Below are 60,948 nucleotides of genomic sequence, written 5' to 3'. Positions count from 1 at the left end.
CCAGAAATGTTATAATGAATCATTTAGAATTTTGAGATTGTTTCTGTTACCAGGGATTGCAACTGGCCCTAGACCTAGAAGCAATTCAACAAATATTACCCTACCATTTTATATTCTTCTAGTCATGTCCTTGCCAACATTAGTCTTCGGAAAAAAAACAACAACAACAACAAAAACAAAATAAAGTTTCACTAAAAGAACTCAAGAATACATCAAAGACATACTTCAGCACTTTTCCATGCAGTAAAGCTTTGTGATAAATTGCATTGCTCTAGAATCCTTGTAAACCATTAGTTTTTTCTGGAAGATGATGACAACTTATTTTTACCATTATATTTAGCTGCTTTCCCCAGCATTGACTAATTACAGGCTTGAAAAGAAGGCCTGATTTTATTTTTTTTAGACCAAATCCACATAGTTCTGGTTATTAAAATAGTTATATACTTTGTTAATTCTGCTAATTTCTCAACAAAACCTACTTGAGTTTTCAAGTGTACCTAAGGATGTTATTTGGGCAGAACAATTTGCATGATTAATTTGGAGTGGCAGAAAAGCTGTCTGGCACTCCCTGTGGGTGCACTTTCTAACAAAAATCAGGAGGACCAAACAAATGACTTCCAAACATCAGTTTCTCAGTGTGAAGTGCTGTAAGTTCTTCTCTCTGTTGGCCAGCAATTTCTTTGTCATATTAAAATTGGATATAACTGTTGCAAACCCTCTAAGTATTATCTCTTTTTGCTTCAATACCAAAATAATTTAGCTCTCTCCCTTCTTTACACATGTATTCCCCCATTGCCAGCACTCCTAAGTGCAGCAATAGTCAGAGATCATAGCTATGACTTACTTTCACTGTTCTTTTATTTCAACTACTAAGCATAATTAAGCTTAGCTTTACTCTGAGTACTGATTTGGTTTTAGCTTCTATCATTATTACTATGTTTGGGTATTTGTTTTTTCTTTATACCAGAAAATTTACAGCAAAATACATTAGTTAGACCATACTGACCCTGCTTCAGGGCAGAAGAAAAACTGCACTTATTAGTGCAGCCTCAGACACCACTTAGGGTGACCTAATTCTAATTTTTCTCCTTTCTCTGAATTTTTGTGGGAAGAACTGTACTCCCCTATCATTTCCAATCTGTACAGAAATGCATTTTATATAGCAGAGGGAAGGTATGTTTCTTCTTTTTCCTTTGTCTCAGCAAGCAAAACAGAAAGACATCACCAGTGACTGGATAACAGAACTGAAAGGACACTACTTACACCAGTTATAAATAGGAGAAAACGAGAACTTCCATCTGCTTTTATGAAATATCCTGTGTTCGATCGTTTTGCCTCCATTATAGCCAAGAGCACATCTTTCCATGCCATATGTAGCAGATGAAATGCAGTGTCAATCTGCATCATCTAGCCATATACAGAGTACAAACAGCCTCTTAATTTACAGGAATTTGCCCTTTTTTCCAGTGAAGCAAGACTATCACATGATAACACAGTGTTTCCTTTTGATAGTATACAACTGCATCCCAAGCTGGAGGCTAGACAATTACAAAATTTAAGGGACTATCCCTAAATATTTGTATAAAAGGACAATTTTCAACTCTTTAATGCTTGCATTATCTGCTTGAATATTATAAAGTCACTTGCTTTCATTGTACATACTTTTGGAATGATATCAAAACATAACTATAAATGCTAGAGCTTTGCTACTTCAATATCTGGTATCTCTTGTTCACCTAACCCATGTCATCTTCATTACCCCACCAAACCCACACATGCACGTTTCTTTAAAGAACATTTAGCTGTATCACATATTCAGAGCTAAGTATACCTATGATGAACTCCAATAGTAAAAAATTTTCATTATCTACAGGCATTGTTAGATTTGAAAGAATAACCAAAGACCTGAATAGTAACTGCTCTCTGCACCAATTATCTAGCATACGTTTGACATGTATGTATCAAAATTCAAAGACAGAAGTCTGTCATGGTACAAGTTCAAGCTGCAGAAAAATGAATAATGGATGCATGTGTAACTAAGGGTCAGCAACACCCATTTCCAGACTTGCTAAATATTTTATTATCATCTGACTTTGAATTATGATCAGAAATACAAATATACATGTAGTTGTGCAAAATATGCCCTAACACTTGAACATAATCAGTATCCTGGGTTAATAAATAATCTCATTAAAGGAGTTTTAATTTAAAACAGGTTAATGAATTCTCGTCAGAGACTGTAAGGTTCAGTTAACAGATTCAACGCAGCCATCTGAAACCCAAACACAGAACTTGACCGCCGCCTGCTGGCAAGTGAAAGAACAAGCAGTATAACATCATACCATCCTGTTTCTGCGGTAATCAAGCAGATCCTATTGCATTGAATAATGTACAAGTCACATTACTCTGAAACTGAGAAAGCCAACGGTCCTTTAATTGTCCAGTCTTCCATACAACTGCAGGTCTTCCCTCCTTTAAAGGATCTCACTTCAGTGGTCAGTGCTTTAATTTCAGGTGTCCTTCCCTTGTAATTTTAAATCTGTGGTGGTTCCTCCTTTTCTCATGAGAAGGTTGATGTCCATGTTGCACTATACCACATATAATGGGTACATGAAAAAACTGTGAGCATATTACAGTCTGGAAGGAAACTCAAGAAAATTCACATACCCCAAATTCTCTTCCTTCCACTATTTATCACTTCAAAAGAACAAGAATTAGTAAATACATAATGGGAATGAGACCAGTGTGCTGTATATAGAATAGATACTCCACTAAGCAAATCATTTACCCATGTCTCCCTCTTGCATTAATAAAGACAGATACTACTGTATGCCATTCTTATTTGTTCCAAGGACATTCTGATCAGAGACTAACTGCAGAAATTTTCCACATCATCCCAAAGAAACAAAACTGAAAATAAAGAAATTACTTGTCTAGGAGAGATTTTTGGGTTTGTGACATTACATTTATGCAGCTTTAAATTTGAGCCCTGCTCTTTGCACTTAAAAGGGCAGATCAAATCTGCCTTAAAGGTCATCTTTATATAATTTAATATGCCTCTTACGAACCTTCACCCCAGATATGTACAGGTAGCTCTTCACATTTGAAACTCATGAAAAGGAAAACAGGCTGTAGCAAGTACTGTCAAGCCCTAGCTGAGCATTTGGCTCAGGCTGTGGAGCATAAGTCTTTATGTTGTACTCCTGTAGTTGATGTGACAATACATCACTGCCATGATGAATTGAAGTCATATGCCCCCTTCCCTAACATATGCAGGAGTATCACCTGCTACGTATTTCTACCCTTGACTATGCAGATTATGCTAGGCTAATCCACACAGCAAAACCCATGCTTACTGGATTTATAAAAGATTGATGTATAGGACCTGGCATATCCAACTGGAATCACTGTCTAAATCATTTTGCAGCAAAACCTCCACTCTCCAATTATTGGCTCAGCTGCATTCTAGCACAGTACCACAAAAAGAACAGCCTCCAGTTCACGCTTTCACCAGATTTGCTTCCTTCCAAGAATGCACAGCTTGAGCATACTTGTTGCTCCATGTACCCAAGAACTGGGATAATTACTTCCAATGCCATTATTAAATTCTCAGTATCACTAACATCTGTACCTATGTTTGCATGGAAACAAAAAGCACTCATTTAAAATTAAAAACAAACAAACAGACACAAACTAAGCACAAACATCTTTTGAAAGGGAACCTATCATCCCCAATTGCCAGAAAACTTCATTTGGCCTACACCAAGTCTCACTGACACCACTTTCCATTACTGAGTTATATCCTAGATATACTCTAGTCACAAACTACATATTCTTTGAGTTGACTTTTACCAAGACCAAGGGATCAGAGATCTCGACTGTCTAATTCACCTGTAAGCAAAATCTATCCTAACACTGACCAGTGTCCCACTGATGTAAGCTGCAAATGAAAACATTTTGATCTTAAACAGATTAATAGTATAATGCTGAAAGTAACTTTAACCATAGCATTCTTAACCTTTCGTATACACTCCACATTGTTTGCTCATGACTTACACAAAATCACAACCTAACACTGGGAAACTAAAATGAGGCCTACCTATCAGAGCCTGGGTTTGGCTGTTCCACAATGATCATGAAGTCAGTTCATGTCCTTGACTGGGCATTATTGGAAAATTATTAAAAGATCAACACAGGCATTATTCTGTAAAGTCCACTTAATGGAGGTACTTTTAAATAACCTGAAGAGTACCATGTATAATTGTGGTTTTTGGAGACTTTTTGAAATTCCTTTCCAGCATTTCAATGCCAAACACAGCTATCCACATTTAGATAGTGAAACCCAAATACCATTTAAAATATTTTGTGTTTAGAATCCCTAAGATAATTCCTTTAAAAGTAACTCAGTGTAGTAAATGCAACTATATTCATTATCCACAATGTCATGCAGACATACACTTTATTAAAATAACAGAAAAGAAAAGATTTTGCAAGAAAGTGACTTAAGAAAGCACTATGAAACGAGACTACGGAAAACCCACAGATAACCTCTTGGGAAACAGACACATCCTTATACATGTTTCTTCTGAGACAAAGTAACAATTTACTAAACAAACTTTACACTCTATGTATCTGATGTACCAAAAAAATCAGTGGTACCACAACTTCAGGAACCTCTTCTTTGCTGAACAGCTAGTATACAGAAGCACAATAATAAAGTAATACAAAATTCTCAAGTTTGTTTAAAGATCAGTGAAGATTCTGTGACTGCCAGAGTATACTTTTCATACTTGAGGTGGAAGAGCTGAAACAGTAGAGTAGTCTCTAAACAAGACTATCCACATGAAATTAATTCACCAGGGAGGTAACATGTTTTTATTTCCCCATCCTCTGCCTGTGGTCTTCCACTTTGTTAAACTGAAATTCTTTCAGTAGGTTATACCTGATCTATAGGGGTTTTCTTCAACTTTTTAAGTTAAGAAGGTCAGGTTATGAAAAATGCGTATACCCAAAAATTCCCAATTCCCAAGAGAAAAGAGTGCAGGTCAAACCCAGAAATATTGTTTGTAAGCATTAACTACCCCAGTGAACAGCAATGCCATCCAACAGCATGCAGGTTGTAAAGATTTTGGTCGCAAGAGTGTTCAGTGGGTCAATAATAGCAGAGTTTTAGTAGCCTTTTTATATATATATATATATATAAGTGCAATGAAGAAGACAGACTAATCATTAAATATAAAAGCAATTTTATAAAAACACATCAGAATTTTATTGCTTGAAGAATACAGCATATGAAAAAGCACAAGAATGTCCAAAAGAAAGGTCACAAAGATCCAAACATATTACACCATACATACCAGATGCAGTAAAATGTTAACCTGAATTCTGCATCAGAAAAGAAAGGTGTGAAAATATACCTACTATTATTTAAAAGGAAAATACTCATTTAAAATAGAAAGTGTGAAGGTGTTACAGTACAAATTAGAAAAGCCAACACTGCACATTAACATTGTATCACTAGACTAGATTTCCTACCTTTGGTACATACACCTTTACTGAAAACCACTTCCTTGCCCAACCCTTGCCTAATATATTTCATAGTATCCATGGAAGGGTTAGTTTTGGGATTTTGGGGGTTTGGTTTGGTTTTTTGGGTTGGTTTGTTTTTCCTTTTTTTTTAAACTTAAACATTCAAATGCTTTTCTGAATTTTCACTGCATTAATGCATTTAAAGAAGTGCTCACATTTATTCAATATCCAACTTAATGTATCTCAAATTTAAATCAAGTTCACCATGTGACTGAGATCTGAATATATGCCAATTGTACCTTGTTTAGATCTTTAAGTAAAAATGGGCACACCATTTTCTGTTTGCATCCTTATGTAAACAGACTGCTGCAGCCCTCCTCAATGTTTCTAACTAGAGCAACTTACGGAGGACATAAATCAGTAAAACAATCCACCATGTTACAGAGCTATAAGATCATCTACAGTAACATGCAAGTGGCTTTTCTAGTCTGCTCAGATTAGTGTACCAGAAGATATGCCAGTATTACTTCAAGTAACACATTAAAACTCAGCAATGGTCACTACTGTGCTTTATTTCAACACAAAGAACAGCTGTTCATCCATTAATCAGCAGAATTTTCAAATCAACTATCAAAAGGACTACAACATCATTTCTGTTCCATGTATTGCTGATCGCTCTTAGGGAACAGTTTTATCAAAAACCTGGCCTTGCCCATGAAACAATTTGAATGAACAAAATGTTATCTTTCAACAAGTTATTTTAGTAATCCAGTGGCAATCTAGTCTAGAGAATAGTTACCACTATGCTTACAACAATGACTATACAAATTCCCTCTTTTATAGTAAGCATGCTCTTAGCTTTAGCTTTCCCAGGCTTGAATACTTAATACCAGTTACGTCAGTGGGACTAAAACAATTTTGTTTCACCAAGTTCCAGCTTTATGTTTCAACAATATGAATAGACCTGAACTATGTAATACCATCAACAACAGTTAACATTAAACTGGACTGAAATAGAAGAGTTAGTTCTTCAAACCAGGTAGTCTCTGAAGTGAAATACTCAGTTAGGACTGTCAAAGGTGTCATAATAAAACCATGGGTTTACTTTTTTTCACCCCTATACAAAAAAAAAAAAAAAGACAGATTTTGTACAACTATTAAACATACCTTTCCTAGCTTGGCAAAAATGTATGATTTTCAAATTTTAACAAGTGTGGTATTTGAGCATACAGAGTATTTATTGCCATATACATCCTCATTTTAAAAAGAACTAAGAATTCAGACTCTACTATGCTGAACTCTGCTTTTTTCCCATTAACAGATTATGTCTACTTTACCACTCCTCCCAAAACCAATTAAAAATTCTAAGTAAGATTTAATAGCTTAGTTAAAAGGGAAGAAATGCAAATGTGGATTTAGAGCCTTTTGTGTAAAGCTCACTATATTTTATAAACTCGTTGTTTATTGTAATACTGTTTATTGATCAAATAAATGACGCACTGCTATCTAAAATTTCCATATACACCATTAAAAATCCAAAGTTGATATGATACTGAACCTTAAATCTTCAAGAATTCAAAAAAAAGACAGTTTATACATGTACAGCACACAACAGCAGACACCCCTAGAATACCAATTGCCAGTCCATTATGCATACAAACTTACAGGTAAGCATTCATTTCACTGTTTTCATTGTGCAGGAAAAATATTTCTTAATAAAGACAAACTCAGCTGGTAAATATCAGATATCATCTTCATCATCTTCATCCTGAGAGGATCCTGCCTGATTGGATGCGCTGGCTGAGGCAGCAGCAAGCTGTGCCTGTTGAGCTGCTTGTTGCATCTGTAGCCATTCCTGCTGTGCCAGTTCTGCTTGCTGTTGTCTAGCCTAAAGACATGAATTTAATTGTTAAGGCTATACATAGCTCGTGAAGAATCTCTAGAGCACTTTATCTTTAAAAGTAGTTTTATCTGCACCTGCAGATGTCTTTTGCATAATTTTTGTTAACTATACTTATAAAAGCATATCTAGAAGTGCCTTAATTATTTGTACCAAGATGTTTAGCTACATTCTCTGTCTGAGCAGGCCACGATTTGGAGGATTTACAGTTACAAAGACAAGAGGCAGGATCTAGCAAACTCATGTTCCATTGTAAGGATTCTGCTGAACCACTTCCTAATGGAAAAATTAAGTGAGGCAAAGCAATGGAAATTTTAGACTTCAAGAGATCTTAACCTTTAATCACAGTTCACAAAGGAAAACAGCCCTACTTTCTTGATTACAAATACTTGCAACTTGATTACTAAAACTTGCAATTATGAAATCATCCAGCTGTAGCACAAAGGCACACACTATTACAAAATCATAAAGAAAGCCATTATCTTAATTTACTAGACAGCCTTTGGAAAACAGAGCAATTCAGGCATGCAGATTGAGGATGTCTTCGCTACAGAAAGGTATAGTCCTTTACTGAAAGGTGTAAGACATTATAACAAAACATTTCAGTGGTTCAGCTGGTGACCTCTCATTTTTCCATCAGGGTTTTCACTTGTTCTTCAGCAGCTACTGTTGAATTCAACAGTATACTAATCAATTGCGTTAAATTTAAAACTTTAATATCTGTTTTCAGTAAACATTAGGGAAAAGTTTTTAAAATTAAAATTCTTTTCTTCTTTACTTTTCTACATTTACCAGTCATCACTACAACTGTAACAATGTCCATTTCTTTTCTAATCCCATTCCATTCACTGAATTTTCCTTTTCATTTACTTTTTTTTTCCTCTCTCCAAAGCATCAACAAAAAAAGATGGTACCAAAACATATTACCTTGGAATATGATAGAAGTTTGTCTGCATAGTCAAGTGAAAAAAAAGAATAGTCTCTCCTTATTGTAAGAAGCATAAAATTTCCTCAGTCTGTTCTAGCTTTAGAAGAAAATGTTTTTAGAGATAGAAACTTCTTTTCAATAAAGACTTTACAGTATTTCAAACTCAAGTGGTAGTGAACTTATAAGGGTTGGAAAACAATTTAAGACATTGTAAAGTTTTAAACAAAGGAAGACAGCAGTACCTATACACATAGAAGAGACAAAAATATTTCTCACACAACAAAACAATGGAGCTCCTCACTAACCCTGCTACAATTAAGTTTACCATATCCCATGCATGCACAGGCTCAGCACTTCACTCTGGAAGAATCATTTTGCTCACTGCCATATTTATAACATACCCCTTAGCCATTTCAAAAATTGAAAGAAAAATGAAAATTCTATTGACAAAGAAACTTTGTAAGCATCTGGTAAACTTAACTCATTTATTATACCAATGAACTTCAGTGTGGAAACATCAAAGGCATTTGCACTTATAGACAGCCATGTCTTGCACTTATCGACATGTATGGACATCAGGATAAGCCATTGCCATGACTTCACATATTTACAATTATCAAAGCTATAGGCATAAAAAATTCATATGTTAACAGGCAAGTATTTTAAAACCAGAGCAAGAAATCAGCATGTCTTGCTCTATTAACAAGATCAGCACAAATAAACAAACATGCATTTGTTTAACTGCTACTAAGAATAATTATAGTACCTCCAATGGCATATTACAACTAGTACGTTTGAAAAGTAACGCTGCCACTCTTCAGTCTAAGCAAGACTTTCCGTATTACCAAAGAAGATAAAAAAAAAATAATTCATACAATCTTGTCAAGCCTAATCTAGACATTAAGGCATTATAGATTTTAAAAACATACCTCAAGGAGTCATTCCTTAGTGTGTGCTTACACAAGGTGGCCAGAGTTTCAGCTTTTTTTTTAGTGTTACTCCGGAGCTAATACTCTCTTAATATATCTTAATTTTGCTGCTTTATTTTGTATACCAAGCTAAGGTTTTTGAACAAAATAACAAGTAAAAAACAGGTATTAAACTGATATGTAAATCTTGCCCTTAATCCAGAAGCAGCCATATTGGTCTTTCTAATGTTAGTACAGCCAAACAAGTCAGGCATGCATGGATTTATCTTAACTACTTCACTGTATGCTGATAATAGCTACATGGTGTGCTGAAATTTTAAATGCCTTAAAATTCATCATGCAGTTAAGACTAAATTAGTTGGCATGCTGTAATATGAAAAACAACAGTTATTAATTGTTTCAGCAAAACACAGGTACAGCGAAAGGGAAGAGAAGGTTGTGGTAATCAGACATGACAACACATAACTGAATAAGCATTTTCACTGGAAGAAATTAAAGTAAGTGAAATGAAAAAATGAGAGTCATGCCATGAATAAGAGAAAAGAGAAATTCAAACTTTCTCTTGAAGAATGAAGGAGAACGTGTGTGCATGCAGCATTTGTGGGCAAATGCTTTTCCTATGCCTGAATTGCCTTTTAAAAAAATTATGTGTGAATTCACTCAATTAGAATCTTGCCAAGAGTAAATGAAGATAAGAAAGGGGCAAATTAGACATTTTTAACAATTAAATGTTTCTTTCAAGGCCTAAGAAATAGTATCTGTGCACTGATGTGCAGAACAAAAATTTTCACTTTTTAATGCATCAAAACTGGTAACTTCCTAGAACACCAGCTGTCATTCTCTTATTTCGTCAGCCAAGTAATTCTTAATGTATTCTCTACAGTAGAATGGAAATACCTAAGTAACAGCAAACCCCATTCTTTTTAAACTTGAGTAGTCTTACATGTCAAATCACAGAAGTAACTAGTAGCATCTTGCTAGTTGACTTTCCCCAATTCAAACAGGCTAAGGTCAACAGCATCTATAATACCACAGCAATTCACAAGGAAGGACACACTTCTTGAGGTGTGCACATGTTTTTGCTGCGCTAGACTTGCAGCATTAATTATCCCAACCTCTTAAGTACTTCTTCACTTACTTTTGCAAATAATTCCTGTTGCTGCCTTAGAAGCTCTTCTTCTGGAATGCCAAGGTTCTCCAAGCGTGAACTGGCCTTTCTTCTCTTCAGTGCTACTGTTTTGCATTCTTGTAAGACTTCTTTTACTTCATTGATATAGGAACCAAATCCCAAACTTTCTAGTGCTAGAAAGAAAGAAAACATATTATCTTTCACAAAGCTTTTGGTAATAGATAACTGTTTGTTTAAAAGATTTTTAGAAGGTCAATCAGTTTTCTAACACCTCCTGGGAAAAACCCGTGTTCGTAGTAACTTTTGACATCTATTTTCCCAGTCTCTTCTCCTATGCCATTTAAGAGCGCATGTTTTCAGGCTAAGAAAATTAAGGTTAGTCATGTCCAACCAAAGAAACCTACACTTGCAGAGGATTCAGGGTTTTCAGATACATTTTGCTAGACATAGCTGTTATTCTTCAAAACACATCTTTCTCCCATCTTCCACACATCAGAATCAAGCAAAATTTACACAATTAAAAAGTCTTTCCTATCTGAGTTGTTAACCTTATCTTTCAGGGATTTTATCTTTCCAGTTTTGTTGCAAAAACACATCAGTAGAAAGTAAATTAGCCACCTCTAACAGAGCATGTGAAATGATCACAGATTCTTAGGCAGAATTAAGGCAGAAATAACTAGTACTACCTTAGCTCTATGAATTTAAGCTTCTGTCAACATTGAAATTCACATTTCAAGTCCTAAGAAGCTAAAAAAAAAGCACAGTTCACACATATAGAGCTATACAAAATGAAGCCTTTGCACAAACATACCTCACAAGTGGAATTATTACAGAACATGCCAGAAACATTACAGAAGCAACAATTATACCAGAAACACATCTCAGTTTTAACAAAACACATAGTTCCCTTCTGGTACTTAACACAAATCAAAATTTTCTTTACGGAATGATAGTTGTTTTAATATTTGCTTTACTTTATTTTGACCTTATGTCCCAAGTTATTCAAGAAATAGCACTAAAACTGCAAAACAGCAATCAACAACTCCTTACAAACACACTGAGTTACACCACCTCAGAGTATAGTTTAGCATTAATTCTGTAAGCAACATATTCCTACCCATAATTACATCAGCATGCCATTGTATCGTACACCTAAACAGTAACCCAAAGTAAGTTTTTAGTTTCCAATCTGTACTCAAAGAGACAATTAATACACTGTCTTCAATAGGGCAGTACAGTGTACCTGTCTAGTCATGCAGGACTACCATTCCTATAACAGATAACATTTGACAAATGAATTTACATAATAACTATTTCTTAAAAACAAAACAAAAATCAAGATAAAAACTGAAGTGATTTAGAGATAATCAAATTGGAGACAGTATACCAGTTCAGCCTCAGCTCACACACACACACTGAAAACGCTTTGTTCAGTTAGCCCACAGTTTTTATGAGAATTACGCAAACCCCACCCCTCAAAAAACCAAACTGAAGTATAAAATTAAGATCTCCACAACATCTTTCTAACATCACCATCATCTCTCTAACATCACTTAGACAAGCCTTCATAGCAAAAACACAGGTGCTCATCAAAAGAACATTCATTGTGATCTGGGTTGGCTGATTGACTCCATCCAAACATCAACAACTCCCCAGTCTGAAGCCAACAGCAAGATGAGTTTGTTACAGAAATCTAAAATGGACTGTCAAAGAAAATAATGTAAAGAACTGACAGTTATCGACTGAATATAGTACACAAATATCCAAAAGAAAATGTGTGATATAAACAAGACAGATTTATACAACTGTTCAACATAATAAAGCTATGAAGAACCTTATATACACGATAGGTCTAGTGCATCAAAAATCTGCTGGCTGTCAAACAACTTCAGAAATTTACTACCCTTACAGAACACAGACGGAAGGGATATGAATCCCTTTATACCAGCATGGTGCTAAAATGTGTGGCAAGTGATCAGTGCTTCAGCAGAACTCCAGTTCCATCAAAACTCAGTCTTTCATAGAATTATAGAATCCCCTAGGTTGGAAGGGGCCTCCAAAGGTCATCTAGTCCAACCTCCCTGCAATGAGCAGGGGCATCCTCAACTAGATCAGGTCTCCCGGAGCCCTGTCAAGCCTCACCTTGAATATCTCCAGGGATGGGGCCTTAACCACCTCTCTAGGTAACCTGTTCCAGTGCTCAGCCACCCTTAAAGAACCTTTTCCTAATATCCAATCTAAATCTACTCTTCTCTAATTCCAAACCATTGCCCTTAATCGTATCACTGCAGGTCTTCATAAACAGTCCCTCTCCAGCCTTCTTGCAGACCCCCTTCATGTACTGGAAGGTGGCAAGTAGGTCTCCCTGAAGCCTTCTCTTCTCCAGGATCAACAACCCCAGCTCCCTCAGCCTGTCCTCATAGCAGAGGTGCTCCAGCTCCCTGATCATTTTTGTGGCCCTCCTCTGAGCCCACTCCATGAGGTCCATGCCCTTCCTGTATTGAGGGCTCCAGAGCCAGACACAGTACTCCACATGAGGTCTCACCAGAGCAGAGCAGAATGGTAGAATCACCTCTCTATCTGCTGGCCACGCTTCTTTTGATCCAGCCCAGGATGCCACTGGCCTTCTGGGCTGCAAGTGCACATTGTTGGCTCATGTACAGCTTCTTGTCCATCAGCACCCCCAAAGTCCTTTTCCACAGGGCTACTTTATATCACTTCCTCCCCCAGCCTGTATTGATGGTGAGGGTTGTTCCAACACAGGTGCAGGACCCTGCATTTGGTCTTGTTGAACCTCATGAGGTTAACCTGGGCCCACTTCTCCAGACTGTCTAGGTCCTTCTGGATGACATCCCATCCCTCTTGCTTATCGACAGCACCACAAAACTTGGTGTCATCTGCAAACTTGCTGATGGTGCCTTGATCCCACTGTCTACATCATTGGTAAAAATATTAAACAGTACAGGTCCCAGTACAGATCTCTGAGGGACACTACTTGTCACTGCTCTCCATCTGAACTTCAAGACATTGACCACTACCCTCTGGATGGAACCATCCAGCCAATTCCTTATCCACTGAACAGTCCACCCATCAAACCTGTACCACTCCATCTTGGTGAGTAAGATGTTGTGGGAGACTGTGTCAAAGGCCTTGCAGAACTCCAGATAGGTCACATCCATAGGTCATCCTTTGTCCACTGATCCAGTTGCTCTGTCATAGAAAGCCACTAGGTTGGCAAGACAGGATTTGCCCTTAGGGAAGCCATGCTGGCTGTCTTTAATCACCTTCCTGTTCTCTATGTGCTATATCTATAGGAGAATCTGCTCCATGATCTTCCCAGGCACAGAGTCGAAGCTGACAAGTCAGCAGTTCCCAGGGTCCTCCTTTCCACTCTTTTTAAAATGGGCGTAATGTGTCACTTCTTCCGGTCATCAGGGACTTAACCTGACTGCCAGGATTTTTCAAATATGATGGAGAGTGGCTTGGCAACTACATCAGTCAATTCTCTCAGGACTCTGGGATGCATCTCATCAGGTCCCATAGACTTACATACATTCAGGTTCATCAGAGGATCACAAACCTGATTTTCACATACAGTGGAAGGGCCTTCACCACCCCAGTCCCCACCTTGTGACTTGGAGGTTTTGGGAGAGAGGTTGCCAGTGAAGGCTGAGGGAAAAAAGTTGTTGAGGCCCTCAGCTTTCTGCTCATCTGTTGTTACTAACTCACTGTTTTCACTCTTCAGGGTGCATATGTTTTCTTTGAGGGTCCCTTCCAACCCAATGGAATCAGTGAATCTATGAATCACATCAGATCTCTCATGGGATGCAAAAAGCCTCTGATGTCCTTTCCCTATGCTGTTAAGACCACTGGGCCAGTCAACTGTGCTACTACACAATGAAACACTAGGACTTCACCTAGCTGAAGTATAACCCAGTGGCAGGAGGAAAGAACTCTAGCTCAGTACTTGGCCACACAATCATTTTAACAGTGCAGCAAAGGGCAATGATGAACTGCAGTCTCACATAACCTCTAATACAGTCCAATAGGAGGATGTCACCAACTATGTCTTTCCACCTCCTTCCCAGGCAAATAGCCTTCCTGCTTCTTGCTTCCAATCTAGTAACTTCATGTTTACAGGCACAGTCAGATCAGCAAACTCACCTGACAGAAAACTGTGTTCTCCCTTAGATTCTCAAAAAGCCACAGGGTCAGTTGCATCAGCAACTGCTAGATCCAGCTCTAGGGGAGGTACAAAAAGATTCCTCTTGGCAGCACCATGTGTTTACACTGGACTGGACAAGATGCAACAGCCGTTAGCCTCATTTTTCACCCTAAATGAACTAGTTTAAATATTCAAAAGGATAAAGGTGTCTAGATGACCACAACAAATGTATTTCAATTATTTAATTTGCTAGCATAATTATCATGGAGCTATGTTAAGCGGCAGTCAAAATATCAAGTATCTAGAATGTATGAAGATGGATGAAAAAGAATACTATGCCTATATACACATAAACACTGTTTCCAGAATTAGCAATCTAAACTCTCATGCCTCACAGACAGATGGATGGATCATCTGCCAACTGAGCAGCATCTCAAAGAAGCTAAGAGCGTATACATCACTCTCTAAAGAGAACAGCAGAAAATTCAAGAACGGCTCCTTCAGTCTCCAGAGCATTACAAAAATGGATAAATCTCCAAAGTCAGTAGAAATATAATTTGAAAAATTATTTTTCCCAACTGTAAAATCTGGTAACACAAAGACACCGAACACAGCAAAATACTGGGGGTCACCTGCTGATGATATGCACACAGCTGTGTGTGTATATACACACAAAGGCATTTTAGTTTCAATTTCTTTTCCAAAAACATTCAGATGAACCCTACGGCAGAAACTAAACAGGTGAAATATTTTCTAAAGACCACCACTACTGTACAAAAATTACTTTCATACCTGAATTCTTTACTGTCCTCAACATTAAAGATCATGTCTATTCTGGTGTTAAGAGCAGAGCTCAAAAGCTTCAGCAGCCAACTAAGGAAACTATCCATACACTAAGAAGCATCATCATGCTTTGAGTGCAAGGCACAAGTTTTACTCTTTACATTCTGAGCTTCTGTGATGAGTTCCTTTGCCAAACTTCCACATTCACACGTATTTTACTTCCAGGTTTATACGTATTTTATTTAATATTGAAGCTCACACATGCTACATATTTTCTTTTGCCATTAACAACTCAGTCAAGTACTTGAAACTCTTCTGGTAAGCAAGCTGATATACTCTAAAGGAATCTCTCTTTTTTTGGTTGTTGTTTCAGAGACAGAATCATTTGCAAAAGCCCACAACATTTTTTAACTTGAAACCATCAGAGTCCCGAAAACAGCTCTAGTATAAATGCTATTGTTCATATCTCTAACCAAACAGCAAACTCCTCTTTCACTGTTACTGGTAAAAATTTGTTTGCAGCAGATACCGGTATCAACAACCTTTGCTTAATCAGCAAAGTGAATGATTCATGACAAACAATGCCAGTTGCAGACTTAGGGATGAGGCAAGGAAGCTCCTTATTTGTGGCAGATTTCGGAGAAAAGCAAATGAAACACAGAAAGAGAACTCTCCTTTTATTAAATAAAAGAAAGTGAAATTTAATAGCAGAAAAAGACGCAGGAGCATAGGTCACGTTTATGTTTTCCACAACAGACACAAATATTTGACGTTAAACAATTAACTTCCAACGACAGCCCTAGAGAGGCTGTCCAGACAGGACGACTCTGGATTAAAGCCTGGGCCCCACATACTCAACCATACACGTTTTAGTAGTTTCCATAAGAAAGACATTTAATAAAGTCAGGATCTTAATACATACTGTAAAAGAAATATGCATAACCATTAAAAAAAGCAGACCTCGTTTTACATGGGCAAAAAAAGACAAACAGCTTTGATAACGTCAATTAAAGCATTCCAGACCTCGCTGAACTCCGAAGCAAGAGCTGGTCCTGATCACAATCAAGAGTCTCTCTAACCACACAAAGACAACCTTCCCTTGCAATGAGGCTGAGAAGCCAACCAACACATACTTTTGCTCCAGATTCTTAAACCCCCCCCGCCTTTTCTCTTTCATATAGCTACAAGAAGCCACTAAGGAAAAAGTCGCAGAGGGACAGCAGTGGCAAAGCTTGAATGACCCGTGGCGCAGGGGGCAGCAGCACACCGCCTCCGGAAGCTTACCTTGTATGACATGCTCCGGGGAAATGGTTTTCTTCTCCGATTTATTGCAGATCTCGTTGGCCTCGGAGGAGATGAGGTGAATGAATTCAGTGCAGCAGTTTACCACAAGCTCCCGGGCATCATTTGCGACGCGGACGTTGGGGAGCGTTTCTTTGATCATCTTGTTGATGGCAGCCCTGGGAATGGTGAGGTCGTCGTCGTTACCCGAAGACGAGGCCATCCTAGCTGCCGCTGGCTCCTGAAGAGGCGCTCGGCTCCCGCGCTCACGGGCTCCCCCTCAGCTCCCCCGCGGGGCTCCAGCGCGCGGGGAGCCGGCGAGGGGCGGGCGGTGCCGCGGCAGGCGACGCTTCGGGGAGGCGGCGACGCCGCTGCTGCCGCTACTGGACGAGCGGATCGGGCCGGGGACCGCCGGTGCGCGGGGCCAGGAAACGCTTCTCGGGTTCAGGGCTCCCTCGGCCGCGGCGTCTGCCACTGCCGCCTCCGCCACATCCTTCAGACGCTGGCGTCACTACCTTATGAGCAGCTTCAGAGAAGTCGAAGCACCAAATCACCCCCACGCAGCACGGCTCTGCACCTTCTTCCTTCGGCAGCGGCAGCGTCTGGCTTGATAGTGAGGGCGGCCGCGAGGCGGAAACGGGCTGACTACAGGCTCGAGCTGCGAACGACGTCGATTCCGCCGGAAGCAGGGACACACTTCCGCTGTCTGGCACTGCCTGCCCGGGGAGCGCCGGAAGGGGTGGTGGCGTGGGGCCGCCGAGGCAGTGCCTGATGCAGGGAGGGGCAGCGGTTGGGTACTCTTCGCCGTCGGGCTGGCTGCGGGAGTTCTGCGCGGGTACCTCGCCCCAGCTGGGCCCAGCGGCTCCTTCGAGAGCTGCTCCCTGTCCCCACCTGGGCTCCCCAGCCTCCGCCACGCTGCTCTTGAATTTCTGGAGCAGCAGAGTTTTTACACGCTCGGCAGGCTCATGCCCGAGGCAGTGGCCAGTCCCCGTTCTTCATCCGAGATTTATTAATGAGTTTACTCAGAACTGTTTATTAAGCTGTGTTTTCTGCTTCCGCCTACTCCATGAACAGCATGAATGTTGTATGACGCAAAATTAACCAAAATGCAATGGCATTTATGGAAGGTCCACTAAAACTTGCTATCCAGGTACCTGTCTGCATCTTTGTACTCCAAAGAAAAAAACAGGTAGTAAAGCAGCTCAGCCCTAGGCTACAGGCCAGAGCCAAGCACCCCTAAGCAATACTGAAAGCAATACTCAGCACTTCACTGCGTGAAAAACTGGATGGATGGCCAGGCCCAACGAGTAGTGGTAAATGGAGTTAAATCCATTTGGCAGCTGGTCACAAGTGGTGCTCCCCAGGGCTCTTGATCGATGACCTGGATGAGGGGATTGAGTGCAGCCTTAGTTTCCACCTGACAACAAACTGGGAGGGAGTGTTGATCTTGAGGGTAGGAAGGCTCTACAGAGGGACCTCAACAGACTGTATCAGTAGGCCAAAGCCAACTGTATGAGATTCAATAAAGCCAAGCGCTGGATCCTGCACTTGGGTCATAACAACCCCATGCACCCCTAGGGACTTAGATCAGAGCAGTTGGAAAGTAGCCTGGCAGAAAGGGGCCTGGAGGTGCTTGTTGACAGCCAGTTGAACATGAGCCAGCAGGCTGCCTAGGTGGCCAAGAATGCCAACAGCATCCTGGCCTGTATCAAGAATGGTGGGGCTAGCAGGAGTAGGGAAGTGATTGTGCCTCTGCACTGGCACTGGTGAGGCCACACCTTGAGTATTGTATTCAGTTTTGGTGCCCTCACTACAAGATAGACAGTAAGGTGCTGGAGCAGGTCCCCAGAAGGGCAGTAAAGCTGGTGATGGGGCTGGAGAACAACTCTTATGAAGAATGGCTGACGGAAGTGGGATTGTTTAGTCATGAGAAAAGGAGGTTGAGAAGAGACCTTCTCACTCTCTACAACTCCCTAGCTAGCCTTTGGTGAGAGACAGGGTAAGGCTACTGCAAGTTCCAACAAAGAGCTAGATTTAGGCTTAGTGAAAAAGTACTAAGGGAAAGAGAAAGCAAATTCCTCAGTGAGCTCCAAGTGGGCTCTCCAAGAGAAGCCAGGACTGCTGCTGGAGCCTGCTGAGAAACTGCAACGAGGAGGGCTGAGGGTCTGGGCCTTGACCTATGCCCAGGGCAGCACTGAAGCAAAGCTGGAGTTTAGAAAACATCATGCAGGAACAGCACTTAAACCCAGGCCCTCAGCCTAGCCTCAGCTGACTTGTATGACTATGGTGAGAGAAAATATAGGGAAAAGACCTTATTCGTCATGCTAGAACTTTGGTTTAGCATGTAGTTATTAGGATGGCTTAGGAAAGGAGAGCCTGTAGCTGAGCTTCAGCCACTCAAGGCACAGAAAGCATTTAATGGATTTAAATTCCTTCTTGCTGATATTTTGTTGGTTTTGCAAAAAATAGTACCTTGGCAATAAGTAGATACTTTATTTTGAAATGCCAGTAACCATTACATATAAACCAAACATTCCAATTTTAGCATATGCATATGAATAACATATTCTAGCTGCAGCATTCTAAGATTGATGAGACTTTTTTATGTTACTGGTAAATAGACCTGATTTCTGAAAATTAGACTGCAGTCATGACTGAGGGATTACTACACCAATTCTATTAAATAAAAAGATGAAATATTTTTATATTAATAATCTAAGTCACATACAGCACGTCTCAGTATCCATTATCTTCTAATAAGTGAAGGAGATTGGGTTAATATTGAATCCACAAGCATCAGTCAGTGTTCTTGTTCCCATGAAAACACATCTCTCTAAAAAGCAAACACTAAGCAGAATAAACCTATAGTTAAAAGATTTTAATTTCAAGGTTCTGCAAACTGTAAAGTTGAAGATAAACACATGGAGCTGAATATCTTAGCTAAGATAAATAAAAATACTGACTGCCTTTTCACAACTAGAGCAAAGGCATTAAAAACACACTGTTACCAGTAGCAACAAGTAATTCCAATTTACGCTATATAATCTCATGCTTATTGTGAGGGTTTTCCCAAGTCAAAGCTCTTTCTACTTCTCCATCTTAGCAATTTGATAAAGTTAAGACTTGCACTGAAGATTTTGTCATGATGAAAAACCATTTTGTAGAATATATCAATGGGTAGATCTCCATTTGGATCTGCATATTTTAGAGTTGTCATCGGAGTATACAAGGTGTTGGTCTGATGGCGAAAAGGTGGATTTTCTGAAAGAATTATCTTTACTGTATGCTGCCAAGAATGAGAAATGAAATTGTTAACCTTTACCAAAATAATGAAGTAGAAACCTAGCTTTCAGCAGAGAAAAAGAAGAATGAAGTGCTAGAATAATGTAAAACTATATGCGTAGTTTTATTAGAATTTCATTATAAACTTTTCTTCAAATATTTTTAAGGCCGTAAGTACTTCTTTCTTAGACTTGTTTCTGTTTATCTATATCATGGTGCTAGCACCTTACACCTAAGTATCCTCAGGAGTCCTCCAAAATTACGCTTATATGCTCATAAGAGGTAGAACCTTTCTTTTACAGTTAACTGGGAAATTATTGGAACAGAGCACTTCGCAGCAAGCCTGGGCACCTTCAGTTGACACTGAAGCTATTTCTTATCAGCAAGCACCTGAAATCATTGACCCCTTCCACAGCTTGTGTAAACTTGTCTTCCTTGAGGAAACCCCAGGCACCAGAAACTACGTCCATGTATCTTCTCGTGTGCCTTGGTCTAGGGTAGCTGAATAAACTTCACATTAGTGGAGGGATTACTTGTAAGATGGAGAGGAGAGCATCTTTAACCAATGGTGGGAACCCTGCGTGAACTGTATGGTAACACTGCAGAATGTCCAGATTTCACTAGATAATTTATAAGTGCATCTAATACATCAGTAGTAAATCACAATTCACAACTGTAGGTTGCAATGGTGCCTTGAGCACCCTGGTCTAGTCTGGACCCATGGCAGGGGTGTTGGAACTAGATGATCTTTAAGGTCCCTTCCAACAAAAACTGTTCTATGATTCTATAATTGTCTTTGATACTTCAAAATGAACATTCTATCAATATTCTAAATGGGTTTAAAAAAACACTTGAGTCTCTTGATTTTTTTAAATTATATTACATTATGTAAAATACACTCAATTAAATCTCATGTTTCTATCAAAATACCCACACCTACCAACATTTATAAATTACAAAGAAAAAGAATTATATATAATCAAGATAAAAGAAGACGAAGAATTGTTGATGAGTTACCTCCGCAACATCTTCAGCACTTTGTCCCAGGCTCTGGAAAATTTGTTTGTAATTTTTAAGGTAAATATTAGTAAACATCTCAGCAGTTTCCTCATCTGCAGCTGAAAGATCCATTTTCATTCCATCTTCAAACACTTTTCTTTCAAACTCTGTCACCACTGGGCCTGGTTCAATCAGACTTAACCTACTCAAAAAGCAAAGATGTTCAGTATCCTCTGTGGGAAATACACTTCTCTATCCTCAGAATATCAAAGAGTTGCACTGAGACTACACATTATCAAACATATTAAACATTACATTCTGGAAAGACTCATTACTGCTGTCATGCTTCTACATGTAGTAGGAAAAACATGAGTCACTTTTCAGCAAAGTGCTGCAACTTAATTCAGTGAGTGCAGTTGCTACCTGCTGTCTCACAGCTGTGGAATCTAAGGATAATTTCTTCACAAAAGCTTATCAAATATTAAGAAAAATAAAGGATGATAACAGAATTCATTACTTGCTAGACGAAATCATACACAGACTTATTATAGTCTTCCCATGATAATAGTAGAAATAGCTGAAAGAAAGGGCAGAACTGTCCAAACATCTTGTCAAGCTGTGTTCCATAATTAAAGGTCCATCCACAATATTATAATAAGATACAATCTAGAGAATTTTGCTGTGGATGGACAGATTTTTGCAGCAGAGGGTATCTCACCCCCTGTTCCACTCTGATGAAATTCTCCTTGTTCTCTATGGTGAGCTCTTTAATCTGTAAAATGCCTGAGAAGTCTGTTATCCTTTCCTTTCTAAAGTAAAATATTACAGGTGGACATTTCTATGCCTTTTGTGATGTACAGTTTCCCTGGGTTCCTCAAATCTGTTTCTCTTAGATACTAACAAGCTCTAAAAAAATGTTTGCTAGCTCTGTATATGTTTAGAACTATCCAAAATACAATTTACACCAGTGCATCAATACTTACTGCAGTTTGAACTTGAGTGCTTGTATAGCTAAACTTTCACAGAATCCTTCCACAGCAAACTTAGATGCAGCATATACATCATTAAATAAGATACCTGATGGTACAAACAAAACATCCTGAGAACATCCTGATTTGTATTCAGCATACTAATAGTTAGTTTTTTAAAACTCTTGTATTTTCCAAAGATTTCTACAGTCTTGCTGGGAAAACATTAGAGAAATCCATGTGTAGACTGAATCTAAGTACCAAGGTTTTGCCTATATTCTCAATTTGCTTATTTCAAGAAAGGAAGCCTGACTAATGTTTTCCCTCCCTCTTAGCTGATGCTGTGATCTCTTTGGATGATATTAAGTATTTTGTACTTTAAGGTATGAAAGTGTGTCTGTACATGCAATACTACCCGCATTATTTATCAGCAAGCCTATAATAGGCTATAGATGAATGTGGAAGCCGAGTGTAGTGCAGGAAATGCTTGCATCCAAGTGATTTAGAAAAAGCACTACCTTTAGGTGGATAGGAAATACTGTATTAAACAATAACAGTTCTTGCGATTTGAAATGAGACCCTCGCTTGCCATGATAATCCAGGTAAGACTGATGCCACTCTTGTAATAATTGAAAGACATACAGCCAGGCTAGATGGAACACACCAGTAGGATCATCATTATCTGCAGCTGAAATTAGACTCTGTAGAGTTTTGCGAGGGGAGAAACTTACAAAAAGATGGGACATGACTGGGTTTTATTCCACTGTTATTGTGCAGAGTGTGGTAAGCATGTTTGGCTGTCCCCATCAACTTTTCCAATAGGAAAAGTTGAAAAGTAATGCTATTAAGCCCTGTTTTTCAGATAATAAAAATAATACAATTTAAAAATAAAATTTAAAAAAACCCTTCATGTTAGTTAAAACACTTTTTAAAATATAATTAAATAATTACCTCTGCAGGTTTTGTTGTTTAAATATCTTAAGAATAGATGTATAGTAACATATCACCTAGATGCATAGAAACCATCAGGTCTAAGTGCTGTGCTTTTTAGAACTTGAACTTCAGCACTACCAAGCACAGTAGTTAGATAAGGTAGATGCTACTTTTTCTTTCCCACATAAAAAAGAGGTAAGTTTCAGATTCTGAATACTAAACTCCAAGTTCACACAAAGAACAAACAAACCAAACAAACACCACTTTGCCTTGTATTCCCATAACACTGCTTATTATAACTATATGCCCGCTCTTTCTCTTCTTCATATCAGGCAGAATCTCCTTCAGGAGTCGAACCAGTCCAAAGAAGTTGGTATCCATCACAGTTTTCATTTCATCTATAGTCTGACATTCAATAGGTCCAATGAGCCCCATTCCAGCATTGCTAACTGCACACAATGGAAGACAAGAGTGAGAAATAACATCTGTAAATATTAAGTTGTAATCTGTACTGGAAAGCATTTCAAAGTAAAATCAGGATTAAGGATTATATGATCATGAAATAATCCTTAAAGAGAGGATTAAAAGATGTTGTGATGGTTTGAAACTGTCTTTTTAATTTTTCCTTGCAAAGTTCAGAACAGAGAAAGTGAAAGAATGTAAATAAGTCACTATTGGGTGTAAGAAAGCAAAATAACGATTGTTCTAAACACTTCCATTGGATAGATAGAAATGTTTAAGAACTATTACCCAAAACAAAGTAGGCATTCTGCACATTCTGCGTTCTGCAGTGGGGGCAGTTGCTGGGCTGTCTGGCTGCTGTTTCTTCTTCTCTTCTGGCTGAAGATAACACACTGACCTTGGCAGCTAAGTTAACAACTTTCTGCTTAACTAACTCTGCTTCTCTGTCCAGGGGAGTCTGGGGGGGAAGCTCCTGGGAGAGAGAGGCCCCTTTGGGAGGGTCCCCTTGGGGGGAAGCAAAGGGAGATCAATTGTGCTTTTTCTGTTGATTGTATATATTTGTGAATGTCGTGAATTTTGTATATTTGTATATATTCATTGCATTTCATTGTAGATTTTAGACTCTGCTTGTAAATACAGCTTTTCATTTGCTTCCAGACTGGGCTAGCCTGGTTATTGTCGGTGGGGGGGGGGAATTTCAGCTCACACCAACACAGATGTTCTAGGTGGTCTGTTGTGAGACTCCACGTGGAGTACTGTGTTCAGCTCTGGGGCCCCAGACTTCGTGGAGTGAGTCCAGAGGAGGACCATGGAAATGATCAGAGGGATGGGGCACCTCTCTGAGGACTGGCTGAGAGAGTTGGGGTTCAGCCTGGAGAAGAGACCTGCAGGGAGACCCTTTGTAATCAGGGAAATCAAGCCCTCCTACTTCATAGTGAGATTTAATCCACTCATATCTGCATGAGACCTTAAGAATCTTGAACGCAATATAATATATAATTGTTACTACCTTGATAAATTAAAGAATAAACTAATGAAACTTCTCCAGGGTATTTAAGATCTTCAGTAGAAAACTGCTATCTATTCATAGAATACATATCCTGTACTTGCCTAGGACATCAATCCTTCTGTCAGGGATGCTGTTCACACAAGTTTTAATAGACTGTTCATCACAAACATCCAGTTGTTTAATTTCAAGGGTTTTGCCCAACCTGTGACCTGCAGCTTCCTCAAGTGGCTCCTTCTTGGCCAGATTCCGCATTGTGGCATACACTGCAACACACCAGAAGTCAGTTATTAGAAGTGAAACTTTTTCTATGTGAGAAATATTGAAGAATATTGCTTTTACACCTGCATCTTGAAGTGATAGAATCCTGATAAAAACTTAAGCAGAAGGAATCTATTTTCAGCATACAGTGCCATTGATTTCCCAGACTGGTTCTGAAATCAAAAAATACAAAAGGACAACTAAACCACTACATGAAGAACATGCAGGGCACAAAGACTATATTATTACCAAAACTTTAAAAACAGTATGAAGTTCTGCCACTGAATAATTTTTGGGTACCTAAAACCTAATTTGGGGTATTATTTTTTTTTTTTGGTCACTGTCAATATGTCTAGCACAACAACCATAATTTTATTAAAAACTGGAAGGCAGGTGCTTCTTTCGGAGAGCAATAATAAGCAAGATAGTTCTCAAAATATAAATTCATTTTATCATATTGTGGTGTAATTACCCAGAAAACTATGGATCTGCCTCCAGTCAGTTAGCACAAAAATACTATGAGAGCGTGAGAAATGCAATTGTCAAGGGCTGTATTCACCTTGCCATCTACTGTCAAGCAGCAAATATCCTGCTTTGCAGCACAGTAACAAATCCCAGCCCCTTTGTTCACCCCCCTATGCTTACATAGGGTTCAAATACCAAAGCATGCTTTAAGGGAAAGAAGTGCAAATTTAACAACTGTTTTCCTGAATTAAGTTCTTTGGTCCTCAAATGGGCATGCAGGTTTCATTCCACAAAGATTTCGGTAGGCAAAAGCAGAGCTAACTACAACTGTGAATGTACAACAGTATACTGCAGAAATTTTCAGCTACTTAGTTTTTTTTTTTTTATTTAAACTATTTGAGTAGCTGTTCAGTTCCAATACAGACACAGAAACAGCATGTTTACAGAAAGCAGTATATTGTCACTGCATTGTGTTTTCGTGACAGTAGGAAAAGGGAAACTAACAAGAAGTCACCAAACTGAATACAAGTACCTGTAAAATCACAGATCTAAAATAGTACTGCCTTGAAGAATATATTTTTACAAATATAATAACAGATATATAGTTACCTTTAAATCTTTTCTGTTCATCTTCTGCCATCTTTAAAGCTAAGGCCAGTCCAATTCCTGAGGAGCAACCTGTAATGAGGACATTTCTTCTTGCCATTCTTTTCACTGAGTGGACCAAGCAAGAGTTCTTGCTCAGAGGAACAACCACCTAAATGTAGCTACAGTACAATGTCATTGGCCTTTAATGCTATCTCCAAGCTTTCCTGAGTCAACAAATCTGAAAATGCACACCTGGACCCTGTATGATTAAGGGATAATCTCCAACTAGATGAAAACAGAAGCAGATGCTCCTGCATGAGCTTATAATCTGCATCATCAACATTAACTATATTTAATACTAAACTTGACTAATCTTTAAAATGATACATTTGTAAGCAATATTTTTTTTTTTTTAATAGTGGAGTAACCAATTTGCATTCTACTGGCAGGAAAAGCCCTGCCACAACTACAAGCAGTTTGTAGTGTCAAGTTCTCCACTCACATCTAGAGAAAGTTAACTGCACCCAGAACGGGATCCCTTTGCTAAAGATGTTCAAGTCTTCCTCCACATACAGCATCCTCCTCATTCCTTTACAACAGAATGACAAATGGATTTCTTCCCAGATGCCTTACTATTCCAAGAGTCCTAATCGGCTTTACAGAAAAAGAAAATTGAAAAAAAGGGATGTGGATTTGTAAAGAGAGAAGTAGCAAATGTTTGTTCTCTAAGGAAGACCTTTCTCTCACAGTGGACAGCTAATAAATTCAGGAATTAATAGTAGCAAATTAATTCATAAACACAAGTTTAATCTGTGTGGTGAGTTCTTAGCAAACTATTGGGACTTTTTCTCATCTGCTTGCTCAAGATCTGCTTTGCCTGTGGAATCAGATACTCCAGGGTATTTCTTTCTAATAAGCAAGATTATTCACATTTTTTTGGAACTTTTCCCAGCCAAGAATAAATAAAGCAAGCAACATCAGCAGTGGAGAACAGTCAGGAAGACGCTGAATAGATCAGCTTCTCTACCTTCTTTCTAATGCTGAAATCTCTTTAAGCACTTTCTACTCTCCAACTGACAACTTCAAAATATTTTTAGAAATACATCAGAACTAGCATGACATCTGACTCATTTTTAAGTTTTGGAGAAAATAGTCCACCAACTTGGCATATAAACTCTGAATTAAAAAGAGGGACATTTGGACTGGTAATCTGGTACAGTGTGCATTTAAACAGTAACTACAGACATATTACTCTCAGAAAGAAGTCCCCTGAGAAATTTATAACCCATCCTGACTGACAGGAGGAGAGAAAAAAATCACCTTAAAAAACAATTTGTTTTCTGAATAGCATTCAGCTAATCATGCCATTATATATATATAAATATGTACCATGCAATGCTGTCCAGAAGAATGAATTTAAGTGTTCCAGGATTTGCACAGAGGTAAATTGGTTAGTAACTAAAAAAATCAAACCAAACAGTCCCCCCTTTTCAAAGCAAATAAATTAGTTTGAACGGTATAACAAGTCAAATCATTACCTTCTCAGGAAAGCAAAACAGCACAACAGCTGTTAATGTGAAAATGAAACAATGATTCTACTTATTTATCAGGTTTGACCCAAAGTTTCACCACAGAAGTTAGTATGCAGATACACAATTTTAGTGCAAACAGTATTTAGCTGATTCAGCTATTAGGCAAATTGGTTTTGCTGCTCATGCACATTTATCTTTAGTGCATGCAGGAGGAGCAAGCAAGGCTTTATGCAACACTAAGTTGGTGGAATTCCATTAGTGTTATGATGCAACTCTAATTATTCTTTTATTTATTTCCATAAGTAAACAGTATTTTTTTGCTATATTATAGTTGTCATAATAGCAACTCTTTAGATGAGTGTATGTTGACCTTGTAAATTGCAGCAAAATGCATGCTTGGTTTTGTACAAACACTTAAAATAGAAAGGCTGCATTTGTGGAATATATTTGCATAAACAGTGAAAGATCTACCTACTACCCAAGTTTAGCACAATTCCACCTGCAGAGCTGCTGAAATACAACAGGTAGGTTTGTTGGATGAGATACAGTTTTACTGTACAAAACACTTAATATAAGCCTAATCTTTAAATTGCAATATAATCCATTCTGTTCCTCTGCTTTACGTCAAACTTTACTAACTTGATTTGCTGAAGTATGAATCATGTCTTACTGCACATAAATCATGCTTGCATTAATCACTCAGACTTAGGCCTTGAGCATATTTGCAGTTTCGGATGCTTGTGTAAATGTGTTATAAAATGGGGCTACCAGTCATTTGTACTAGATAAATTGCACAGTATTTTTAGAAAACTGGAAGCAAATATGTTTAGAGTGCATAGTTATGATGCCATTTTCATCAACAGTATGTTGTATGTATTTTGGAGAAATAAAAATGTTTGGGAAAATAAAAATTAAAAAATTCAAGCTTCAAGGCACTGTCCCACATGCCCTAGCATTGAAAAGTTACTGCTTGAAGAAAAGCAAGAAGGCTTTACCAGTGTGTATGAACGAATCAGTATCCTAAAACATCCTACAAACTGGTTAAATTTAGTAACATATTGTCGTTACACGTTTTGTGTAAAAAAAAATAAAAATTAGTAAGGTAATACCATTGTGCTCCTAATAAGTTAGATGTGAAACAAGTAGATGGTGTAAAATCCTTGGAGAAAGTGACAGCCGAAATTAATTTCTGCAACTCAAGATACTTAAAAGATGAAATTTATTTCTCAAGAATAAATTAAGATGTTATATCAAGGAATAATCTCAAAAACAGTTGGAAAAATAAAGATTGTTACTTGTGTCAGTAGAAATAACTACATACATTATTTACAAACACAGAGTTAAAATTCCCTCTTTGAAGACATGATTACATTGCAAGCTACAGTATTCCTGTAGCATTCCTGTGTTGCTGTTTGTCCAATAGGCAACATTGCTTCTGTCACAATTCTTGCCCCTGAAATAAAATATTTACTGTCAGAACCTTGCTTTAACCATCTGCAGCCAATTTACCATAGCCTGTACCAAGACATTACTTTTCATTACTAGGGTTTACTCTACAAATTCAAGAAAAAGAGCTGCAGTTCAAGTCTATGTCGTCTTTTTGAAATTCTGCCCCCTAGAATGAAGTCATGAATGTATTTGTTCATTGGTCTTGTAATCGAAGCGCATTTGCTCTCAAAATGAGTGTAATTTCCCATTTTTGAACATATGCCGAGTTCTATCAGATAAATAGGAATATATTATGCAGAGTATGCTGAGAAACAAAATCTTCATATACAAATCCTTGTAAAAATTTTAGAGTTTAAAGGAGCACTGTCTTTTGAAATACTCTTCTTTGTAAGGCCTAAGGTTTCACACTGAACTGCATTATTGTGGTTAACTTCTTAACAGCTTACATTTCTAGCAAGTCAGGAAGTGTTTATCAAAACCCCATCAACCATATCAGAGTATCAAGAGGAAAGGACAACTGTGATTTCTACCAATACAATACAAAGTGAGGAAAATCTTATCAACACTAATATAAGTATCCTGGATTTTCTATAGTATACAGAAATAAAGGCAAACATACTATGTTTGGGATTAGGTATTTTTGGTTAGTCTCTGCAGATTTAGCTTCCCTTCCCCAGCTTTAAAAAACAAAGTTAAAGGCTGACAGTTCAATTACAGAAAGAAATCAAGCAGGAACATTAGATGATCAACAAAATGGTCTCTCTAGTGTATGATCCACAGCAGCTATGTTTACATTAACCAGTACTGTGGCACAAAAGAGGCCATATGAGCCAATAATATTTCATAACATGGCTCCTATTAATTATATAAGTGATTATATTGTATCTATTCATGCCTAGCTAGATGCTTATTCGTTATGAGGAATGCTATAAATAGAGTACACAGGTATCTGTAAGGAGCGTGTAATAAGCTTACAGCTAATGAAAGATTATTACAGTAACTTCTAGTTACTTTTATGCTACATACGCCATTATTCATCAGTCTGTGTAAGCACAAATTTCTTCTTACTTCACTTATTTGTAACACAATTTTGTTTCTCATTTCAATAAGGAATTGTGGCCACAAAAGATAAATTTGCTGTATGTCAAATCTGTCTCTTTTTTTTTTTTTTTAAAAAGGGAATTACTTCAATTTCCCAGAAAAACTAAGAAGCTATTCTGAATATTTGGTAAGATGTTTTCAGTTCCTTTATTTGGAATATTTTCAACTTCTAAAGATAGTAGGGTGATGTACTGTTACAAGATCTTCACTGCAGACTAAAACAGAGTAAGAACAAAAAACAATTCCACTGAAAAATCTGTGATCTAGCTATTTCATGAGTCCCAAGAGCAGAATGGGCCAGGACAGAAATCAATCCTCGCTAACAATTCCTTCCCTGAACCAAAATATTTCCTGTAACAAGCAAAGAAGTTAGTGTATCAAGGGGAAAAAGAATGAGACAGACTATAGCCCCAGGTAAAACCATGCACATACAAACACAGCATCCCCTTTTTTCCCAGGTAGATTAGACAACCAAGTTTTTAGGACCAGGACAGAAGTTTCTGCAGAAGTCTGCAGTCAGTCAGTCTGCAATGTGTTATTATCTATCTATTTATCTATAAATTTCTCCTCGAAGCAGACAATTAAGAGTGTGCCATTACATTTCTAATTTCTAAATCATTAAGCTGGTTTACCTTTAGGGCATCAAGATTCAGCAAACACCAGGATATACAACACAGTTACCTGGGGAGATGTAATAGCACTTATTCTAAAGAGACACCGTATCATTCCTTCTCACCAGCTCGGGGAATAGCATTAAAAATTGATCATTTGTTGTTTATCCAAGGAACACTTTACCTTTTCAAGAGCTTCTAGGCCTGGTTGTTTTCTTTCAATCTTTTTCTTCAGCTGATTTATTTCCTGATCTTTCTGGAGTAATTCAAACTCTTTTTCACGGAGCTCTTCCTTAGAATTCTGGAGTTTCTTCTCTAGGCTCTCAATCTGAACAGAAAATGTAATTAAATCAGAACAGATATTTTAGTGAAATCAGGACAATTTAAAAAAGGAAACACCTGAAAGAAAACTCATGAATACAGTCTGTATTACCCCTGACTTTGAATTCCCTTGTCAATACCTTATTTTATTTTGTCAATTATTCCCTTTATTGAAAAGGTACTTTGGGAGCTGTATCTTATCAACTCAAAAAAAAAAAAATCATTTTTAGACTGCTATTTCCCTGCAATATTTTTTTTTTGGGTGTAACAGACATGAAAAATATTTTTACTGGTACACTGAGGTACTCCCAATAAGAAATGTTTTACTCTGAGATTAAACCTGGCCAGCTATTGTGTCCTAGGACTAGACTTCTTCATAGAACTGGCTGCATTTCGTTAGGAAAACTTTTTTTTTAATAAAGTAAGGATTACCTGTTTATTGCATTCCTTAATTTCTAACTCTGACTTCTCTAAATTGCACTCTAACCGAATTATCTGTTGTTCCATTTCTCCCCTATGTTCACGAACTGTCATATCCAACTGTGTAATCTAGAGTTAAAAACGGAAGAAAAGGAAATATTTTATTTTCAACTAGTACGCACATTTTAAGAAATAATGTTACAAAATATGACAGTAAAAAGAATGAAACTAATTCTCTGTAGTCTCGAGAATATTCTCTCAAGCGGTCAATATAAAAATATACCCCAGCTATCTTCTTTAAAAGAATTGGGGCCACAGACAAAGAGAAAAGTGGAAAGATGTGAAAAAATGCACGAGTTTGGTCCTCCAATACACATAATACAAAGCCAGTTATCATTTTAAACAGAGCGTAATGAGTACCTTAGTACACTAATGCATCTTGTTAGAAAGTGTCAAAAGTTTATCAAGGCAAAAAAAAAAAAGTCACAGAGAATAGTTTGGACTGCAAAGGACCTTAAAGATCATCTAGTTCCCACATCCCTGCCATGGGCAGGGACAGCTTCCACTAGATCAGGTTGATCAAAGACTCATCTGACCTGGCCTTGAATACTGCTCACAGATCCACACCCAACAGCCTCTCTGGGCAACCTGTTCCAGCACCTCACCACTTGCACAGTGAAGAACTTCATCCTTACATCTAATCTAAATTTACGCTCTTTCAGTTTAAAGCCATTACTGGTTGTCCTGTCACTCCATGCCCTTCTCAAAAAAGACCCCCTCCAGCTTTTTTGCAGTTCCCTTTAGGTACTGTAAAGCCACAATAAAGTCCTATTACTTTGGTAAATTCCCAGAGCAGCTAGGAAGACAGTGCAGCAAGAATATATCAGAAGGTGTGGCCTCCTGAAACTGATATAGACTGGAAATATTTCAAATGAGCTACAAAAATTTTTCACAACCAATTTACTGTTTCATATTTAGAGGCTGGCTCAAATGCAAGTGTGCAGATGTGCTTCAATGCAAAACCCAGAAAGGAATCTATCACCTCCAAGCAAACTTCAGATCAACCATGAATACAACAACAGTTGTCCACTAACTTGGTTGGCAAGAAAGAATTATGGGACAAGTTTGCGTGAGGCTTTTGTTCTATCTAAACAGTACTCTGTGGACCCATAGAGGAGCACAACCTGGTTTTCCTGATACCATTAAGACTTCAGCTAGTTTTGAGGGTGATACTGTGGCTATATTAACAATACAGTTTGGAATGATGTGTGAAGGCAGTTAAACCTTTTTTTACAAGTTATCTACTGCACAAAAAGAGTAATTTTCAGTAACAATCAATTATCTGACCTGAGCCACTCTTTGTTTCAATTCCCAATTCCGTTCTTTCAATGCTTGGTCCATGTCAAGGAGTTCTTGGGTTTTGCCTTCAATTTCTCCCTTGCAATACCTGAAATTCTCATATGTTTAACTGCTTAATGCACTTCCAGTTGCTTAGCTTCAAGTATCCAGCTTGAAATTCATGAGATTATTTAAAGACAAATTACTTTAAAATGTGAATCAGCTCACTGATGCAAAGAAACGAACCCAAAAGAAATAATTGTTAGCTGTATTCCAGGTGGAAATTTACCAGTAACTTCATTATTCATGCTATTTATTATCAGAAAAACACATTTTAAAAAAAATAATAATACAGAAGAAAGTAATGTTAGTTTATGGTCAGAAATTACAATATGGACAATGGACTATTATGCTATAAATTAATTTCTGATAAAATTATTTCACAACAGAATTCCCCCAAAAATTCTGTATAATTTCTAGAAATAAAAAGTGAGCTGAGGAGGTGCTGTATCAAGTTATCATACAGCCAGAAACACTTTAAATATTACAGAGAGCTGCTAAGACGAAAAGAAAAGACCAAACTACTTGCAATTCCTAAGGAAAAACTAACATAACTAAGTTTTTCTGATGGAAAAGATACCCAGCTTACCTGAGCTCAGTTGTTAGATCCATGATAACAACACGCTTCTCCTCCAGAGAGGACCGTGCATCCTGTAATGCATCTTGCAATTCCTGAAGCTGCATTGAAGCAATTTTTAATTCTTCCTGGGCATTCTGTAATGCAGATTCTAGTTCTTCTATTTTCTGTAAGGCTTCCTTATGGCGAGTCTCACTGTGAAACAGCTTATCTTCTAAATAATTTGCTATTTTACACACACCACAAAACACAAGATGTTTAATAGGTAAGTCAGCGTCTTCATGCAATACTGCTGCCTACTAGCACTTGTGGTTGTAACCAATTTTTAGTAGTTTTAGGAAAATCTGCAAAAACGGTGATTTCTGATGTTATGCAATAACCTTTACATGGCACCTAAGTCTTTGTTGGTTTTATTTAGCTCATAATATACAACTGACTTGAAGTACTAGGAGGTTCTCTCTTTAACCAAGGAGAAAGTACCGAGACAACACAGTAACTGAGTATGTAGTGCTATGGAAGAGGCAAGCAGAATGCTAGTAAGCCTCCAGTTTAAAAGAATCGGAAAATCAAGTGGAGGAGGAGGGGTTGAAAAGTTTGTAATTTCCATAGACACTCTTGTGGGGTTTTCTGCTTGTTTTAAAGAGCTAAATTCTTGTAAATAGCATATGCCTTCATTATATCCAGGTGTCTTGTCTGAATCTGCATTATCAATTTACAGGGAAAATGACCTGGGGTAAAGGTACATCCTACACAAGTGAGAGCTTGTAAAGGTATGTTAAAAAATGCTTGTGGGGGTTTTTTGGAGTTTTTGGGGGAGTGGAGCTGAGTTTGTTTGCTTTGTTGTTGTGGTTTTTCAGTTTTTATCTTAAAAACTACGGAATTATCAATACATTAAAAAAAAGAGTAAGCCCTCCATAAAAATTCATGTTTTTACAGATTTGATGATAGAAGAAAAAGGGAAAAACGTAAATATGTACAAAGAAATAGTACATGAAAGGAAGCCTAAGAAATAAAATAACAAATTACCCTCATTTGCCTTTTCATTGAGCTTTGATTGTGCTTCTTGCAAAGTAACATCCAACTGATTTATCTGCATTGTTTTGTGTTCACTATCTTGTTGTAACTGCACTACTTCTTTTTCCATACCAGTAAGTTCATCCTTGCACTGTTCCATCTCCAGTTTAATTTGTCTAAATAGAAGCAGCAACCAGAAAAAAAAAAAAACTTGTAATAACAGAAGTGACATATGCGCTTACATGCTCCGAGACAAGCATTTCTGAACAAAACAGGAATGAAAAAAGTCATGCTAAGTAGGGTTTTCTTGCTTTCCTAAAACCTACCATCTAGAATTACAAGTAATCTGACATAATTGTGAATTGAACTGCATTATGAAGTGCCTATTCAGCCAGCAAGGCTAAATAGGTTGCCAGGAAACACATTAGTTCCATTAATTCCGTCGGAAGACTCTTTCAGGAACTCGTGCCTCTGCTAGTTAGAAACCTGACTTCCAGTCTTGGCTCACATGGATTCTGAATTCCTTGACTATATAGCTAAATACCATTTCAGACAGCAATCTTTCTTACTGGTAAGTCTCTTTGCAGAACACACCTCTCAGTTATTTTTAACCTACCTGATTGTACTATTAAGTTCATCCACCTTCTGTCTGTTTAAATCTGATTCCTGAGCAGCTAGGCCTAGTTTCACCTCTGCTTTTCTCAACTCGGCTTCGGCATGTGCTTTCTGCTTCTGAAGCTGTTGCTCCAAATTGGATACCTGTTTAAATGGGTATTTAAAATGTGTTGGCACTTTCAAATTACATACCATCCTTGTCTTGCAACTAATGTAAGGAGAGTTTTAACACAAATTTTACATAATCTAAGACCAGAACTTAGCAGTCACATTTGAAAGAGTTTCTAGTAAGCATGTCAAGATTCAACTTTCTTTCTCTGTTTGAATTTTAGGGTTTGATTTTCCAAGTATTTAGCCTCTCTAATGGTAGCTAGAGTTTCTGACAGCACAGAACCTGGTTTAAGACAAAACAAGACATTAAACTCTTTATTTTAAATATACCTAAAACAATAAGTAATCAACTCAGGTATCAAAGAAATGTTCAGCTTTTACAAGTATTATAACGACATAACAAAAGCATTTAATCACCTATCTTCTCACCATACTGTACCTGTTTTTCAAGTTTAATTTGATTATCTTCCAGCTCCTCGTTTCTAATAGTTTCTTGATGCAACATTTGCTGCTGATGGTGCAAAGTCTGTTGTAGGAGAATGTTTTGTTCACTTGTATCCTGAATATTCTTATCTCTTATTTGTATTTCTTTCTGTAAATAACAAACCTGAAAACACATTTTTCCATTACAATGAAACATTTATTTGCACTCGCACCAACTGTTCTCTTTGTTCTTAATGAGCACAGAATCACTTAAGACGCTTTCTTTTCACTTCCTTCTGATTTTGTTACTTCTTTCCACAATTCATTCATCTTGGTACTTCTTTTCCCTAAGCTTATGCAGTATTTCTTAATTATGATTTTCCTCTTTACCCTCACAAAAGGTAGTCTTTTCGACACCTGCTTTCTATTCACAGCTCACACTGCAAATGTTTTGTCTCTTAATTCACAAACTCAGATTAAATAATTCATAACAAGTGCTCTCTGCAATGCATAAGAATTGTTAAAACAAGCTGTTACCTCTTCAGACTTTTTTTTGAGCTGGGTTTCAAATATCTCCTTATTTTCTTGTGACTGACTCAAATATAGTGCAACTTCTTCCTTACATACATTTAGTGCTGACTCAAGTTGTCTCACCTAGTTAAATAACAGATTTAACCAATTAGTTAAAATTGTATGCAATGGGGTTTTTTTTAACCAGTCTAACAAAAAAGGCATTAAAAAATTCCATCTTACTTGCATAAAATGTCTGAAAAACTACATTTTTTTATCTAAAGAGTATTAAAAACAAACTGTGGTGGTTTGAAACTGTCTCGTTAATTTTCCTGTGCAAAGTTCAAACAGAGAAAGTGAAAGAGTGTAAAAAAGTCACTATGGGGTATAAGAAAAGCAAAATAACGATTGTTCTAAACACTTCCATTGGATAGATAGAAATGTTTAAGAACTATTACCCAAAACAAAGTAGGCATTCGGCACATTCTGCGTTCGGCAGTGGGGGCAGTTGCTGGGCTGTCTGGCTGCTGTTTCTTCTTCTCTTCTGGCTGAAGATAACACACTGACCTTGGCAGCTAAGTTAACAAATTTCTGCTTTAACTAACTCTGCTTTCTGCCAGGGGGGTCTGGGGGGGAAGCCCCTGGGAGAGAGAGGCCCCTTTGGGAAAGGTTCCCTTTCGGGGGAAGCAAAGGGAGATCGGTTGTGCTTTTCTGCTGATTGTATATATTTGTAAATGTTGTAAATTTTGTATATTTGTACATATTCAATTGCATTTCATCATAGATTGTAGATTCTGCTTGTAAATACAGCCTTCATTTGCTTCCAGATTTAGCTAGCCTGGTTATTGTCGGTGGGGGGGGAATTTCAGCTCAAACTGACACATTTTTATTTTTGGTGCTCCAACTCGGGGCTCGATTGCTTGTATGATTTATTCCTGCTCACAAGCATAGAAGACTATGATAAATTTTAAAACTGAAATACCAATACCAAAATTAATTCACCACATTTTATTACACAGGGAACCACATCAAGAAATTTGGAATGATCATCATGGGTTGCAACAAGCCTTTTTCAAAAATAGCATTCAGATCTTAACACAATTCCTCTCAGAAAGCTATGAAACGGCTGTTTGCTTTTTTCTTCCTTTCTGTACTGAGATACATTGCCCAAGTTCTACCAAAAAGGTCAAAAGTATAGCTTTTAGCAACATCAGCACGGTTTAGCTATTTTACCCTTTTGCTATTAGTTTGGATTTGAATAATCACTAACAAATATGACCTCGAATGGGTAACAACTGCAATGAGCAAACGCCCCAGAGGTCTTAAGCCATAGTAATTAAAGTTTCCTTAACTGTTTGGTTTCAATTCTAAGAACACTTTTATCACCAACTGCAATTGTGCTGCTTTTAACTGCAGAGTAGCTAATATTTTCAATGCTACCAGTTTTCTGAACCATATTGGATCATATACCTCTTCCCCCACCATTTTTTTGGGGGCAAATTTATAATGGGCCTTGATTTTGGAGAACATTCCAAATACTCTGAAGTCACTTAGAGAGAAAACAAGCATGGTACCAGTTAGGAGCCCAGTGTCCTCTCCAAGTGACAACCTGAAGATTTAATACTGTTTGAAACCTGATGGTTGTAAACGACCACATGAAAATGGTTTATTGAAATAGTGTTGCAAGTGCTACATAGAAGATATTTCTCAGACAAATAACAGGAAGTAGTATAGACGGCTAAAAACATGACCAATATTATATTTTAAAAACGTGTGATACTCTGTGTCATACATAACCTTATCTTTGTTAGACAATGTTTCACTTCAAGAGTGCAACAAGCACAATTCTGCCCTGTTTGTAACTACAGTAATTTAATAGCACAATTATGCATTACATAATCTCTTGCTGCAGGTTTCATCACACTTCTCTTAAAAAAAAGTTGAAAGACTTCAGGCTAATGACTTGTGAAACATTTATGTGGGACACATTTCTATAAAGCAGCCTTAATACAGGTTTTCTATCGAAGCTGAAAAGAAATACATCATTACTGCAAGTTTTTTAACTATCAATTGAAAATTACAGAGATTTTACTAACTTTGATTGTTTCTTCTGTTAGCTGACTTTTCAGCATCTTCAATCCATGGTCTTTCTTGACATTTTGATTTTCCATTTCCTGTTTGTACACATTTTTATTCAAGAGAATAAAATGTAAACACAGTAACAGTAATCTAATAAAACTTCATATTAAGTAATATGAAAAAAATATATGTGTATTTAGAACACAATTGCTTGTACACTGCATTTGTGTGCAACCTGCTCTGAATTGGATTTCATTCCTGTTAAGGGTTCCTTCATATTCTGCAATGGTAGGAATTATTAAAAGGAATAAAAGGTTGTCATAATAGAACATTCTTGGGTTTTCACCTAGTGCCAAATAGATGCAATTGTTCTTTATCATTTGCTACAGCACAAACCAGAAGCATACAAAGAATGCTGAGACAGAAAATAATGGTCACCAAAGTTTGTACCATTTATAGTAGCAGTAGCTGGGGACTATAGATTCAGTCAACTACTCAAACAAGAATTAAGAAACAAAAATGAAAAACGTTTTTCCATGTGTTTATAGATATGTTTTTCATCATTATTAGTCACTTGTTTGATCTGCATTTAAAGAATAAGCCAACCTTACCTCTCTGCTCTCTATCAGCAGTTCATCCAATGAGTCAATGTGATGCTGTTTACGTATAATATCTTGCTCCAAACCGGTTATTATTTTCTCTTGCTCAGTGAATTGTTGATGTTTCTTCTCCAGCTCTGTCTGAAGCTGTTCATAAGTAATTAATGGTTTAGCTTTAATAAGATTTTTCAGAGAATTTGTACATCTAATTATGCAGTTCTATTCACCCATCATTTTAAGATTAAAAAGTAAATGCATTCCTACCATCAGCAGTATTGCAGAGTCTTAAAAATATTGAGAAACCCCAAATACTTAATCTTTTAAAGCGGGAGGAAAATCAAAAGAATGAAGGCAGGCAGAGCATAATTGGCTGTCATCAGCCAAGACAATAGACACGGATGTGTTCTTTGGTAAAAGGTCCCTGAGCAGCTAAAAATAGCCATGGTTATATTTCTAACCACATGAAGCAACAGAACACTTCTCTAAAGACTGAAAAAAACAACTGACAGTTCAGCCTCAACACTCATAAGGCTCAGGCTGGCAGAGGTTCAGCAAACAAAAAAACATTGTTAGAAGCCAACTTGGTTTAACCCTAGTAGGCAAAGAATAACAGTGTTCTTCCCAAGTCCCCATTTCTCTTCAATTGAGCAGAAAACAGCGTATCATGAGATTGTATTATGTTAGGTGGAAAATTAACTACAAACAGGAAATGCAGGGAGAAGATACAACCTTTAATATAACTTTTTAATTGGACATCTACCTCAGAAATACTAATAAGAAAGAAATTGGCATGGTAAAAAGTTAACAAGTCATACAGACAAGGAAGGTCTTACTAGTTCAATCTGTTTCTCCATCTCTTTGTGCTGCTGAAGGTGAACCAACTTTGCTTTTTCAAAGGCAGAAGTTATTTGCTCATGTTCTTCACTAATAGTTGTTTCCAGCTCACGAACGCGTCTGTTTTTTTCCTGGGAAACAGTAACAACAAAATGGACTTCATAAAAATATTTACATGTGATATTAAATAGTGGTTTATTTGATGATTAAATACCTAGATTTCATAAAAGACCACCACAGAAAACACTGAAGTTATACACAGTATGGGTCATCTTAAAGAATGCCACACCTATAACATAGGTATAGGAGTGGCTGCTGAGGTTGTCTGCTTGCACAGATTACATCAAATGAAGCAAGGAATTTCTGACAAAGACAAAAGTAAATTCTATATTCAACATGGATAGATGGAATCTTTAAAACACAGATTTCCATTTGAAAGGGACCATATCAATAGTTTCCTTTTCTAGCAACCTTAGACTCCTTCCCAAAACTATCTAATCATATTCAGACTGGAATTCATAGTGCTTCAAGTGTTGAAAAACCTTCTTGACTTGCTACCATTTAGAAGACACTTATTCATAGGTCTGTATATCACTGAAACAAATGGCAATGCTACCACTGATCTCAATAGGACCAGAGTTTCACTGCACTTAGGGTCAAAAGAAAAAAAAAGTAACATGTCAACTAATAACATGTTCAAAAGCAGGGGAAAAGTTACATGTAACGCATAATTCAGTTTTTAAAACCTGGGGATCCAAAAGTCTATCCATTCTGAATGTATGGAATAATACTGCTTTAACTTAAGACTGTAATCTCCATTTATGTTTTTACATAAATGTAGTTTCTCACTGATAACATTTTACCATGAGTTTCTGTTCCAGCTCAGAATTTCTTGTTGCAGCAGTGGAATAAGCAATAGTCTTTTCTTCCAATCGTTTCTCAAGTGCAGAAATTTGAGAAGATTTCTTTGTTATCTGAAATTGAATGTGTCACAAAACAGCACAAAGACAATCTCAGCTTTATTCAGGTATTTGTATATATTTTCTTATCACCAATTCCATTCTAGTATTTTTAATTTTGGTATAATGTATTAAACTTCATTGCTTACACAGAGGAATTCAGGACAATTTACCTCAAATTTATCCAATTCTAGATAATTATTAGTGCCATGAGTGAATTAGCCATTACACACTTACAACACTTACAGCCACTAGGAAATACTATAAATCCCATTCTGCTGGAATTCTATAAACACATTAGCACCATAATGTAAACATAAACATTTTAACTTATTCAAACCAGGTAAGAGCTATCTGAAGCTTAATTTCTTTCTTTTGAGACTACTAGATAAGGATGTTCATCTCTGGCAATAGAACTAACATTTAGTAAAGGAAAATACAGCTGTTTCATCAACATTTCTTAAGATTACACATTAATTCAGCTATAGCACCACAATACTGTGCATATTTTCCACATAATAGTAGAAGCCCAGTAACTGCAAGAGCTTTAAAACAAGATTTCTGACAACTAACAAACTAAGGCAGTAGCTTGTTGAACAAGCAGAAAAACTTATTTTCCAATTTTTCTTAAGTCAGATTTTAAAATTAATATGGCAATCACAGCTTCCCTGTAACTATTGCCTTAATTACCTTTGATTGCTGAATTAAGCAAGAAGTGATATATTTTTCCAGTGCTGCTAAAAACTTACTTCTTTCTCTAAGCTACCAGTTTTAGAAGCTTTCTTCAATAGGTCTTCCTGTATGATTTGAAGCTGACTGGCTCTCTGAGCCATGCTGGTCTTCAAAGAAGATTTCTCATCCTCTGCTTTTGTCAGTTCGGTGCGTAATTCTCTTAACTCTTTCTGGAATCTTTGCCTCTCCTTTTCAAATTTTTTGCTGATAAGTTCCAACTGTTGATATTTTCTCCTCTCTTAAAGTAAAAAAACAAAAAAACCCCAAAAAACCCCAAAAAAACCAAAAAAGTTTAATTTATAAAAGCACATACAAACCAGCAAGCAAGCAAATAATCACACAAACCAGAGAGAGGAAAAATATGATTTAATGACAGCACATTGAATTAACACATACAGTATTCAGAAAAAAAAGACTTGTTTGGTTGGGCTTTTTTTCCCATAATGTAACTGAAAGCAGTGACTCATGAAAACATTCTTCCCTCACAAAACCAAGTCTAGCACTCTCTGGAAAAAAAAAATTAACACAATAACATTAAGCAACATTATATAGATGCTCTGAAGTAATTTCATGGAACAGTCTTAATAGTTATTGCGAAAGAAATTCTGCAACAGCAGGACAAGGAGAAATCAAAGATAATATGGAGACCTTCACATAACTTGCATTTAAAAAAAAAAAAAAACAAACCGAAACAACACAACCACATGGCTCTATTTCAACACAAACATAGCTTAGATATTGCTGAACAAGTAACTTGCAAATGGAATGATATTGTGCCAGCAGACGGTGACAACTTCCAGAATTTCAAGTTGTCAAAACATTCCCTGTTCAATCAAACTGTGTCTGTTAACACAGCTATATTTAAGAAACACTACAGAAACAATTTAAAACCTCTCAAAAATTCCTATTCTATGATTAGTCAGAACTGCACAGCTATTTCAGTAAGCTTACCTTCCTGACTTCTGATCAATTTCACAGGCTCTGTTTCCAGGCCACATAATGTGTGATTTTCTTGTCTTTCATTATCATTGTAAGGATGCTCAGATCCACCACAGATAGTTAAGTTTTCAGAAGGCTTTTGAATTTCTATTTCTTTCACTGATGGTTTAATGCTACTATAAAAGAGAAGACAATTATTTAACATTCTTTCTACATGCCTATCCTAATACTACCTTGTTATCTGATTATTCTTGCCATAATTCAGGAACCAGAAAGTTGTACCTTAGGTCTGCAAACAAAGGTTTATTCAATTCATAACATGATTCAGAGAGGGCTTCTTTCATTGAGGAACTGGATAGCTGGTGTTTCAAGTGCTGCCATTTAAACTAGAAGTTAATGGAGAAAAAAAAAATCAATTTATTATTGCTTCATAGTGTGATTAATTCACGTGTTATACTATCACATAAAGGTTAAGACACATGAGCCAAGATGTTAAAACTGGATAACTTGATCACTAAAATTATCCTAAGTAGGTGCTTGCAGGTATGTCTCATGCTAGTAGAAATTTTAGGCATTAAGGCCACATCAATCTGTGACCATTCCTTTATATAACTTTATATTGGTACTGAAGTATGAACATTTTTGCTGTGAAAAATAAAATAAATGGAGATACTGTCAGTAATTCCATGTTTTGAACTTCTCACATCATGCTTCCTTTCAGTTTGATGACTGCATTTGATACCTGTTTTTCTCAAGTTACAGATGAAAATTTCCCTAAATTACTAGAATAATTCCATTTTTTTCCTTACTGTTCTACTCTGCATCATACAAATGGACATCATCAGATTTTAGAGATGATACATACATCTGAAGAATCAATACATAGAACAAGAGGAATAGAAAGAGTAATTTTAAAAGCTTACTGATTAATCTATTCCAACATACATACTCCTTGCTCTCGAATAAGAAGGCAAAAGTCAACTATTTAAATTTAAAAAAACCGTGTCATCCATGTATCTTGAAAACCAAAAATATTTTACTCCGATTGTTTCTCAAGAATATCACAAGATTTCCACACAATGCCATTTTTTAAAGACACATAATACAATTCTTAAGAATACATCTCTTATTGTACCTCTTCAGATGTATTTAGGCATAACTGGGAAATAACAGTTTCTAGTAGGTTGAGCTGTTCTCTTGAGTCTTCAATTTCTTGATGGCATAATTTCAAGCGGTTATTTTGCTGGGCAGTAAGAGCTCTTAGCTCTGCATTTTCACGTATTAGAGCATTTTTCTCTTTCAGTATTACTTCTTTTTCACTAAGTTCACTCTCAAGCTCATGGATCTTCTGATCAGACTGAGTCAGCATCGATAACATTTCAGTGTTTTTTGCCCCTAGAGTCTTAATTTCTTCTTTTGTGCTATGATTCTCTTCTTTTAATAGCCTGAAAAAGTATATCCATTTAGAAGTTATAGCTCAGTATAGAGGATTTGCATTAAAAGAATATGCCACAGCTATACTCTTTTACCAGTTTCCTCCTCAAAATCTAGGATTAACTATACAAAAGACAGAAGAGTTTTCACTGCTTTACTAGGCTTTCATTGCTCCTAAGGACCAAGATAACGTACTAAGACTGAGCTTAGTCTAGCATTCTGCTACTAAAGAGTAGAGATCCTATTTCTTTTCTCCTATTTTATCTGACTTCAGAGTGAGCAAACTGTATTCTTATCCCATCACAAATTATTTATTTTATTAGGTACCTGCTGATTTAGCAAACTGAATTAGCTCAGCAAAGGTCCTGATGAGTGCCAAACCCAGTGCAAGTTTGCAGAGAAAAAAGGCAGTCTAGAGGAAAAACTCCCTTAAGTAGGAGAGAACTATTAAAGTAGGCTCAAGGTAGTATAGAAGCGCTAACACACCGCCCATCCCTACCAAAACGGCCTAAATAAAGACTGGAATGTGAATGCAGACAGCACATGTGAAGGGCATAAAGAAAACTGTGTTGTTTGTCCATACCTAATAATCATAAAGAAATGAAGGAAGTACTAAAAGACTTCTGAAACAAAGAAAGGTTCAGCTTGAAGAAACATACAAGGAGTATAAGAATTTTCAACTGTGGGAAAGGACCTTGGTGTGGGAACAGAGTGGCAGCAAAAAAACGGTTTGACGTTTCCAGAAGTTGCAGCCAGAATCAAAACCTCTGTTCAGGCCCAAGTGCAGCCTCTTCATTGGATGCCAAGAGTAGCCTTCACTCTAGCTAGGGACCAACAGGACTGTGCAGCAACCTGGGACTCACACCTGGCAGGGTAAATGAACTCATTGGTGCTTTCTCAAGGGCACACACCTAGGCAGGCAGAAAAACAGGTATTCATAAAGGCAGAGTACCTGCATCTCCCACAGAAGCAATGCGTGAGCAAGCGAACCTGCACTCCCAGAGAGCTTGGCATTCATTTAGTATGAATGCAGCAGCATGCAGCATTAGAACAGGCATTTTCTTCTTAAGTAACAGCACAGTTTTTCAAAGCCTTTGCATTACCTTAATTGCCCTTCTAGGATGCCTAGATCCTTTCTGTAGCTGCCACAGGTTTCATTCAACTTCTCTTTTTCTTTTTCACAATTAATTAAACGTTTTCTCAGGACTACTTCTTCAGCTTTAACCTTAAAAAGCAATTTTGTTTTTTGTTACTGTACAACAATAATCTAAGCTTCCTTGGCCAACAGGCTGTTTAAAAAGAATACTGTAAACATTACACTTTTTTTTTCCTTTCTGGTATACCTGTAGATAATTCTGTTGTGAAAAAACGAAGAGAGGCAAAAAACTTTCTTTTTTTCTGTTATTTGGGAAAAAAGTAATGCTATTTTGGTTTACTGTTTTAAGGCACATTTGTGGTTGGCAATGTCATTCCACAAGGAAAGAAGTCTAATCAAATAAAAATTCTCTGTAACAGTTGTCTCAGGCCTGTATCTTTTCCACCCATAAGGCAGGAAGCATTAACAATTTTGACTATGAGAACTTTGGGAGATAACTTCATTTTCATCTCAGCTCTTCTCTAAATCATGTTTAATCAAAAAAGATATAAAGATGGAGTCAAAAGAGTCCTTTTAAAAGGATCATACAGTTTTTAAATGTAAAATTGGCAGCTGGCAAGCAGGAGACAAAAGAAATAACAGCAGTATCAGGATGCCTCCAAGAAGCAGTCTATCCTCAGTGTGAAGAGAGTTTAAAAAGATAACTGAAGTTACCAGCATGAACAGTTGTTTACCCTGTCCCACCTCTTTTAGGACTTTACCAAAAAGCAGAAACAGGATGAACTCATGGCTGTTTTGCTTCCTAGCTTATTGGAAGAAGCAAAATCCTAACAGCATGGCAAAAACAAGCGAGGAAAAAACTTTTACCTTATCCAATTTTTCAGTCATTTTGTCTTTATACTTTTTGAACGCTCTTGTCAGCTCTTCCACATTCAACAAAGCTTCATTTCTTTGCTGTTCTGCTCTGCAAAGAGCCATACCAATTTTAAAAATCACACATTTCAGTCATTATGTTACTACCTCCTCCACTTAAACTCAACTACTAAATTCACTGCTGCAGGTAACTTCCTATCTTCCTACAGATTTCCACATCCTATAACAAAAAATTTTACATGTGGCATATATTAGTTTTGAATATAATTTTTGCATAATAACATAAAATTTCATTAAGACACTTTTCACTCCCCTTCAAAAAATTTGATTTGCATCATCCTCCCGTCCCTAACAGTAAAAGCCCATTTTAGGGACTGGGATAGCACACATGATAAACAGAAGACAGCAGTGCTCCTTAAAATTCAAACTGCTTGAGGGGAACTACTCAAAAAATCGCTTGCTATGGAATTATGATGAGACTGACAGTATAAACTGCTTTGAGGGTACTGTAGAGACAGCATCAATAATAGCAAAAGAAGCTGAGATTAGGGTGGCTCCCAAAGGAGCAACCCAAAGAGCCTGCTATTTTGCTCTGTTACTCTGCCCCTGTCCCTTTCTTACTTTCCCCTATTGTTACTTACTACGGAAAAAGTTGGAACAGTAACCTTGAGACAGCTCAGGTATTCAGTCTCTTCAGGACACCCAACAAAGGCACACAAGAATTACCACTGCTCAATTAACATTTGATTCTCCTCTACTAAGGGAATCTGTGGGGAGAGGGCAAGTGCCTGATTTAACTACAGCCTACCCTCACATCAGTGTTTTTCAGTCTGAGGACCACTGCCCATTTGTATATAGCAAAAGTGTTCACAGAAGGGGATAAAGAAATTTCAGATTAAAAAACAAAGTACTGTTAGTCTAAAGCACTTCAGTTCGCTTGCCCAAAGAATACTAAGTGGTTTTAACTACTGATTAAAAGCAAACAGTAATAATTGCTAATACTAACTACCACACAGTATGTTGTCTTTAATACCTGGCAGAAGCTCAGTTTTTCTGAAGTACCAAAATATTTCAGTTCACAGCTATCAACTAAGTACAGCTAGTTCCAACCACACATGTACTGAATGAATTGTGAACATAAATCAGCGTTTTTTCACCAGTAGTGAAAGCCCCATAATATCTGTAGGAGGGTTAATGTCATGGGTAACTAGACAAGCCAAACAAGATTTTTGCATTCAAAAGGCTCAAGAAATGCTTTCCAAAGTCATTAACTAAGTTAATTTTTGTCCCAAGTAAAGCAGTTAAATGAAATGGGCAGGTAGGAATATTTTTACTTATTCTTCTCATTTCTTTAAAATTACGTTTTGTGGTAATAGGATAGCAACAGCTGAAAGAAATTACCTAACCCTCCCACGAGCCATACAACCACGAGGCTAAAGGAGGCAACAAGAAAGGGAAATAGAAATTGAGATGGAATTACAACATCATAGAGACAGGAGAGATTAAAGAAAACATGAAAACATTTTCTTAGTTAAGTGGTGCTTCTATCAGTTTCCTCATATCAGTTCCAAATACACAGCACTTGGTATTGCTAAACATTGAACACACATAGTAGGTTCGTGCAAGACAAAGTCAAAAACAATTCACGAAAAATACATTCTGGACATATTTCAGCTCTCCACTACAGTACATCTGTTCTGAAGAGGGGAAAAAAAAACCCCAGGTGATAAACTGGTTACTAGTGTACAGTATCAGCCTGCAACTACCAGCAAATTTAAAGATTTAAAAGTGCCTATTTAAATAAGAAGTATCTTCACACAAAGTTTCCCCATTTCAAAAAACAACACCAAGAAAGGCCAAAAAATCATTTGATTCCGTAAAGTAAATATCTGCCAATGCGAATAAACACTTACGCACTACTATTCTGTATTCAATTTATTAAAATTACTTAGCTACCTCTTTCCTTGCTTGCTTTGTTCAATTAATTCAGTTTTCAGATTTTTATAGTCCTTTTTATATCTTTGTAACATGTTTTCTTTTTCCGTTCCTGTTTTCTGGCTTTGAGCTAGTTTATCTTCTGCATCTCTAGCAAATAAATAAAACATGATTGTAACATACAAGCTTTTCTATTAAAAAAAAAAAAGAAAATAAGTATTTCTTGTTCTTTTCCACACACAATGTTTGAGAGGCACTAGTTAAACACACTGCATCTCTCAAAATCAGCTTTGGAACATGCATTCTCCAGACTTTCAAGGAGTAGTCTGCAGTCTGGAGAGGTGTCCTTATCACACCAGCAGGTGTCAGGTGTCACAAGTGCCAAGGACCCAGAGGGCTAACTTTGTGTTATGAGATATACACAGAAATCACCATTTTTCTGCAACACATATGGCTGGTCAGGATACACACATGGAAAACAACACAGACTATTGAGATATTGATTGAACATTATACAGTATGAGATTGTAAGATAAACTGACAGCCTCTAGACACTGTTTACTTTAGCATTATTTGTCTATCTACCTCGATTCACAATGAAAGAATCTTTCACACTACACGCTGCAGTCAAGTTTGAAAATACATATGTTTGCTTCCTACAGAAGACATGCAGTCAGGTAGTACACAATCACTTTACCCTGTTAAAAGGGCACAGTCATGTTCAGTATGCATTATAAACTCATTTCTTTCACCAGTTTTATGGGGGTGTTTTGTTGGTTTTTTTCCCCCCATCTCTTGAAGTACATTCGGTATAAAATAAAAACACCTCCCTCCTCCCATATATGACTCCCAATGAAAGTTCCAAGCTCCAGACTACATTACCCACACATAACAATAAATTATGTCACTCCAAAAGAGACTGATCTAGCAAGCAGACCAATATAAAATGTTAATTTGAAAGTACATTTATTACCTCAAAATTTTGTCTTGCGCTGAAACCTCTGCTTCCAAGTTTACCATCTGTTCTTTCAACTTTGGAATGCTGACTAAATGTGTACCTAGAGTTAATTCAAGATGTGAAATCTGAAATATAAACATATTTGAGGTTTCATTAAGACCTGTATATATACTTTTCAGGAGAGGCACATAAGAACAATCTGCTGACTGAATGACACAGTGGTCTTAACCATACTGAGGAAGTTGCTTGCTCATCTATAGAAGCTGTCTTCCAATTTTCTGCTCAATTAACATCCTTCCAGTTCTCTAGCATCATTTCAGTGTAATATGTTATCTAGCAGAATGATACCTTCATATATTGATCTTGTTTCCTGCTTTCCCCCAAAAATTTATATGCTGCTATTTATCAAACAGACAGTCAAATGGTCTGTTTACTTTTGTACTGTCTTGGAGATAACATTCCTCTAACAAAAAGCATTAAACATAGCTATATTTCATAAATGTTACATATAACCCAAATACAAAAATAGTGCACCAGAAAAAAACGTACATACAAGTGTGTATTATCTCTGTAATGATTTCTTAAATACAGTGTTTCTTTTTAACTGACCTTCACTTCTTAAAGCAGCAATATTAATCCAATTTGAGAGGTCACCATTTTTGATCTTGTAGACAAAGGACTACTGTACCATAGTTATTCTTCACATTAGTGTAGCTCAGACATATAAACATATAGGACTAAATACATTGAACTACTTCCTTACATAATGTATTCTTCATTCCATGACTTACTGGCTTTAGATTAAACTTTGGAGCACAGATAGAATTCATAATTAATACAGTTGTTTTGCTCAGAGAGAAAGATTGCAAACCATTCTGTCCCAAGATTAATGCTGAATATTATAAAAAGAAAATAGTAATTTTTAAATATTAAATTTAGCTATTAACGTTATTAAATTTAGAATTACATTCTCAAAAGTCATAGTCACTGGGGTGTTTTGTTTTATTAGGAGTTTTTCTTTTAGATGAATACAGTAAAGATACATACTCTTGTCTTTGACTGCATCAATTCAAAGTTCATTTTTTCTACTCTGTTCTTTAGGTACTGGTTCTGAGAAGTCAAAGCTGCATTTTGCTCGTGAAGGGCATCCAGCTTCTCCTTAAGACGTTCATTTTCTTCCACAATTTTATCAGAAACTGTGGACACCAAGTAAGACTGGACGTAAAAAAATAAAAAAGCTTATATAAATATATATGCACAAACACTTGTACATGCATACGTAAGCAATACGTTCATCGGTAGAAACTCTGTAGAACCAATGTATTTAAATCGTATTACACTGAAGAGCGCTCTGTTGATATAACTGCCTAACACTACAGTCCAAACGCTAAAAGCAAAAACAATATTCATAAGCATAGCAAAGAGCAAAAAAAACAAAGTAAAAAAAACAAATAACAAAGCACAATATTTACTTCAGGTTTTCTTTGAAAATCCTGGCAAGATGTTTTACCAGCATTCTTCTTACAGTTGGTAAAGCCTTCATAGTTGCAACTGGGCTCCACAAGGTCCTCCAAAGTGAAGTCTACAGCATCATTGAAGCACTGGCCACAACGTTCACTTGTACTAGTTCTAGGAGGGAGAATAAAAAGTTGCTACAAAATTTTTTCTTTGCTAAATTACTCATAAAGAGTATGCAAAAGAAAAACACTTGCTACTTGCAACAACCCATTACACTGAATGAGACAGATTTACAAGACAAGGGGCAGACTGTTTTCATTTCCAAACACACTTCTACCTGGAAAGCTCTTCCTCTACAGTTTGGAGACTTTTTTCAGTTCTCCTCAGCTGCTTCCGTAATGACTGTAAAGTTCCAAGTAGGTCTTCATCAGCAGTACTTTCTGAGCAAGTCCACATACTGTATTTGATAGGAACCACACGTGGTTAAAACAATATTTAGCATTAAAACACTGTTAACATACGTGAACATTATTGCAAAGGTACTTTCAAAAATACAAATAAAACAAAACAAACAAAACTCCCAAAACAAATAGGAAAAAACCCCACGAGCTAAATTTCCAAATGTTAAACATACATTTTGCACTTTACCTCTTCCAACATTCACTAGCTAAAAACAATTGTAAAAAATATCTTTCATAAGAGAGTTCTCTATGTGTTCATAAAGTACCGGAAGCTACTAAAATAACTGAAAAAATCTATATATTTATACAAAGTATCTCAGTTACCACAAAAAGCCCATGCGACTAGCAAGGTACCTGAAAAGGTAACAGCGCATACAGAATACAGAAACCTTGCCTTGCTGTCCAATGACCAGCGAAATTAAACACACCAGAGCAACACGAACTCGAGAGCACTGAAGATGCGAGATACTAAGCTGAGGGGGCCGCAACCCTCACCACAGCAAATAAACCTTTGCATATCGCGTCTGAGATACCTGAACACGAAAACAGGTCAGACAATTCAGAGAAACGCTCTCGGGAGAAGTGCTGCCGCCGGCTGCCCTTCTCCGGCAGCACTGTGGTCCCTCCGCCGCCCACTTCTGTAGGCCGGAGCTATCCAGTAACCGGAACGGCTGCGATTCCTCCCCTGCCTTCGCGCCACTTCGCCCGCCCCCAGCCTGCCTTCCCCGGTCGAGTACTATCAACAGCGCGATTTAGCGACGGTAGTCGCCGTTCCTGTGGGGCGCCCGGTGGCGAAGAGGCTGCGCCCCGAGTGCCCAAAGCAGTGGGGCACAAACTAGCCGAAAGCCGACGGCATCAGGCGCTCGCCTGCCGTAGTGTGCTCCGACTAGAGACCCAAGGCTGTCATCCTCAAAAGAAAAGGAGACAGAAAGCAACTGTCCCCTGGCTGTGAGAAAAATCATAGTGATAAAAACCCGCTCCGAACACCCTCCTTCTCAGGAACTCCCAGAGCCCGGTCATCACCACACTTCAAAGAGCGCGGGCCAATTCTCCGTAGGGCCCACAAACCGCATGCGCAGCACTTGCCTACCCTTTCCGCACTGTGCGCAACTGCCACTGCTGTACCTGGGCGGGAGAAGCGCGCCCCGACCAGAGGTAAACCCGCCCCACCGAGTTTCTGCCGCGGTGCACTGTGGGCGGGCGGAGAGCGATGCAACTGCGGCTGCCATTGGAAGACCGGTGCGAGGGGCAGGGCCTGCCCCGCCCACCCCCCTCCCCACGGGGGCCGGGCCCCCACCTCCCTCGCTCCGTGACGGCGGGTGGGTCCCACGCACGGACGACGCAGCACGCCGCCGGAATGGGGCTATCGCCGTGGCCCCAGCTGCTGCTGCTCGGGTGCTTCACGCTGCTTCTGCTGCCACCCGACGCCGCCGAGTTCAGCCCCTCTCTGGACAGTGACTTCACCTTTACGCTTCCCGCCGGCCGCAAGGAGTGTTTCTACCAGCCCATGCGCAAAGAGGCCTCGCTGGAGCTCGAGTACCAGGTCGGGCAGGGCACAGCAGAACTGCGGGGCCGCAAGGGGCCTGCCCGCAGGGGGCCTGCCCGCAGGGTAGTCCTGAAGGGAGCCGGGTTATCCCGCATCCTATCGTGACGGCGTCGCTACCACTCCTGGGCCGTGGGCGGTGCTGGGCGGTTCAGCTGCCGGTTCCCTTCTCCACAGGCTCCGCCGGTGGCAGCTGTACCGACCGCCCCTGCTACCGGGAGCTCGTTCCCGTCACCCAGGGGTTCCCCACCCCTCGCCCGGAGCCACGGCTGGAGCCGCCTCACGGCCTTCCGCCAGGGGGGGCCTGCCGCCAGGCAGTGTCTGGGGAAGCAGAGGGATCCCGGTGCCCTTCATGGGGCGACGGCCGGGTGGTCTCGCCGGCCTTGCCCTATAAGGTGAGACGGCAGAAGTTCGCCCTGCTGCCTGCACATCCTGCTGTGAGCAGGATGCGCGTCCTGCCTGCAGCAGACCTCCTGTAGCGCTACAAATTACGTTAAATTGCACGCTATTCGTAATTATTTTAACAGATTATTTTAATCACAAGATCATGTTGCCAGCCTTTAAAACAGCAAAAATGTAGACAGTTAACGGCTGTGACGTTGTGTTGTAGCTCTGCAGTGTAAACAAAACTGCTGCTGCTGCACAACCCCCTTACCTACTTATCTTTGTATTGATATTAAACTCTTACCTCAAATGTGTATTTTTCAAAAACAGTCTTATTTAACTAGGCTACAATTAAGGTCTGGGAAGAGTTGTCAAACTCTGCTGGGAAACAGGAAGATATCTGCTCTGTAATTGAAACAGATTTACTTTGTACTTAATTTTCCTGGCTAAAGCATGGGAATAATCAATGGAGGACGTAGGTCGTTCTCCTAGGACATAATTCAATAAAGGTAATATGAATTTTTATTCCAATGGTCTAGATTGTATCATAGGCCTGAAGGTATAGCTCTATGTATGGCTTGTAATTTAATCAGCTGTTAGCTACTACTTTTCCTTGTCTGTTGTCTTTTTTGGGTAAGTCTCCAGTGTCACTTCTGCGTCAGTGTAAACTTTACCCTCAATTTAAGCAGACTGCTGTACTCAATTAGAAGCAAACAAAAAAATCCCCTGAGCACGGATCCAAGTCACCCCATAGAAAGGATCCTTCTCTGCTCCCTTACACAGTTACTACCTTCCCAGTGGAGAATTTCTACAACAGCAGATGCAGCAATGGCACTTGTAGGCAGGTTATACAGATAAAAGCAACACAGCTTTATAACACTGTATATAGTCACTATGAGCTTAGGAAAGTAAATATCTGCGGTTTCTTTTCTCAAAGGCAAAAGAGAATGCCCAGGGAAAATTCAGATTTCAAATGTGCATTAAAAGGTGAGAAGATATGTGGATGCAGCTTTGATTTGCACCAGAAGTGTTGTTCTGTCTTCTACACTGGTAATTAGCGCAACAAGATCTTAGGGGTGACCCTGCTAGCATGATAATATTTGGTTTAAAATTTGAAATGGCTGAAGTGGATGTGGGTTGAACCAGTCCTTAATCTATGTCCGTTCCCTTACCTAAACACGTTTGTCTTGCATAAAAATGTTGCCATCGACAATCCAAACAATTCCACTGATTGCAGCATTATTTTTTGTTGTTTCACAGGTTCTAGATGGAGCAGGATTAGATGTTGATTTTCATCTACTGTCTCCAAAAGGTGAAACTCTAGTTTTTGATGAAAGAAAATCAGATGGAGTTCATACGTAAGTTTAAAATCTTCAAACTTAGAAGTGTTATATAAAGTACTTTTCCTGGTTTCTTTGGTAAATGTAATTGAAGTAAAGGTCAGGTCAAGTGCTTTTCCTTAGTATTACAAAAGACTTTCTAATAGGACAGTTTGAGAATAAAAGCAGTTGAATGTGTTTTTTAAAATGGATTTCACCATATAGTGAAGGATATATGTTTTAATGGTGGCTGTTAACAAAAATTTGAGTTGACAAAGGTCTCATCTAATATCAAAAGGTCACCAGTCAAAAATCCAGGATTTTTAATCTTTTTTTTTTCCAGTTGTCTTATCAAGATACAGTGCAATTATTATAATTTTACTATATAAGAATTCCACTCATGATAGTAGTTTTGTAATGATTAACAGTTATTCAAAATACCAGTAAAAGAAAATGAAATTAAGTTACTGTCTTCATTTTAAGTCTTTAGAGGCAGTGGGATTGTTTTGCTGTGACTGAGCAATCTGCGATTGTCTTCAGAGTTTTTTTTATATTAAAAGTATATTCAGTTATTTCCAAGTGCATGACTGCCAGTCTTGAAGAGGAAGATTTACTTACAAAAACTGACTTTTTGACAATCAGCACAAAAAGTGTTGTTAATGACATTTTGGTTATGTACACAGGGTTGAAACAGAAGATGGAGATTACATGTTCTGCTTTGATAACACGTTCAGTACCATTTCTGAAAAGGTGATTTTCTTTGAACTGATACTGGACAATATGGGAGAAGATGGACAAGAACAGGAAGACTGGAAGAAGTATGTTACAGGCACAGATCTCCTAGATATGAAATTGGAAGACATTCTGGTTAGTATTTCATGTTTAATTATTTTCAATATAAGAATATTTGGGGGACTGGGAACACATCTCTATGTCATTTAGCCATTCTGCCTTAGTTTGGTAAAACCCCAGAAAATCAACATCCACAAACACTTATAAATGCACGGGTGTAGAGAATGACATTGTGTTCTCTTTCAGAGAATCACAGAATGTTATTGGTTGAAAGGGACCTCCAGAGATGGAGTCCAACACCCTTGCCCAAGCAGGAGCACCTAGGGCAGGTGGCGCAGGAACAGATCCAGGCGGGTTTTGCAAGTCTCCAGAGAAGGAGACTCCACAACTTTTTTGGGGAGCCTGCTCCAGGGTTCCAGCCCCTCCTTGTGTTGAGGTGGAACCTCCTGTGTTCTAGCTTGTCACTGGGCACCACCAAAAAGAGACTGTCACCATCCTGACACCCATTCCTCAGATATTTATAGATATTGATAAGATCCCCTCTCAGCCTTCTCAAGGCTAAACAGCCTCAGATCTCTCAGTCTCTCCTCATAGGAGAGATATTCAAGTTCCCCAGTCATCCTCATAGCTCTCCATTGGACCCTCTCCAGTAGATCCCTGTCTCTCTTGAATTGGGGAGCCCAAAACTGGACACAGTATTCCAGGTGTAGTCTCACCAGGGCAGAGTAGAGGAGGAGGAGAACCTCCTTAGACCTGGTGGACATATTTTTCTTAATGCACCCCAGGATGCTGTTGGCCGTCTTGGTCACAAGGGCACATTGCTGTCAAATGCAGACTTAGAAAAACAAAATGTTTAAGATCTTTTATAGGTGTACACTTTTAAATAGTTAAAACCAAACATGAAATATGAGAAGCTGACCAGATATTTTACAATCAAGTCAGTTAGAAAAACAGTCTATAAGGGAAATTGTGTAGCAAATCCCTCTCACACTAGTCACAAGTAATACTTGAATGGATTTGATAGCTTCTTGTGTATGAACTGGTATCTCATCCAAAAAAAGCCCCAAAAACCCACCCCACCACATCTTTTCTTAATTTCAGAGCCTTGCATATCTTAAAGTAGGTAATTTTTGTAAGGTTAATTAATGAGTTATTTTATGAAATTCTTTACTTAGTCACTACTTGACTTTCAGGTTCTGTGAGAACTACATAAACATTTAGTAGTTAAAAATACACAACATGTTTGCTGGGGAAAATGGGCATTCTGTCTTATTTTTAAAGCCTTTTTATGGTATTGATTTTCCTTATTGTGTAATATGTGAACTTCACTATAATCATTATTTGGCTTCTGTAATTAGCTCTTTAAAAATATTTGTTAGATATGCCACAGATAAAATTTTCATGGAGAAACTGTTGCTGCTGGGTTTACCCATTTTAAAAAAAAATATTTATTGTCTCCTGTTACTGCAGACATTACTCCTTTTACTAAAAAATACTTCAGGGTCCCATAATTGTACTAAAAACAAAAATTAGCAGGAAAATTTATCAGATTATAGGACCAGGTGTTTACTTCATAAATTCAGAAGTTACAAATTTATGGTGTGTTCATGTGCTTCCCCAGGTTCTCTTGAGACACGGTGTGTGTCCTTTGTAGGACCTCCAGTTGTCCTAGTCACAATTTATTGTCAAAATTCTGCTGCAGTATCAAAGCTGAAGCAGTAGTTCATAGCTGCTACAGTGAAAGCATAGAAAGAAATTGTGAATATAACATTACTGTACTTCTCTTTTGCTACATCTACAGTCCTGATCGTAGTTTGCATTTAAAAGTGTTTTAATTTTATTATCTATCAGGAAAAAAAAAAATCTTACATTTGTCTGCTACTACATAACTTGGTTTGAGGCTATTTCTTTAGAGATCATTGCTTTTTTTGTTTGTCTGAACACCTGAAATCAGTTTCCCCCAAAACACATGGAATATTAAACCACCTGATTTTAGGTTTGGTTTCTCCCTTGCTTCCCTAGCCAGTAAATGAGAAAAATCAAATTACTATAGAATATTAATAATCTGTTAATTTAGCTTTCTTAGATAATACACAATAAACAGACTAGACAAATTAATGACAAAACTGTTAAGCATGAACTTAAATTACAGGTGGTAATACTGCATTAATATTTGGACATGTTGCAAGCTATACACTTAATTCAGGTTCTCTTTTTTCTTCTAAAATTACTATTTTGTCACTTACCAGGAATCCATCAACAGTGTCAAAGCAAGATTAAGCAAAAGTGTTCAAATTCAAACCCTCCTCAGAGCATTTGAGGCTCGTGACCGAAACATACAAGAAAGCAACTTTGACAGAGTGAATTTCTGGTCCATGGTCAACTTGGGAGTTATGGTGGTGGTATCAGCTGTTCAAGTTTACATGTTGAAAAGTCTTTTTGAAGATAAGAGGAAAAGTAGAACTTAATATTCGCTATAAAACTATAATAGGTATGCAGGGAGAGGGGGAGCAATAAACTATTATAATAAAGAAAAAAACCCCAACACGTGACCTTTCAGATCCTTTTGAACAGCAGACATCAGATTTTCAATTCCTGTAGAACTTTTTGGTTTGGTGGTGGCAGTAGGGGTATTCTTGAGGGGTTTGTTTTGGAGGGAGAGAGGGTGTTTTTGTTTTGGCCTAGGGTTTTGTTTGGGTTGGTTTTTAACACAAACAGAATGCCTTGCCCCATGCTCCTCCATTTTTGCAAGTGCTACTAACAATATTTTCTTTTGCTTGTAGCATTTGTTAATGACTGACATGAATAGAGCACAGAAGATGCTTGATGCATATGCAAAGTAATGTTAATGCTTTTGGTTTTTTTTTTTCCATGTTCACATAAAACTTTGTGGTAATGTAAACATCAGTTTATTTGCTGTTAAAGACAGTGAATTTACATATGTGCCTAAGTGTTTACAAGACTGGGGGCTATAGGAGTAGCCTGCAGTTATTGTTTGTTAAAAGTTATGTGGTTTTAACAATCTTCAACTTTTGTTTTATGGGCTGACATTATGAGAACTCATTTACAGGTGGTCAGCATCAGCACTTCAAAGCACCAGTGTGAAATTAAATCAGTGTTAAAATGAATTGGAGAAAATAGGTCCAATTCCTGTTTATAAATTGATCCTTCTGTTGTACAACTTTTTTTCCCTGTCTGTTACATCAGATTTAAGATTCAAATGGCTAAATGGTATACAAACATAACCATACACACCTTGAAGTATGGCTTATAAACTCTTAGTTACTGTAACAGATTTCCCATAAGTAATTTCTCACAGTACTCTTTCCCTTTAATAAAGGGGATTATGTAGCTGTGTGAAAACAATTACCTTAGCATAGAGAAGGATTTTGAAACTCCAAAATCAATTTGCCAATCTATTTTTTATTAATCTATTGAAGCTATGACTAATGTAGCACCCAGTAGGCTGACTTACGTAAGCGTGAAACGCCAAAGGTGTTCACCTGAACTTTCCCTTTTTGCTCACCTTCACAAGCCATTTAGCTAAGTACACTCAGTTCATATGAGCAGTGTTTCTATATCCAGCTATTTATGAGTACAGCATGAATTACATGAGAAGTACAAGGTTCTAATGTTAGGATCAACTGAACACACAGTATGACTTAGCTAAGGCAAAGCTATCCTCAAATTAATAATCTGTAATTTCTAAATGAAGTGGCTTTTTCATGGTTCAGTGAGGGCATGGAGAATTTTTGCCACATCTCCTAGTATGTGAGAATTGACTTTTTGTAATAGTTTAAAGTTACTTATTTTTATCATGTGCCAAGTCACTGAAGTTTCCTCAGTGTGTTAAACTACATTTCATCACAAAAGTGTTTTTAGGAAACACTTTCTCAAAAATTTTTAAAAAGGTATTTAAAAAAACCCAGCATCTCTATTAATTGTTCTGCCTGATGCTGGGTTGTCTGAGTATAAACAGTAGAGTTACAACTTCAAGACATTAAAAATTATTATTATGGAGATAGATACATGAAGAAACACTTTGTTCAAATGAAGTAAATGATAGGAAGGGCTACAGTACATAGAAACAGCAATTCAACTTCTGAAAATGGGACCTAGCAATAATATTTCTAAATAGTTTTTATAAGCAAAAGTACTATTCCTTACAGAACTTGTTATAAAGGGCTCCAAAGGCTGTTAAGCTACATTTTCTTTTTGTACATCTCTGTCCAAAATAAGATGGTTTCCATTAAGAGTTTTGCTTTCTTTTTTCCACATGATGCTTTTTATTCTTAACTGCCTGGAATTATAAAGCTTATTTCTATGATGAGAACAAAATCCAGGAAGGATTCTTTCTGCTAGTGTGACAATATTTTTCTGCCATTTCCCTGTGCATCTGCCAGTACCAATAATATCATGCATCTACATCAGGGCATAAGCCAAAGCTTGCTGAAGTCAGCCTCCAAGGTTTTGAACTGGTCCCTTCAGGATGGGACTCTATCCCTTTTACTAGAAGAGATCTATATTTGCTTTCATCACCACAAGTGTAATGCTACAAACCATCTGCAAAATGCTGAACCAGCTCCACAAAGCTGTGAGTACAACATCTACCTCCTGTATCGAAACTACTAGATTGTAGATTTTAGCTTTGATCTCCCACAGATGAGCTCTGCAAACTCTTTCAAGGGCACCTTAAAGGATGACATTCCCCATCTGCTGTGCGTTTCTGACAGTGGTTAGACATCCAGTAGTGAAACAGTATGGTATCTTAGCTAAAGCTGCTAATGAATGCAGACTTGTGTGATCAAACACACACGACTGTTACAGTTCAGATTACAAGTAACAGTTCCTGGTAGAAAGAAAACAAGTTGTCAGCAGAGTTTGTCTGAAGAAATTATTATTTTGTAACTAGGAGCTCTGACTACTTCTCCCCATTCAAGCTTCATTATAGAAAACGAAACAGGGAGTAACTACTAAGGTAACTGCTTTGACCTTGGCAGCTGGAATATGTTTATCATAGGTGAAGGATTTGACATCTAACCTTACAGCTAAATAAAATTTCAGCTTTCAAAAAGTAGATTGCTTTTGATTGTGTACAATTTACAATGGAGATTATAAATCTAATTTCTTAATTGATTTTTTATTCAGAATTAAATGTTTTAGGATTTGCAAATGTTGAAAATCATGCATAACTGAGATTTTCAATAAATGAAGTTTAAACCTATTTTTGTGTTCTTTATTTTATAGTGAAGGAAGAATGTTATCTATGAACGCTGCAAATTATCAAGGACACTAGGCTAAAAAGAACTTGAATTTTAATAATGCAGCTTTTTCATTTCTTCTCATGCAGCTTTCAAGTTCCATTCTTATTCCCTGTAACCAAAAATCAGCTTTACCAAAGCAAATAAATTAAGATTTACATAGTCATCAGATCAGAATAACAACAACCTCTGATCTTTAAGAGAAAATTATCAAACACATGTCAGATATGAGCCTTAACTTTTTTTTTCCCCAGCATTTGCACCTTAATGATATTGTACTTGTTTATTACACACAGAACAGCATATTTTCCAGTTACACAGGCAATAAGGTTAGTGGCAATTCTGGGAAGTACTGTCTTGTGCAAAATTATAGTATAGGTCAATAATACCACTGAGACTAGTAAAATTTTGTGTTCAAAGCTAGAGAGTAAGACCTTCAAACAGCTTAAGTCAACATTGCTTACTATTAAATCACCACCTGTGACTTTGGGAAACTGTTTGTTCACTTGAGTGTTACTTCTTAGTAACGAACTCAAGTCCAAAGTTTCTCACCTGAAAGAAAACAACAACACAACCCACCACAAACAAAACCACCAACATAAAACCACACACAAAAAAAAACCCAACAAGGAAAAGCAGCAATCTGACACCTGTACTCTACAACCACCTTACTGCTCTAACTTGATGGTCATCTGTCCTCAAATGTTTTTCAGGATTTTACAGAGGTACTTTATCTCGACACATAGTTCTAACTTGTGTGCAGTTTGTGCATTTCCAATTAACATTAGTCACAAGAAACTGAAAAGAATTTTTTAAAAAATATTCATCAGAAGCAATCATAACTGATACCTGATGACCTGTTGAATGCTTCCATTAATTTTTGTATTTTCCTCCTCTAAAAGTCTTACACAATGTAAGTATTTTCATTTCTATTAGGTATAGTCAGCATATTACAGAGGAAACACCTAGGGAAGAAATAGAGGATAGGAAAATAGTATCACAATATACAACTGTACCAATTAATCCCTTAATACAAATTACTAGTAGTTAATTCATGTATAGTAATTTCACATTCAGAACAGAATACACAAGATCCTGAGACTAAAAGCTCACCATTTTGGAGCCTTTTTTTGCAGCATAATAAAGTTTGTCCACCATTTCACGAGAAACGTAGGGCTCTCCATAAGCCTGCTGACCACATTGTGCAAATAATAAACAGAGACTTCCTTTTTGTACTGTGTTTTGAATCAATACAACAGATAGCATGGATTACTAAGGTACAACATCAGGTTGCCAGATTAGGTAATGAATAGTAGAAGAAACAGTAGTACCCTAACACAGAAATTCACTAATCATACAGGAGGAATGCTAGTACAGAGGATGAGTAATCTATTGGTAGATTATTGCAAAACAGATCAAAACCTTAATGCTCAATTCTACAATTTTGTTTTCAAAACCAAGAATTTGGAGTAACTTGATTTTTATCACCAGAAAAGGTAATAAAAGCAACAAAAATTTCTTTTTAAAACTAGTAAATACACATACCGACACTGCTAAGTTTCACCAGAAGCATCTGAATTACATCTTCTCTCATGACATCAT

General features: G+C 37.6%; 4 protein-coding genes across 4 annotated transcripts; 1 reads left to right on the top strand and 3 right to left on the bottom strand.

Annotated features, from left to right (window-relative positions):
- Positions 1-5,280: 5,280 nt before the first annotated feature.
- On the bottom strand, positions 5,281-16,867 carry DR1 (down-regulator of transcription 1). The gene is made up of 3 exons (XM_054384157.1): positions 16,648-16,867; positions 10,425-10,588; positions 5,281-7,417 (listed from the first exon to the last, which is right to left on the bottom strand). The coding sequence occupies exons 1-3, from the start codon at positions 16,865-16,867 to the stop codon at positions 7,271-7,273; spliced, it is 531 nt and encodes a 176-aa protein (XP_054240132.1). The 3' UTR covers positions 5,281-7,270.
- A 2,829-nt stretch (positions 16,868-19,696) lies between these two features.
- Positions 19,697-25,726, bottom strand: LOC128969560 (retinol dehydrogenase 8-like). Its single transcript, XM_054384433.1, has 6 exons — positions 25,630-25,726; positions 24,399-24,560; positions 23,096-23,275; positions 21,909-22,002; positions 20,944-21,127; positions 19,697-19,930 (listed from the first exon to the last, which is right to left on the bottom strand). The coding sequence occupies exons 1-6, from the start codon at positions 25,724-25,726 to the stop codon at positions 19,697-19,699; spliced, it is 951 nt and encodes a 316-aa protein (XP_054240408.1).
- Positions 25,727-28,566: 2,840 nt separating this feature from the next.
- On the bottom strand, positions 28,567-50,060 carry CCDC18 (coiled-coil domain containing 18; the record flags this gene model as incomplete). The annotated part of the gene is made up of 24 exons (XM_054384267.1): positions 28,567-28,593; positions 30,486-30,629; positions 31,055-31,171; positions 32,390-32,489; positions 33,030-33,243; positions 34,044-34,207; positions 34,648-34,790; positions 35,197-35,364; positions 35,718-35,834; positions 37,787-37,864; positions 38,381-38,515; positions 39,202-39,333; positions 40,066-40,176; positions 40,911-41,131; positions 41,845-42,005; positions 42,115-42,218; positions 42,968-43,277; positions 44,370-44,491; positions 45,230-45,326; positions 47,192-47,320; positions 48,144-48,253; positions 49,176-49,343; positions 49,601-49,757; positions 49,924-50,060. Coding segments are annotated over 24 exons (3,354 nt in total), but the record flags the coding sequence as incomplete, so codon positions are not given.
- A 1,197-nt stretch (positions 50,061-51,257) lies between these two features.
- TMED5 (transmembrane p24 trafficking protein 5) lies at positions 51,258-56,766 on the top strand. The gene is made up of 4 exons (XM_054384263.1): positions 51,258-51,590; positions 53,235-53,332; positions 53,977-54,160; positions 56,335-56,766. Exons 1-4 carry the CDS (start codon positions 51,258-51,260, stop codon positions 56,551-56,553), a joined length of 834 nt encoding a protein of 277 aa, XP_054240238.1. The 3' UTR covers positions 56,554-56,766.
- Positions 56,767-60,948: the final 4,182 nt, after the last annotated feature.

Source organism: Indicator indicator, chromosome 10 (genome assembly GCF_027791375.1).
Source record: "Indicator indicator isolate 239-I01 chromosome 10, UM_Iind_1.1, whole genome shotgun sequence".
NCBI lineage: Eukaryota > Metazoa > Chordata > Aves > Piciformes > Indicatoridae > Indicator > Indicator indicator.
Note: the sequence above shows the minus strand (reverse complement) of the source record. Positions and strands in the feature narration are given on the sequence as shown.

What these genes read in the sequence shown, in the direction of transcription:
- DR1 (XM_054384157.1), bottom strand. Translation starts at nt 16,867, where the DNA reads ATGGCCTCGTCTTCGGGTAACGACGACGACCTCACCATTCCCAGGGCT. An exon ending in CCCGGAGCATGTCATACAAG is followed by an intron (nt 10,589 to 16,647) that starts GTAAGCTTCCGG and finishes CTTTCTTTCTAG; the next exon opens with CACTAGAAAGTTTGGGATTT. An exon ending in AACAGGAATTATTTGCAAAA is followed by an intron (nt 7,418 to 10,424) that starts GTAAGTGAAGAA and finishes TCATGTCTTTAG; the next exon opens with GCTAGACAACAGCAAGCAGA.
- LOC128969560 (XM_054384433.1), bottom strand. Translation starts at nt 25,726, where the DNA reads ATGGCAAGAAGAAATGTCCTCATTACAGGTTGCTCCTCAGGAATTGGA. An exon ending in CAGAAGGATTGATGTCCTAG is followed by an intron (nt 23,276 to 24,398) that starts GCAAGTACAGGA and finishes CATTGTGTGCAG; the next exon opens with TTAGCAATGCTGGAATGGGG. An exon ending in GTGCTGAAGATGTTGCGGAG is followed by an intron (nt 19,931 to 20,943) that starts GTAACTCATCAA and finishes CATTCTTGGCAG; the next exon opens with CATACAGTAAAGATAATTCT.
- TMED5 (XM_054384263.1), top strand. Translation starts at nt 51,258, where the DNA reads ATGCAACTGCGGCTGCCATTGGAAGACCGGTGCGAGGGGCAGGGCCTG. An exon ending in AAATCAGATGGAGTTCATAC is followed by an intron (nt 53,333 to 53,976) that starts GTAAGTTTAAAA and finishes TTATGTACACAG; the next exon opens with GGTTGAAACAGAAGATGGAG. An exon ending in TGAAATTGGAAGACATTCTG is followed by an intron (nt 54,161 to 56,334) that starts GTTAGTATTTCA and finishes GTCACTTACCAG; the next exon opens with GAATCCATCAACAGTGTCAA.